At 46.6% G+C, this 70,499-nt stretch overlaps 5 protein-coding genes and 1 non-coding gene across 16 annotated transcripts; 5 read left to right on the top strand and 1 right to left on the bottom strand.

Moving 5' to 3' along the window:
* Nucleotides 1-16,790: 16,790 nt before the first annotated feature.
* On the top strand, nt 16,791-38,699 carry LOC541937 (origin recognition complex 1). The gene is made up of 17 exons (NM_001111600.2): nt 16,791-17,579; nt 23,625-23,760; nt 23,858-24,010; nt 24,115-24,258; nt 24,330-24,481; nt 24,557-24,656; nt 24,757-24,879; nt 25,000-25,161; nt 25,295-25,352; nt 25,430-25,608; nt 26,626-26,749; nt 26,959-27,029; nt 27,144-27,239; nt 36,772-36,848; nt 37,857-37,940; nt 38,048-38,197; nt 38,301-38,699. Exons 1-16 carry the CDS (start codon nt 16,870-16,872, stop codon nt 38,109-38,111), a joined length of 2,433 nt encoding a protein of 810 aa, NP_001105070.2. The 5' UTR covers nt 16,791-16,869; the 3' UTR covers nt 38,112-38,197; nt 38,301-38,699.
* Nucleotides 23,918-23,995, top strand: LOC111590210 (small nucleolar RNA snoR28). Its single transcript, XR_004852920.1, has one exon. It is a non-coding gene; the product is annotated as a small nucleolar RNA snoR28 (small nucleolar RNA).
* A 918-nt stretch (nt 38,700-39,617) lies between the features above and the next one.
* On the top strand, nt 39,618-41,720 carry LOC103637967 (trimethylguanosine synthase). The gene is made up of 6 exons (NM_001350872.1): nt 39,618-40,163; nt 40,263-40,398; nt 40,633-40,724; nt 40,990-41,113; nt 41,203-41,261; nt 41,354-41,720. The coding sequence occupies exons 1-6, from the start codon at nt 39,697-39,699 to the stop codon at nt 41,487-41,489; spliced, it is 1,014 nt and encodes a 337-aa protein (NP_001337801.1). The 5' UTR covers nt 39,618-39,696; the 3' UTR covers nt 41,490-41,720.
* Nucleotides 41,721-48,941: 7,221 nt separating this feature from the next.
* On the bottom strand, nt 48,942-51,197 carry LOC103637966 (UDP-glucuronate 4-epimerase 1). Its single transcript, XM_020544325.2, has one exon. The coding sequence runs from the start codon at nt 50,527-50,529 to the stop codon at nt 49,288-49,290; it is 1,242 nt and encodes a 413-aa protein (XP_020399914.1). The 5' UTR covers nt 50,530-51,197; the 3' UTR covers nt 48,942-49,287.
* A 295-nt stretch (nt 51,198-51,492) lies between these two features.
* Nucleotides 51,493-54,014, top strand: LOC103637965 (RING-H2 finger protein ATL46). Its single transcript, XM_008660964.3, has one exon. It carries the CDS (start codon nt 52,295-52,297, stop codon nt 53,549-53,551), a length of 1,257 nt encoding a protein of 418 aa, XP_008659186.1. The 5' UTR covers nt 51,493-52,294; the 3' UTR covers nt 53,552-54,014.
* Nucleotides 54,015-57,135: 3,121 nt separating this feature from the next.
* Nucleotides 57,136-61,043, top strand: LOC100282961 (uncharacterized). Of its 11 annotated transcripts, none has more exons than XR_004852470.1 (8): nt 57,136-57,285; nt 57,580-57,681; nt 58,325-58,413; nt 59,061-59,295; nt 59,734-59,853; nt 59,934-60,063; nt 60,183-60,352; nt 60,433-60,934. XR_004852470.1 is itself a non-coding variant. In XM_008660407.3 (6 exons), the coding sequence occupies exons 2-6, from the start codon at nt 57,593-57,595 to the stop codon at nt 59,953-59,955; spliced, it is 555 nt and encodes a 184-aa protein (XP_008658629.1). In that variant the 5' UTR covers nt 57,136-57,285; nt 57,580-57,592; the 3' UTR covers nt 59,956-60,883. The 11 variants fall into 11 exon arrangements, 2 of the variants coding, with proteins under 2 accessions (XP_008658629.1, NP_001353883.1); XR_004852469.1 differs by having other exon boundaries at nt 60,420-60,934; XR_002264760.3 differs by having other exon boundaries at nt 57,141-57,323.
* Nucleotides 61,044-70,499: the final 9,456 nt, after the last annotated feature.

The following is a 70,499-nucleotide window of genomic DNA, read 5'->3' as shown; positions in this document are numbered from 1 at the left end:
GTCGGAGTCAGACGAGGAGCAGTCCGAATCCCACTCCTTGCCAAGATGAGCCTCGCCCTTTGCCTTCTTATAATTCTTCTTCTTCTCCCTCTTGTTCCCTTGGTCCTGATCACTATCATTGTCGGGACAGTTAGCAATAAAATGACCAAGCTTACCGCATTTGAAGCACGAACGCTTCCCCTTGGCTTTGGTCTTGCTTGGCTGTCCCTTGCGACCTTTAAGCGCCGTCTTGAATCTTTTGATGATGAGAGCCATCTCTTCATCATTAAGTCCGGCCGCCTCAATTTGTGCCACCCTGCTAGGTAGCGCCTCCTTGCTTCTTGTTGCCTTGAGAGCAAGGGGTTGAGGCTCGTTGATTGGTCCATTCAAGGCGTCGTCCACGTATCTTGCCTCCTTGATCATCATCCGCCCGCTTACGAATTTTCCGAGTACCTCCTCGGGCGTCATCTTCGTGTACCTGGGATTCTCACGAATATTGTTCACGAGATGAGGATCAAGAACGGTAAATGACCTTAGCATTAGGCGGACGACGTCGTGATCCGTCCATCGCGTGCTTCCGTAGCTCCTTATTTTGTTGATAAGGATCTTGAGCCGGTTGTATGTTTGCGTCGGCTCCTCGCCCCTTATCATCGCGAATCGTCCGAGCTCGCCCTCCACCAACTCCATCTTGGTGAGTAAGGTGACATCATTCCCTTCATGAGAGATCTTGAGGGTGTCCCAAATCTGCTTGGCATTGTCCAAGCCGCTCACCTTGTGATACTCGTCCCTGCACAAAGAGGCTAGCAACACAGTAGTAGCTTGTGCATTTTTATGGATCTGTTCATTAATAAACGAAGGACTATCCGAGCTATCAAATTTCATTCCACTTTCCACAATCTCGCAAATGCTTGGATGGAGAGAAAATAGGTGTGTACGCATTTTGTGACTCCAAAATCCGTAGTCCTCTCCATCAAAGTGAGGAGGCTTGCCAAGTGGAATGGGGAGCAAATGAGCATTTGAGCTGTGCGGAATGCGCGAATAATCAAAAGAAAAGTTTGAGTTAACCGTCTTTTGTTTGTCGTAGTCGTCGTCCTTGTGGGAAGAAGTAGACTCGTCGCTGTCGTAGTAGACGATCTCCTTGATACGTCTTGTCTTCTTCTTCTTCCCATCTTTACGTCTGTGGCCCGAGCCAGAGTCGTTGGATTTGTCATCTTTTGGCTCGTTGACGAAGGACTCCTTTTCCTTGTCGTTGATCACGATTCCCTTCCCCTTAGGATCCATCTCTTCGGGCGGTTAGTCCCTTTCTTGAAGAGAACGGCTCCAATACCAATTGAGAGCACCTAGAGGGGGGGTGAATAGGTGATCCTGTAAAACTTAAGCTTATAGCCACAAAAACTTGTTAAGTGTTAGCACAATAAATGCCAAGTGGCTAGAAAGGAGTCTCAACAAAACACAATACCACAAGAGATCAATCACAGAGATGACACAGTGGTTTATCCCGTGGTTCGGCCAAGACCAATGCTTGCCTACTCCACGTTGTGGCGTCCCAACGGACGAGGGTTGCAATCAACCCCTCTCAAGCGGTCTAAAGACCCACTTGAATACCACGGTGTTTTGCTTGCTTTTTCTCAATCCCGTTCGCGAGGAATCTCCACAACTTGGAGCCTCTCGCCCTTACAATTGAAGTTCACAAAGAACACAGAGCAAAGGGGGAATGAGCAACGCACACAAGACTTCAAAAGATCAGAGCAACAACACGCACACAAGTCGCAACAAGAGCTCGCAACACAACTCAAAGAGTTCGCAACTCAACAAGAGCTCTAGATGCTATCACAATGAAACGAATGCGTGAGATCGATGTCTTGGTGCTTAGGAATGTTGTAGGAATGCTTGGTGTGCTCCTCCATGCGCCTAGGGGTCCCTTTTATAGCCCCAAGGCAGCTAGGAGCCGTTGAGAACAAATCTGGAAGGCCATCCTTGCCTTCTGTCATCGGGCGCACCGGATAGTCCGGTGCACACCGGACAGTGTCCGGTGCCCGATTCCTTTCCTTAAATGGCGAAGCCGACCGTTGCAGATCTGAGAGCCGTTGGCGCACCGGACATGTCCGGTGCACACCGGACAGTCCGGTGCCCCCTTCCGACCGTTGGCTTGGCCACATGTCGCGCGCAGAATCCGCGGCCGACCGTTGGCCCGGCCGACCGTTGGCTCACCGGACAGTCCGGTGCACACCGGACAGTCCGGTGAATTTTAGTCGTACGCCGTCAGCAAATTCCCGAGAGCGGCCTCTTCGGCCGAGGCAGCCTGGCGCACCGGACACTGTCCGGTGCACCACCGGACAGTCCGGTGCTCCAGACCGAAGCAGCCTTCTGGCTGTACACAGCCAACTCTTTTCTTTTCTTTTTCTTCCTGTTTCCAATACTTAGACAAGTATATTAGTACACAAAACCAATGTACTAAGACTTAGAAACATACCTTTGCTCTTGATTTGCACTTTATTCATCCATGGCATAAATTCACATTTAAGCACTTGAGTTGGCACTCAATCACCAAAATACTTAGAAATGGCCCAAGGGCACATTTCCCTTTCAACCGTCCGGGCCTTAGGGTCGGACCGTCCGCAGTCGTGTCCAGAGAAGACTGGTTTCGGGTCAGTCCTTGAATTATAGTGCGGACCGTCCGGCCATGCAGGGCGGACAGTCCGCAGGTGTCAAAATGTTTTTTGGTCAGGGACTGTGCGATTTCTTTGATTTGTACTACGGACTGTCCGGGGGACTAGTCCGGACAGTACTATCTCAGGTCGCGGACCGTCCGGATTTATAGGCGGACGGTCCGCGCGTGTTAACTGTCCTTGGACCGAGGCTCGGGTGCCTCATGCTGCCAGGTCGCGGACGGTCCGGCCTTGGAGGGCGGACTGTCCGGACCTACCTTTTCTGACAGTTCTGACAGTTTTCAAACGGGGATTATAGCCGTTATGTGTACGGCGGACCGTCCGGCCCTAGGGCGCGGACCATCCGCGTGTGCGCAGAACATGTGCTTTTTGCACATAACGGTTGGATTTTGATGGAGGGGTATAAATAGAAGGGTAGCTCGTGTGAGAGACCTCTCTTGGCTATTCCTTGCACACATTGAGCTCATTTGTGATCCTCCAACTCACTCTCTCACACTCTTTGTTTGAGATTGCATTCTAGTGAGAGATTGAGGGTTCCTAGCGCATTTGCATCATTTGGTGATTCTTGAGGCACTAGGTGGTACACCGAGCAAGCGTCATTGGCTTGTTACTCTTGGAGGTTGCCGCCTCCTAGACGGCTCGGGTGATTGTCTCCGTCGAGCTCTCCAAGAAGATTGTGGAGAAGCCGCGGTGTTGATTGTGAGGGGTTTGCGCCTACCTCGCCGGAGCGGCAAAGGTGACATTAGTGGAATCGAGGTATTGAGTGATTTCTTGTCCACTTGGCTCAAAGATCAAGCCGTGACTTGATAGAGGAGCAAGTGAGAGCTTGAATTCCACCTCAACGTGGATTAGGGGTGATCGGCAAATCACCGATACCACGGGATAAATTTCGGTGTCTCTACCTTCTTGCATTACTTATTGCTTTGCAAGTAATTAGTGTTTTGCATATTGTTTCTCAAGTATTCAATCACCGCAGTTGTTTCTCATACATTGTTTACTTATTGTCACTAGAGAATTTATTCCTCTTGTTATATTGATTAAATTTACCTAGTGTTTTTGATTTTAGTCAAAACCGCCTATTCACCCCCCTCTAGCCGGTGTCCTAGATCCTACACCCACCCACGGTCGCAACAGCGACCTGACCGATGCTCGTCGACGCGAGTACGGGCGAGTCGGTCTTGCTCCTGGCCTTTCTTCGTGCGTGCCGCCGAGGAGGACACGGTGGTGCCTGTCATGCTTAGGTTATCTTGGCGATGGAGAGTCCAGGTCTGAGATATTGGACAACCCAAGCTCGTAGCGCGGCAACAGTCGTCCTATGCTATAGAGTTGGTGGTGGTGGTGGTGTGTCGCCTCGGCGGATCCCGGGCTGGGAAGGAACTCGCATTCTCTTGTCCTTCTTTGACCAAACGCCTAGTGCGGGTGCCTCTCGGTTTGGAGCTGCTCCGGTTGTGCTTCTTTCTCCGCTTGCGTGCTCTCTCCCTATATGTATCTAGCGGTATACTACCTATGTCGCCTCCAGATACACAGGTCTTCGTCATGTCCTTCTTCGGCAACGAACATGTATGCTCGCCTCTTTTCTTCCCTTCCTGCTCTACGAAACCTTGGAAGTGGGGGAGACGAGTGATGGGGTCCCTAATTTGCTGCCTATAGTACATGTTCGATGGCTCAACATCGCCTGTCTATATGGCATTTTCCTTACCATGGTGTTGACTCGGTATGCTTCTACCACTTCTATGTACCTATCACCCATCCTTCTGTCATTGTAAAAATTATTGTGTTGTTCCTATGTTGTTTTGGGTGTTAGTTTTTTGTTGTGCTAATAACTGAACATAATTTGGATATGTTAATACTTTATTTATTGTCTACACATGGTTTGTGTTATTTAGACGATGGCTCGTGGATCCTACAAAAATATGTGTTAGGATTTGGAGATCCATGCGGGCACTACCAGAGAGTGCTCGTCCCTTGTGTTCTTGGTTCTCATGCATTAGGTCGTTTCTGAGACCACATTGGCGCAATGGACTCCATGGTGTTTGAGGTTGCTGAATTGGATGGAGCAGCAATGATTTGTCACGCTAACATTAAATGTTGGTTTTAAATGTTAGTAATTGCTACAAACTACCATAATTTGTATGGAGCGCATCCAGTTTTTATTGATGCCTGACTTTAGCAACCACTTCATATTTTGATCTATCTTTTTTATAAGTTTGAGTTCATGTGACTTATTTTAGAAACTTGAGCTCACAAACTTCCTCTTATTTGGTCTCTACATGGTGGAGTTATGTCATTCTATAATCTCTGTTCGTTCAGTCAGTCGTTATGAACTCTCTTCTAAATGCTTCCTTCATTGGTTGTGTTGTACCAAGACATATTGGATGGAGTAAACAATAACATCAGTTAGTCAAATAAAAAATATTATGCGAGAGCGGAGATAATCAATAAAAAATCTTGAGACATTTTTTGTGGATAGTTTACGTGGGTATTGTTGTAAGTCGTCGCAACGCATAGGCAACCGGCTAGTAGAGTTTAATTTGGTAGAAAAGGGGTAACTATAGTGTAAATGGTCCGGCTGTAGTTGCTAAGGGCATGTACAACTTTTTAAATGATGCGTTTGTTGAGAAGTCTCTAGGTGGGTAAGGGAAAAAATCAAGATACATGCTCTTCGCGAAGAACCCGTCTCTTCACGCTATACTTATTGTCTATTAATTGCATTTATGATCTAGAGTCGCATGGTTGTATCATAGAGTTTCTTAGCTGTCTCTTTTATTTAGAAAATTGTTCTATGGGCTCTAGGTTGTACATGCCTTAACGGTTTGATGATCATCAACATACACCAGAGGCAAGAGGCGTCCATGTTTAGTGAGTCGAGCTCATCGTGTGTCTATATAAGGTCATCTCCATCCACTATTACATCACCTATTTTTTCTATTTCAAACTTTACTTTGCAGACAGTATCATGTTCCATATTTTACACGATCGATAAAAGACAACCTAAGAGACATGCTTCTCTTATGCTCTTTATGTACTCCTACCTAGGAGATTTCTGTTCGAATTTGAATCCGAATAAAAATACAAAAATAAATATGATTTCAATAATATTCGTTTGTATTCAATCTGATTACATCTCTATCGGAGGACGTTCTTGTTTAGTAAGATGAGCTTATCCCGTGTCTATATAAGAGACATGCTTCTCTTATGCTCTCTAGGTACTCTGCTTAAGAGATTTCTGACTTTTTTCCTCTGTGTCCTGTTGTTTGCTACACTTTTGTATCTCTATTACCACGACTCTGTTTGGGAGCATCTTCATACTATACGTCTACTTCCTAGAGGTCGTGAATGACTACTTCATTAGGGTTTGTATATCATCAACTATTTATTTGCAACAACTTGTATGGCTACACCATTTGAGGCCAACTAAATAGTATGGCTACTTTAGTTGGCAACAACGCATCTGGTGCTCTCAACACTGACCCTGTTGCAAGGTATACATTCATACCTTAATTTTCTATTCACTAGTCCTTGCCTGCGGGTTCGTCTTTGTGATAAACTCTAGATTAATTATGAGTACCATAATTTTGTTAATCTCGATCGCATATGTCATGTTATTCTATTTCTTTATGAATTAATTTGTGCCTAAAATTGATACTAAAGTTGATATTACAAAAAGACTTATTAGCGTGGAAATTTTATTGTTACTAGTTTTGTTGTCGCACTTAATCCATAAAGTCAAGCGAGTAGCATTGAATCCATTTATTCTGGTCCTTCTTGCCACCATATTTGTCAATGTTGATGGGATTGGTTCCAACTCCATTTTGAAGTTGTATTTTATAATATAAATTTTTATAATTTATACAAATATTTTTTATTCAAATAATATACAAAAGGATTTACCTAAATGTTCTCTAAAGATTCACAATTCTAGCTCTATATTTTTTTGGAACAACTAATAACCTCCTTTTAGGGAAGGGAAAACTATCTACTGGTTCGTCCTCAACGTCATACTTAGTTGCTAGGAAAACTCTATTGTCGGCGTTTCGACCCCGGGGGGGTCCCTGGACCGACGAGTAAATTGTCGCTGCGTGTCCCAGCCCAGATGGCTCAGCGCGAGACGGGACACAAAGGAGGGAGAACAGTAAGGGGAAATCACGGCCTTCGTGTTGTCCTGCGCCCAGGGCGGATGGATGCGCTTGCAGTAGGGGGTTACAAGCGTTCGCGTGGGAGAGAGAGAGAGAGTGAGAGCCTTATGCGTCGGCTCGTTCTCCCGCGCGGCCAACCCTCCGTACGAGAGCCCTGGACCTTCCTTTTATAGACGTAAGGAGAGGGCCCAGGTGTACAATGGGGGTGTAGCAATGTGCTAACGTGTCTAGCAGAAAGGAGCTAGTGCCCTATGTACATGCCGTCGTGGCTGTCGGAGAGGTGTTGCTGCCCTGTTCATGTGATGTCGTGGCCGTCGGAGGAGTGCCGGAGCCCTGCGGAAGTACAGCTGTCGGGGCTGTCGGATCCTTGTTGACGTCTCCTTGTTGACATAAAGGGCTGGGAGCTGCCGTCGTCATGGAGCATGCGGGGTGTCATCATTACTTGTTTACTGGGGCGAGCCAGATGGGACGCCGGTCTTGTTCCCCGTAGCCTGAGTTAGCTAGGGGTAGGGTAATGATGGCCCCCCTAGCGATGTGGTCGGTCCGAGCCCGAGTTTGGGCGAGGTGGCGATTCCTCCGAGGTCGAGGTTGAGTCCGAGCCCTGGGGTCGGGCGAGGCGGAGTTCATCGTCTTCCGGGGCCGAGGCTGAGTCCGAGCCCTGGGGTCGGGCAAGGCGGAGTCCATTGTCTTCCGGAGCCGTGGTTGAGTCCGAGCCCTGGGGTCGAGCGAGGCGGAGTCCATCGTCTTCCGAGTCGTGGTTGAGTCCGAGCCCTGGGGTCGGGCGAGGCGGAGCTTCCTATGTCGCCCGAGGCTGGACTTAGCCGTTGTCGACCTCACTCTGGCGAGTGGCACGGCAGTCGGAGCAGGGCAGGCGGCGCTGTATTCCTGTCAGGTCGGTCAGTGGAGCGGCGAAGTGACTGCGGTCACCTCGGCCTTGTCGATTGGAGCGCGCGTCAGGATAAGATGTTAGGCGGTCCTTGCATTAAACGCTCTTGCGATATGGTCGGTTGGTGTGGCGATTTGGCCAAGGTTGCTTCTCCGCGAAGCCTACCCGAGCTGAGCCTCGGGCGAGTCGATGGTGCGTCTGTTGCTTGAGAGGACCCTCGGGCACTACACCAAAATAGTGAACTTCCTAGAGCCTAAACCCTAGGAAGTTAGCCCTAAACTCTAGGAAGTTAGCTAAACTCTCGGAAGTTAAGCCATCCCGGCGGAAGTTTGGCTCTCGAAATTTTTTTGTCGGAAGTTAGCTTAACTTCCTAGAGCCCTCTAGGAAGTTAGCTAACTTCCTACAGCCAAAGAAACCTCTCGAAAGTTAGTAGGTTCTCGGAAGTTAATAGCTTCACGCTGTCAGCGCCGTCAGCTGACTAACTTCCTACGACTAACTTCCTACGGCTGACTGTAGCCCTACGAAGTTAGCCCCTAGGAAGTTAGCTGGCTAACTTCCTATGGCTGACTGTAGCCCCTAGGAAGTTGGCTGGCTAACTTCCTACGGCCCAATAAGCCTCTAGGAAGTTAATTTGACCAGCATTACAAATGCTTTTTATTTTTATTTTACACCACATTCCACATCATAACAAATATATAGCACAACATATTTTCACATAAAACATCTCACACACAATCACATAACAATATTTAAATCCATAGTCACATCAATTACATCACAAAAGTCTCATCCATAGTCATAATAAGACACATCTCATTCAGTACTAATAAAAGACAATATCTCATACATAGTTATAATAAAAGTCTCAAGTATCATAACACAATAATATATAGTAGGACACTTGTGCGGATGCTTGCATGAAATAGCTGACGATCCTGTGGACGTAGGACACTGTGTGCACTCCTTCATGCATGTAGCTACAATCGATTGGGAATTCATTAGCCCTCTTAATAACGGTGGACATTTTACGACAACCCTCACGCGCGCTCGATCCACTTAGTCTTCAACACTTTATGGATTTTTTTCGTTCCAATTCAGTAACCTAAACACACACAAAAAAACAGTTCCAAATGTCTGTCAGTTGGTATATATGTAGCTGCCAAAAAACAGTTCCAAATGTCTAATATATCTATCATGCAGGAGGAATGGAGGACAACTCGAATTCACGAGATCGAACACCAATCCACAGGACATCAGGCACAACAGCATGTGATGATTGATGCACACGTCCACAGAATTCTATGTGCCCCCATATATAGACAGTTTTTTTATAAAAAATAGACTTGTACGTGCATCGAAAGTTAGAGAACTATGCTAAGAGATAGTGATACAAATAAAGAAGAACTTGCATGCATTCTCCAGGATTTGCTAATAACAGGAGCACCCTTATAAAAAAAGAAAGAAAGAATACAGAAAAGAAACAGAAGCTTAATTAGGTACACCACACACGATGAGCTGAGCGCAAATCTGAAAAGAGATTTGTTCACCACACGACCACACTTTGTGTTGTGCATGGATACTAACAAGTACCCGCGATTTAAAAGCATAACAGTTTGAAAAAACCAGATGCTGGATTCTGTTGATCAGAGGTTCAGAAAAGCATTGTTGTTCAAGTACATATGCATGCACCTAGCCATCAATTCAATATGTAGATCGAAATAGTTCTACGATGCTTTGTTTGAACAAGGACGCTAGCTCCAACTAGCATCTCAGTGCTTCTCGACTATAGGCACACTCAATGTGGCGGACAGAATTATTATATGCACAAATCATGCACTAACGTGGCGGATGAATGAATATCTTTGTATTATACATCTCAGTGCTTCTCGATTATAGGCTAAAATTCTGATAGAAAATAAATCTGTCAAGCTGCTCTATCTGCATTTATGCCCAAACAAGAATTTACATATCATGATATAAAAAAAGCCAATGGCTACAATGTGATGCTATAATTAAATTATAACACAAAAGCATGAGGATAAAAAATTACCGAGGAACTACAAAGCGGAAGCAGGTAGATTCATCAGTACATGATCAAAGTGTTCCCATGGCTTGGATGGCAGTGGCCCTAATCCTCTCACTCTCTTTTTGTTTTGTCCTTTTGTTTTATTAGCATCTTGGCAATCAGGTTCATCACCTATTGGAGACAGGTAGAAAATGTTAGTTTAATTAGGAATCTGGCACACTCAAAGAAGTTTCGTGAAAATAAGTTTAGTACACTTGACAATTGTCTCAAACGAAGAGGGTACCTCCACTCCAGCAGGCAGGATTCGATTCAAAAGGTGATCTATCAGAAATAAAAAACATTGATCAAACCCATAATATTAAAAAATTTAAAAATGGTTGAACTGGTTTTGTCAGCTCAAAACTCGTCAATAAAGGAAAAGGCAAATGTCGATGACAATTAATAAGCAGTAATGGGTGAATTATGGCACCCTTTTTAGTAAAGAAGACTTAAAACTTCATGTCATAGCTAAGGGAGCTGTACCTCGTGGTCCTCACCAGCAACGATGGGTGCAACGTCGTGGGTGTCCTGAGCTCGTGGGTGGCACTGCACTGGGACATGTTGTTCATGTCATAGCTGTCCTTCCCCTGTAGCTTATGCATGGGCTTACCAGAGCCTCTCCTCTGTAGGATCTGCCTGCGACTACGAGGAAACAATGTTGACCACTAGCGACGTACATACATACATACATGACCGACCCTTGTGTTGTGTCCCTCGCTCAGATTCATAAAGCAAAGGACAGCTAGCCACGGCTACAGAGCTTCACCACCTGACGGTTTTACTAGCAGACAAGCACCTAGATTGTGGATCGTACTCATACTCCACTTACCAATTAGACAAATCACTTACCCCGATGCAGCAGAAGCAGTACACACTTGACAAGCCTCACAAGACTTGGCCCAATGCAAGGTAGCAGAGATAGCGATGAGATGAGGTAGCCACGCCCATACGGTTTTAGCAATCCACTAGCACAGCTGATGAAAGGGTGTGGTCGCGCCGGCGGGAGCGACGGCCGGGGGCAGGAGCGGCCGCGGCGGGCGGGGCCGAGGCTGGTGCATCGGCGGCCGCGACTTGCACAGGTGGGAGCAGGCGTCCGGCGGCGGCTTCGATTTGGTGGAAGAGACACGGGAGTAAGAAAGGGGTGAGAAGAGGATAAGATTCAGTTGAGGTTTAAGATAAAAAAAATATAACTTCCTAGTGTAAAGCCATAGAAAGTTACATAATTTCCTAGAGTTTGTACATGTACTCTAACTTCCTAAAGCCGGCCATAGTAAGTTAGGTCAAAAGCTGAAATCTAACTTCCTAGAGTAGGCCGTAGGAAGTTAGCTGCACATGCTAACTTTCTAGAGGCAGCCGTAGAAAGTTAGCTTTTTTGTTTGGCTGGTCAAAAGCTGAAATCTAACTTCCTAGAGGAGGCCGTAGGAAGTTAGCTGTCAATGCTAACTTCCTAGAGGCAGCCGTAGAAAGTTAGCTTTTCGTTTGACCACACCCACCGATCAGCAACTAAAAGTTAACTTCCTAGAGGAGGCTGTAGGAAGTTAGTTGCCCATGCTAACTTCCAAGAGGCAGCCGTAGGAAGTTAGCGGCTCGCTTAACCGAACACATGAGTCGGCATGTGAAAGCTAACTTCCTATAGCTTTTATAAAATATCGTAGGAAGTTATGTTTATTTCCTAGAGCTATCAGTTGCCTCTCGGAAGTTATTTATTTCCTACGGTTTGTTATAAAAGTTGTAGGAAGTTAAAACCGTAGGAAGTGTATGATTTTGGTGTAGTGGGCGAGGCGTGGATCTTTCGGGGTCGGCTGTCTTTGCCCGAGGTCGGGCTCGGGCGAGGCGGGATCGTGTCCCTTGAGCGGAGCCTTGGCCTGAATCGCGCCCATCAGGCCTTCGCAGCTTTGTGCTGATGGGGTTTACCAGCTGAGATTAGGAGTCTTGGGGGTACCCCTAATTATGGTCCCCGACATCTATGTAGATGGGATCTAGATGCTTGGCATTTAGTTGATTGTGAAGATCACAATCGTGGAGGACGCCACATAAATTACATTGATGCTAATCAACTTAAGGATGACCTATGCCTTGCCTTCTCTGATGGTTGTTCACTGACCTTTCGGTGTTGGTCCTCTTCTAGAAACATGTTGTGTTTCAATAGACATTACATGTGATCATATTTGTCATTTGCGAAGCACTAGCACTATAGTTCCCAACATGACCTTATAATGCTTGGGCTTGAGAGTAAGATTTTCTTCGTGATGTTTGTATCTGTTGTAAACACATGGGCGGATCTATAGGGTATGCCCGTATGTTGTGGCATACCTTGTAGCCCAATGTACTACTGTGTGTGTGAAAGTTTTACAATGTTTCGTCTATCACATAAGCTTAAATGTCAAATTGCATGTGGCTTGCTTTGTGAGTTGCGATCCTAGAGGGTATCACGCCATGTTGTCTCGCTTAACTGTTGTAGAGGCACCATCGCTCGTCCAGTCACACGCGCAGACTTACAAAAGCATTGATCTAGTGGCGTGGAGATATCTTTTCTGAACTATAAACACCGCAAACAAAAACAATGACCTCATCTAACTTTCTTCTGAATTATACTAGGCGAGTGCCCGTGCGTTGCAACGGGAACAATAATACCATGATAACTTATATACAAAATGTGTCTTATATTGTTATAAGAAAATGTTTCATAATCCATTTGTGATCCTAGCCATAAATAGATTTTGTTATTTTAATTTAGCTGTTTCACTACTACATCACAACTATCAGTATCATGCAGACTTCGATATATGTCACGATTTACATGGTCTCATCATTGGAGAGCACGTGCCAGACCTATCGGTAGAAGTTCCGTCGTACATCGTTAGTCATCAGGCACGCACCACCATACACGCTTGCTTAAACAAAAATGCAAGTGTGTGTGTTTGCGAAGAGAATTAAAGGTAGGCCAGCACAAAAGCTACCCTGACGATAGCGAGTGGTCATTGTTGTCGGTCCTCCTCTACGTCACCTGCGACGCTGAGATGACGCCACAATCCTTAATATAGTAGTCGTCAAACGCGCACGACATGGCGAGTACCGATGACTCTTGGCTGGGCTGCCAAATGAAGTGCACCCCGGACTCATCAGCGAGGTAGTACACCTGGTCGTTGCACCACCGGATGTGCTACTCCTCTACATACATCTTGTTCGAGGACACTCACACAACAGCAGCAATGGTTGTCATCCCAGCGCACAAGAATTCATGGACGGTCAGTAGCGACTTACGTGGCAGGTTGGGCTTCAGGTGGATGATGAGCTAGACGACGTGATGGCGCCGTCGTCGGTTGTGATGCCCAGAACAAACTGAGAGTCGTCGGCATTGGCGACGATCATGAGGTCCCCCTGTTTGACGATGGACAGCGCGGTGCAGCCGCTCTGGACCGCGTCCAAGCGGCGGCTGCGCCGGAGCTTGCCATACACAGCGCCGCATGCGACCATATAGGACTGCTTCCAGAGGTCGAACTGGCAGTCGCCAAGCTTCATCTCGTCATCGATGAGCGACACCAACGCGAGCGCCTCCTGTTAGTGGTGTTTGTTCGGGGTTTCCAAGTAATAAACATGTATTATCTTTGGCATTGGTTTATGAAAATGACTCATAAGTCAGATCCACGGAGAATAAATGTCACACATGCAAAAAAAGAAATTTAAGTTGAAAACATTATTCAAACAAAAGAAATTGCATGCAAGGCTCTTCTTTAAATACTACCCCCTCAATCCAAAAATATAACTTAAGAATCTCGGTGATACTTCTCTACTACTACACATTGTGCGAGGGTAGTAGGTGGGCTTCGGGAGAGATGTATTATATGTTTTTACTATAATAGATGTAGATATAAACACAAATGTGGTGTAGTGGTAGCTACAAGCACGTTTGCTTGATGGGTCGCGGGTTTGAATCCCCATTGGGGCTATTTGTGTTTTTTTAATTTAATTTTAGCTAGGCGTGAGATGTACGTGGGAATGCGAATGTGCTTTGAGTGGAAGGGGGAATGAGAAAGGAAACAAGGAATGATGACCGAACATGAGAATAGACTGTGCGGGGAGGGGGGAATGAGAAAGACAGAACATGAATGAGAATAACAGAACACGGAATGACGCCTACCCCTTGCTGCCTTAATAAGTAAGCTAGATAATTGTTATTTTCTCGGCATCAGTTAGCAAGCTAGGGATCCTTTACGAGCAACACTCAAAGCTGACGAATTGTTGTAAGTATTTATATAGTGATACAAGTAAAGATTTCATTCATAAATGTATTGGAAGAAGAACAATTTATACAAATTGCGAAACTTAACGACTAGTATGGTTTTAAATACCGATTTGTGGGATATTTTTTAAATCAATTTTCTAGATGAATTTTACCGTATTGTATACATAATGGAAATTTTGACACGACATATTCTATAGCGAAGTTCTAAATCCAACAGTATGTGAAACATGATGATAGCTTTGAGGTGTTAGGCCGTATACCCTTCGACTTCATGGAAGCTAGATTTGAGACTGCGTATCACGAAGCTGCCAAGATTGCGTACATTGCATCTATGGTGGAAGTCAACTTTTGTATTTTCATTGCGACGTTATTGCTTGACTTAAAGTTGGTCGTTGGGCGCAAATATATGTAAATGGTTAAGGATGCTAAAATTTTTTTTTGCTTGCTTTCTCTTATATATGGGACGTTCAGGTTAACCAAAAAAATTCAGATCGGCTAATTCAATTAATTTTAATTTTGGTTTTTGAGAGTTGTTACCGAGTTTTATATTACTCGAAATTCGGGTATCTAAAAATCCAGGTTCGGGTTCGAGTATTTCCGAACTACCCAAACTGTCGTGTCAATTTCATAAAAACACATGCACCCAATCAAACCAGTATAAAAAACACAAAGTAAATAATAATATATACGCATATAAAAAACACATGCAATCTGTAATCACAAGTTCCCAATTTAATATTGCTATATACACTTGCGCATACTTATAGACACATGAACTGATAATTAACAACAACACGAGTTTTGGGAAGTTTGGATAATGCAACTATCGAACGGTGGTACCCGAAATAAATTCGGGTTTTACAAGCTGCCACATGAAATTTTCGAAAAAAATTATGTTTCAGGTATTTCAGGTCCGAGTATCATGTTAAGTTTTTTTTTGCCAAACCCTACTCTTATCTACTATGAGTAAATGTTGTACCAAGATTTTTTTTTCTTAAACAACTTTAGCTACAATAGAGCTGAAAATTTTGTTTCATCCGTGAAGGAGAAGTGCATGACTTCATTATAAGACTAAGGCCCTGTTTGGATCCTCGCGGCTAATTATTTGACATTAGCTAACAAATAGCCGACAAATAATTAGCTAGCAACAATTAGTCAGGGTATGTTTGGAATCTTGGATAATAGATGTCTTTTCTCTTTACACGATCTATTAGTACCTATTAGCAAGATCAGTTTTCAGTCCTCCGGCTAACAATTAGCCAATTTATTAGCCAGTCTGTTTGGAGGCCATGATGCTAAAATTAGATGTCAAACTGTTTGCCACATGGATCCAAACAGGGCCTAAATTACTATGAGAATATTAGCATATAGCCACGGGTGCAAGTGGTGTGGATAATTATTTGATCCGATCCGATCCAAATCCTAATTATATGGATATGGTGGAGGAGTAATTATATCATGCGGATAATCCGATCTACGTGAGGGATATGGTATCACCAAAATCCGCCTGATATGTAGTATTCGATATTTGAACGAGGATTGTCCGATGCTTAAAATAGGATAATATTCGATTAGTTTGTCAAGTACAAGAGAGACAGAGTCAGTCAACGATGAGTTACCACTTTCCAAATAAAACTGAAATTTATATACGCTATACATGACAGAAATCAATTGCCACCCAAACCAATAGGCCAACATAAATCAATCTCAGATCAGTCGATCCCACATAGTATAGTGTGACGTAATGCTATTTATTATTTACCTACTTAGTTATTTATTATAGTTATATTCAAGTTATGTTGTCAATTATTTAACTTTAACTTATGAATTATTGATCGCCATAAAAATAGATGTATACATATATTATCCGACCTTTGAAATCTGCTTCCGCCACGCTTCTGCTCTGACCGCGCACCATTTCTGATATCCTAAAATATCCATATCCATATCCGCAAACACACAACATTTGCTCCAATCCAATTTCGATGATAAAAATAGGATTAAGATATGGAAAATGTGTTATCCGCTCTGATCCGATCCGTTTGCACCCCTACATATAGCCCATGTTAAAGATATGATTTTGAAGAGGGGAAGGGTTGACGGCGGCGACACGAGTGAGGGGAGGAGCGGTGGGGATGGGGGAGGCTGGGGGCGACAGGGGTCGCGGGAGAGTGAGATAATGGATGATCCAAATAATAGTGACCTTGTTTGGCTGGCTTCGTGGCAACAACATTGTTCCTGGACTTCACCATTACTACAATGTATTTGTGTCTGCACATGTCGCCAGCAGCAGCACGGGCGGTTGGCTTAAAGCCAGCCGAACAGCTTGTAGTGTCCATTGAATTTGAGTTAGTACGAGATAGATGATTATCTAGCGATCGATGGTGTGTTAGATCTCTATGTAACTTGTTTGGTGAATTTAGTACATGTTGAGTGTAGGGTGATTTAGTTAGGGCAACGATTAATATGCAAGAAGGTATTAGATGCAAGCAAGCAAGCAGTAATTTTGATCCATTAAATCTAGATCCAATAGTATGTCATATTTAGCACTTAAACCTTTCTACCACCACCTGATATAGTTTTATAAAAAAATTTCTAACAAACCACAATTATATTTACCGTTGAATATAAATCTAACGAACTAAAAAGTCTGTTTGCATGCTTGTACCTACTTGCATATTAGTGGTTGACTTTATTTAGACAAGTTTTTTAAAATTTAAATGGATTATATAGCGGTATAGAAAAGAAGCAATTTAATAAAAATGGCAAAACTGCATTGCCAATGGGAGTCAGAGGGCCGAAACCCTAACTCGTCCACTTTTCAAATCCACATTCCCCCCTTATGCCTCTCACCCGTCACCCCTCGCCGTCTCCGGCGAGACCCGGAAATGGATGTCGCTGCCACCCCCTCAAGGTCAAAATCTAAGCCCAGATCCTCGCTGGTGAATCCCGTCGCAGCCCCCGCCGAGTCCAGGATGGACCTCTGCACCCCATCGAAGCCCACGCCCAGGCGGAACTCCAAATCGACGGCCTCGCCGGCGCCAATGTCTCCGTCGACGCCCTACACCGTCCGGCGCTCGCGCCGCCTCCTCGAAACCCCCACCAAAGCCGCCCTGGAGGTGCAGGTGAAGGCTACGCTGACCCCTACCTCCAAGGGCAAGCGCGCCGCGCCGTCACCTAAAACCCCTGCTCAGCACGAGCCCAAGAGGCAGAAACGACACCCGAGGAAGAGGGCATACTACCGGAAGGTGGTGTATGACGGCGGGGAGTTCGAGGTCGGTGATGACGTGTACGTGAAGCGGCGGGAGGCGGCGGAGTCTGACGCGGAGGACCCCGAGGAGGAAGAGTGCCGCGTATGCTTCCGCACCGGTGGCGGGGTTATGGTGGAGTGCGACGCGTGCCTCGGCGGATTTCACCTGCGTTGCGTGCGACCGCCGCTTCGGAGGGTGCCTGAAGGTGACTGGGCATGTCCATACTGCGAGGCCGAGCGCGCCGGAAAGGTGGTCGAGCGGCCCAGGCCGCCTGAGGGCAAGCGCATCGTGAGGACTGCCAAGGAGAAACTCCTTTCCAGCGATCTGTGGGCTGCACGCATCGAGAGGTCAGTAAGGCATTGGCATTGCATTTTGGGTTTCGAAGTTCATGTGGTGACCGGTGAACTACGAATTTCTAAAAAATGGCTTATGGTTTTTTCTCAATATATCATGTTTTAATTGGTTATAGTTGACTACTTGCGAACTGGAAGGTGCTTACCTGTTGTTACTGGTTATTGATTTGCCTAACACTTAGATAACTAACTTGCGGTGTTATTGCAATAGTTTGTCCTATTCATGATTTAGCTGTTTCAACATCGAATGATGTGTAAAAAGTTTTGCTGTTAGTTGTGGAGTTTTTTAGTTGTAACGTTCAGGTTTGCTTGTGTCATGTACGGCCGCACTTACAGGCGCCGTTGTGACGCCAGGAGGGCTGCAGATCGCGCAGCCAAGGCAGGCGCCACAATCAGTGGCTAAGTTTAGAAAGATAAGGATTACTTTCCCTTTTGCATGTCTTAATCATAGGAGGGATTGGTTAAGATTAGTTTCCTTTTCATATGCCTTAATAATAGGAGAGATTGGTTAAGATTAGTTTTCTTTTCATATGCCTTAATCATAGGAAAGGTTGGTTGAACCAGAGGCTATATATATGTCGTGTAATAGACTGGGAAATAATCAAGAAAGATCAATTATCCAAAACTGCTCTTCTCCCTTGCCTCTCTCAAGCCACCGGTGAGGAACCCCTCACGGTGAAGGTCTGGAGCGCGACTACGAACTGCGTAGCCGCGGTCCAGCGACGTTGGGCGTCGAGGCGCTTGACAACCTGGTATCAGTGTCACGTCGATGCTCACCCACCCGCTCTTGCCCTCCACCATCCCCTTCCACGCCCACCGCCTCCACCGACCACTCCATCACCATGGCTGAGCCCACCATCAAGGACCTCATGGAGCTGATGCAGTCTTTCCAGACCGAGTTGGCTGCCGTGAAAGCCACCATGAAGGACAAGTCGTCCTCGTCGTCCACCGACGGCGGCGGCGAGCGCGAGGATCCCCCTCGTGTGGATCGGCCCCCTAGGTTCTAGAAGCTTGACTTTCCCCGGTTCGATGGCACCACCGACCCGATGCTCTTCATCAACAAATGTGAATCCTATTTTCGCCAACAGCGCACCATGGCAGAGGAACGCGTGTGGATGGCCTCTTATAATCTGGAGGACGTCGCGCAGCTGTGGTTCATCCAGCTGCAGGACGACGAGGGCACACCATCCTGGGGGCGGTTCAAGGACCTCCTCAATCTTCGCTTCGGGCCACCACTCCGCTTAGCGCCCCTGTTCGAGTTGGCGGAGTGTCGCCGCACTGGGACCGTGGAGGAATACTCCAACCGGTTCCAGGCCCTGCTGCCGCGCGCGGGTCGCCTCACGGAGGGCCAGCGCGTCCAACTCTACACAAGCGGTCTTCTTCCCCCGTTGAGCCACGTCGTTCGCATCCACAACCCGGAGACACTTGATGGGGCCATGAGTCTCGCCCGTCAGGCCGAGCAGCTGGAGTTGGCACGGGGACCGCCACCGGCCGCCAGGGGAGCCCCTCGCGCTCTTCCCCCAGCGCCGGCGCCCAAGCAGCCGCTGCTCGCCCTCCCTGCACCACCAGCGGGCGTGCCCCAGTCGCGACCAGAGGGTCCGCCCTTGAAGCGGCTGTCACTGGAGGAACAGGTGGAACGGCGCCGCCTCGGCCTCTGCTTCAACTGCAATGAGCCGTACACCCGCGGCCACAACCGTGTCTGCCGCCGCATCTTCTACCTCCATGGCGTCGAGCTCATGGCCGCTGCCGAGGAACTCGCAGGGGACGACCCGCAGGACGGCGCCCCGTCTTCTCCCTCAGGACAGTCACTGGCATGCCCATATGCAATTCCATGCAGGTGCGGGCCACCCTAGGCGCCACCACCCTCCTCGCGCTCCTGGACACCGGCTCCACGCATAACTTCATCGGGGAGGATGCCGCCCGCCGCACCGGCCTGTCGATCCAGCCGCGGCCGCACCTCACGGCCACTGTGGCCAACGGTGAACGCGTCACCTGCCCAGGAGTCATTCGCCGCGCCCAGGTCATCATCGAGGGCGAGCCATTCTTCATCGACCTCTTCGTCATGCCGCTCGCAGGGTACGACCTCGTCCTGGGGACTCAATGGATGGTCACCCTTGGTCGCATGGTGTGGGACTTCGTCGACCACTCCGTCTCCTTCCTGCACCAAGGCCGCCAGGTCTCCTGGTCGGACGTCGCCGACCGTCAGCCACCCCTGCTCGCCGCTACCACGACACCGAGCGCCCTCCTTGAGGAGCTCTTGCACTCCTTCGACGGGGTGTTTGTTGAGCCGGCGGGTCTGCCCCCGCAGCGAGCTCGGGACCACGCCATCGTCCTCAAGCCAGGCTCTACACCTGTGGCGGTCCGGCCGTACCGCTACCTGGTGGCGCACAAGGATGAGTTGGAGCGGCAATGCGCCGCCATGTTGGCCCAAGTCATCGTACGCCGCAGCGACTCGGCGTTCTCCTCACCGGTTCTGCTGGTCAAGAAGCAGGACAGGGCTTGACGATTTTGCGTGGACTACTGCGCCCTTAGGTAGTGTTTGGTTGAGGAGCCAAGTAGAACGGAGCCGTTCCATTCCTGATTCTAGGAACGGAGCCGCTCTGTTCTGTGTTTGGTAATCTGGAACGAAGCGGCTCTGTTTTTTGTTTGGTTGCAGAGTGAACGGAACGGAGCGTGACTGTGAGAGCGGGATGGGAACGGAGCGGCTCCGTCCGGTTGATTTTTTGGAGCGGAATGGTTCCGGATCTGAGGAGAATATTCCCTAATTGGAGCCATTCCGTTCTAGTTACTTTGTAACCAAACAACAACAAAACTGGGACAGAACGACTCCGTTCTACTTGGCTCTTCAACCAAACACTACCTTAATGCCCTCACCGTCAAAGATGCCTTCCCCATCCCCATCGTCGACGAGCTCCTTGACGAGCTGCATGGTGCGCAGTTCTTCACGAAGCTGGACCTTCGCTCCGGTTATCACCAAGTCCGGATGCGGTCGGCTGACGTGCACAAGACGACGTTCCGCACCCACGACGGCTTCTACGAGTTCCTGGTGATGCCATTCGGATTATGCAACGCACTGGCAACCTTCCAGGCGCTCATGAACGACGTGCTCCGGCCATTCCTCCGTCGGTTCGTTCTTGTCTTTTTTGATGACATTTTGATTTATAGCAAGACCTGGGCAGATCACTTGCGCCACATCCGCGCCGTCCTCGACGAACTTCTCCGCCATGTCCTCTTCGTCAAGCGATCCAAGTGCATTTTTGGGTCCCCATCGGTGGCGTACCTAGGCCACGTCATCTCCGCCCACGGTGTGGCCATGGACCCGGCCAAGGTGCAGGCCATTCACGACTGGCCGACACCTCGGTCGGCGCGCACGGTGCGTGGGTTTTTGGGCCTCGCTGGGTACTACCGCAAGTTCGTCCACGACTACGGCAAGATTGCAGCACCCCTCACCGCGCTGATGAAGAAGGAGGGCTTCTCCTGGAGCGACGAGGCCCAGACAGCCTTCCAGGACCTCAAGATGTCCGTGACCTCGGCTCCGGTTTTGGCGCTGCCTGATTTCACCAAGGCCTTCATTGTCGAGTGTGACGCATCCACACACGGCTTTGGGGCGGTCTTACTGCAAGAACATCATCCGATCGCCTACTTCAGCAGGCCAGTCGCCCCCCGTCACCACGCGCTGGCAGCTTATGAGCGGGAGCTCATCGGGCTGGTGCACGCCGTGCGACACTGGCGGCCGTACCTGTGGGGGCGCGCGTTCCTCCGCACCGACCACTACAGCCTCAAGTTCCTCCTCGACCAGCGCCTTTCGACAATCCCGCAGCACCATTGGGTGGGCAAGCTCCTCGGCTTCGACTTCTTGGTGGAGTACAAGCCGGGCGCCACGAACACCGTAGCCGACGCGCTGTCTCGGCGCGACACCGACGCGGAAGGCTCGGTCTTGGTGCTGTCCGCGCCCCGCTTCGACTTCGTCGACCGTCTCCGTCAGGCTCAACTTCAGGATCCGGCCCTGGTCGCCATCCGGGATGAACTCGCGGCCGGCACAAGGGGCGCACCATGGTCGCTGCTCGACGGCATGGTGGCATACGCAGACCGGCTGTACATCCCGCCGGACTCCCCACTGCTGCTAGAATTGGTGGCCGCTACGCACGACGACGGTCATGAAGGGGTGCAACGCACTCTCCATCGCCTCCGCCGCGATTTCTTCTTCCCCGCCATGCGTCGTGTGGTCCAAGACTTCGTCCGCGCCTGCGCTACGTGCCAGCGCAACAAGTCTGAGCACCTACACCCGGCAGGCCTGCTGCTGCCCCTGCCCGTTCCCCAGGCCGTGTGGTCCGACATCGGCTTGGATTTCATCGAGGCGCTGCCCCGCGTTGGGGGCAAATCAGTGATCCTCACTGTGGTCGACAGGTTCAACAAATATTGTCATTTTCTTCCTCTGGCTCACCCCTACAGTGCTGAGTCTGTGGCCCAGGCATTCTTCGGCGAGATCGTTCGCCTCCATGGGATCCCTCAGTTCATGGTGTCGGACCGGGACTCCGTGTTCACCTCGGCGTTCTGGAAGGAGTTAATGCGCCTCACAGGCACCAAGCTGCACATGACGTCCGCCTTCCACCCGCAGTCCGATGGACAGACGGAGGCGGCCAACAAAGTCATCGTCATGTACCTCCGGTGCTTCACTGGGGACCGGCCCCGTCAGTGGCTACGTTGGCTACCGTGGGTGGAGTACATCTACAACACGGCGTACCAATCATCACTCAGGGACACTCCTTTCAAGGTGGTTTACGGCAGGGATCCTCCCTCCATCCGCTCTTATGAGCCTGGCGATACCCGGGTGGCGGCGGTGGCCAAGACAATGGCTGAACGCGAGGAGCTCCTAGCGGATGTTCACTACTGCCTGGAACAAGCCCAGGCCGTCCAGAAGAAGTTCTACGACCGCCTGCACCGACCGGTCTCCTATACCGTGGGCGACTGGGTGCTGCTGCGCCTGCGTCATCGGGCAGCCTCCTCCCTTCCCCACGCGCCCAAGGGCAAGCTGAAGCCGCGCTTCGTCGGGCCGTATCAAGTCACAGAGCTCATCAATCCGGTGGCAGTTCGCCTAGCGCTACCTCCGCGTGCCAAGTTGCACGATGTCTTCCACGTCGGCCTTCTCAAGAAGTTCGTCGGCGCCCCACCAGCTACACCACCTCCTCTTCCACCCACTCACAATGGGGCGGTGATCCCAGAACCGGAGCAGGCTGTTCGGTACAGGTTGGCCAGGGGTATTCAGTAGGTGCTCATCCGCTGGAAAGGGCAGGCCACTACTGATGCTACATGGGAAGATGTCGCCGACTTCCACGACAAATTTCCCCATTTTCAGCTCGGGGACGAGCTGATCGTCGAGGGGGGGGAGAGATGTCATGTACGACCGCACTTACAGGCGCCGTCGTGACGCCAGGAGGGCTGCAGATCGCGCATCCAAGGCAGGCGCCACAATCAGTGGCTAAGTTTAGAAAGATAAGGATTAGTTTCCCTTTTGCATGCCTTAATCATAGGAGGGATTGGTTAAGATTAGTTTCCTTTTCATATGCCCTAATAATAGGAGAGATTGGTTAAGATTAGTTTCCTTTTCATATGCCTTAATCATAGGAAAGGTTGGTTGAACCAGAGGCTATATTTATGCCGTGTAATAGACTGGGAAATAATCAAGAAAGGTCAATTATCCAAAACTGCTCTTCTCCCTTGCCTCTCTCAAGCCACCGGTGAGGAACCCCTCACGGTGAAGGTCTGGAGCGCGACTACGAACTGCGTAGCCGTGGTCCAGCGACGTTGGGCGTCGAGGCGCTTGACAGCTTGCAAGGCATCGTTGTTCTATACTGTGGTGTGCCTCTTCATCCTCTTCCTTTTGTTTTTTAAATGTTACAAAAGCAATATGTTCCTCAATATGTCCCCAGATAGATCTTATATGTGTCAATGATAGTTAGCCCTTTTTGCACAGTTTGAGAGTTTAGCACTTAATGCACAGTTTGTGAATTTACTGAGCGGCGCCGTTATCCTTAACAGTTTATGGAGGGAGCCTGATGGCACCTTCTGGGCAAAGGTCAGGTGGTACATTATCCCCGAAGAGACTGCAGCAGGAAGGCAGCTGCATAACTTGAGAAGAGAGCTGTATCGTACCAATGATCTTGCAGACATTGAGGTGATAACTGTCTTCTATGTGTATAGTTGGCTCTTTCACAGTTTTATTTGCTTGTTCATTTGTTGTCTCAAGTTCTTTGTGCTTATGGCCTGTGCAGATGGAAACAATCCTTAGACATTGTTCTATAATGTGCCCCAAAGACTTTAGGGATGCTAACGATGGAGGAGATGATGTATTTTACTGTGAATATGAGTATGATATTCATTGGCATAATTTTAAGCGTTTGGCAGATATTGGTGATGAACCCGAGGTAGATGAGCATAAACTCTTGAGATGCAAATCAGTCTTGTTTGAAGCTTGGACACCACTGTGATTTTCCCATTGACCAAGTTTGTTCCTATTCATTTCTTGTAGACAAAGGAAGATCCCAGTGACGAGCCTTACAATGCCAGTGATGATTATAACAGTGACACTGATGAAGATTCAGAGTATGACGAGGTGGAAGAACCTACATCATCTTTCTCTGCCAGAGGGAATCAATCACATGAATTGGCAGCGGTAACAAATAACCCTTCTCGCTTCATCTGTTGTTTTGTATTGCTTTACTGAAATGACATATTTATAAATAGAATTCAAGGAAGGGTAGAATATATGGCCTACAAAAAATTGGAATACGAAAAATTCCTGAGCATGTTCGGTGCCACCAAAAGACTGAGCTGGAGAAGGCTAAAGCAACCCTGTTATTGGCAACTCTCCCTAAGTCATTACCTTGCAGGGATAAGTATGTCTATTCATATTCCTGAATGTTTGTTGCGCGTCTTACAAAAACTGCTACTCAGCTAAAGTATAATTTCAGAGAAATGGAGGAGATATCGATATTTGTAAAGGATGCAATCTGCAATGACCAGTGCCTAGGACGGTGCCTTTATATACATGGTGTACCTGGTACTGGCAAGGTATCAGACTATCTTTTTTGGCTGCTTTTATGGTTTTATCTCTTCTGCTGTGGCTAAACATTAAAATAAATTTTCTGTATCTATTTTTATCAAACTACAGACTATGAGTGTACTTGCTGTTATGAGGAGGCTGAGATCTGAATTTGATTCTGGAACACTGAGGCCATATTGTTTTATTGAAATTAATGGTCTTAAATTAGCATCCCCAGAGAATATCTACAAGGTACTTTTGATCTTTTGCTTTGTGGAATAATGATAAAATAAATTTGTCCTACTCAACTGTAGCTGACACATAACCCTAATGAAAGAATTGTAATTGGTGTATTACTTTTAAAATCTGCAGGTTGTATATGAGCAGTTGAGTGGGCATAGGGTTGGGTGGAAAAAGGCTCTTCACTATTTAACAGAACATTTTTCAGGTGGCACTAAAATTGGAAAGCAAGCAAACCAGCCAATTATTTTGCTGATCGATGAGCTCGATCTTCTTTTGACAAGAAACCAGTCGGTAATAATTCAATCCAAAATTAATAAATTATTGATTTTGCTCATAGGTTGCATACCAGGAAAAGTAATAAAAAATTAGCTGTTTGGTGTTGTAATCTGGTTTCCTATCATTTGACACTGGTATTTTTTATCAGGTGCTGTATAACATCCTTGATTGGCCCACCAAACCATATTCAAATCTAGTTGTCATAGGTAACTAACTATTCTTTTTATTTTTAACCTTAGTCTTACCTTTTTCTTACCCCTTGTTTTTTTGGCTATGATCATAGGTATAGCAAACACAATGGATCTTCCAGAAAAATTATTGCCTCGTATATCAAGTCGGATGGGCATTCAACGACTGTGTTTTGGTCCATACAATTATCGGCAACTACAGGAAATTATAACAAGCCGTTTAAAGGGGATTGATGCCTTTGAAGAACAAGCTATTGAATTTGCTTCTAGAAAGGTTTGCCTTGTACCATGTTTATATGTTTGTTGTTATGTCTTTTCATCTGTAGCTGTTACTCTCTGCATTATTCTAGATTCCAACAAATCTGAGGTTTTCCTGCAACACATGAAGTGATAAGTTCATGTTATGGTTGATTATAAGTGAAGTCATGATATTTGTGTCAGGCATCAAATCAAAATAAAATATTAGTATCCTTCCGGTAAAAACACATGATGTTTTTTTTTAACTTTTTATAGTCTTTGTGGTGCAATTTTGAGCATATTTTTCTTCTTAGATAAGCTATATTCCCTCTTTCAAATTATAAGACGTTTTTGGCTTTTAGATACATTACTTTGAGCGAAAACGACTAGATTGGTTAAGCGTATATCCTCCATAGGAGGCCCATAATGTATATTTATGTGGGCAGAAACTGCCAGCAGATTGGAGTCCAACTCAGTTACAATAGTGGCAACCGATCAGGATTCTAGTCCTGTTCGGTTATAGCTCTCTATATAGTTAGAATACATCTCTATCTCTATAGAACATGGCATGCAGTCTTGGATAATCAATCCTTCTATATTCAAACAACTTTTGCTATGTCCCTATATCTAAGTGCATAGCAAAAGTAATATATTTAGAAAAGCCAAAACGTCTTATTTGGAAAAGAGGGAGTAACGTCTAATAAGTGCATCAGATTTTAAAAGTGTTATTCAAGACAAATATTTGCATAGGGTTTTAATATTTCCAAATTGAATGGTCAAAGTTCTAAAATATTCCCCGGTCTTGTAACACTTTTTCTTTCTTAACGGAATGACACATAGCTCTCCCACATTCTTAAAAAAAAGTTCTAACATTTTGACCGGATTTTAGTGTCATTTGTAACCAGAGGGACTACACTACTACAGTAAATGAGTTCACATTGCAGAGGCCATTTTCTTTTTTTGAAGCCTGAGGCAAACAAAGAATTTGAAAATGCTCTCACTAATTAACTTGTATGAAAATGCTCCCACTTACTTCAAACGCCTATGTTTGCAGGTAGCTGCTATGTCAGGTGATGCTAGGCGAGCTTTAGAGATTTGTAGACGAGCAGCAGAGTTTGCAGACTACCGTGTTAAACAGTCTCGACAGTCTGCACAGAATACTGTTTCTGCAAATAAAGGTACTATACACATTTGTGTTGGAGTCAACTATTCAAGAAAAACTGTGTGCACTGGACTATTCTCTTTATGGTCACATAGTCACATAAACCTAGACCACCAATACAAATCCAGCATTCGTGCTATATGGTTTTACGACTTCAACCCTCCATTGTTTGATTTAAATTCCAACTTGTATATAATTCATTGAACACAGATCTGATTTTTGTAGGTGATGGTGTTGTTTCCATGGGTGACATAGAAGCTGCTATTCAGGAAGTCTTCCAGGCACCGCATATTCAAGTGAGTGAAAAATGTGCATTTTATGTGCTCTTGTACTCATAACCAGATCAATTATTAAAGTCACTTGACCACCCATCATTATTTGAATCTCTGCAACATTTTGTCTCTTTACAGGTGATGAAGAATTGTCCAAAGTTTGGAAAAGTTATCTTGGTTGCCATAGTTCATGAGCTGTACAAAAGTGGACTAGGTGAAATAATGTTTGATAAGGTGACCTTTATGTTTTCAGCTCCTATATTTCCAATCCAAACAGTAATATTGTTGAAAAAAATCCTTGCCACGCCCAGGAGTCAGAGTGACAAATGACTTGTTCTTTAGGTTTCCATGCCTAATTGCCTATGTGCTATGATTTTGACTAAAATCCAATACTTGGAATGAAATATCTTTGGTACATAAATTTGTAGCTTTAGTTATGTCTGGCACAACCCGTTGTGTGGCTGTCTCACCTAGGAGTGGGCGTTCGGGTTAATCGAAAATTTCGGGTTTTGAGAATCGATATCTGAAATTACAACGGGTTTTACAATATCCGAAACTTCGAGTACCTGAAATTTCGGGTTCGGGTTCGGGTATTCCCGAACTACTCGAACTGTTGTCTCAACTTCATAAAGCACATGCACCCTATTAATTTAGTATAAAAATACAGTTTGAATAATGATATACATGAACATAAAAAACACAAGCAATCTACAATCACAAGTTATGCAAAGTTATACATAATTATAGATGCACAAATTAATAATTAAGAATGACATGAGTACATGACATATGAATGTTCGGGTATTTCGGGTACCCGATTATGATACCCGAATTATCCGAAATAAATTCGGGTTTTGCAAGTTGCTACCCGAAATTCTTGAACCAAATTCGGGTTTCGGGTATTTCGGGTTTCGAGTTACAGGTTTTTTGCCCACCCCTAGTCTCACCCCAAGCTGGTAGTAGGGTATGCAGACCAAAAACTACCCTACAAATTGTTCATTTGGCGTTTTATCTGTTTTGCTGACATTTTGTTTTCAGTGTTACCTTTGGAAATGATGAAGGATAGTTGGTCCATCGAGGCTGTAAAGATTATATAGAGAGGCCAGTAGGCCTTAGTAATAGGCAATGTTTTCAAGTCGATAAGTCGAGTCGACAAGGTACCGATTTGGTGACTAGTCGATAAGTCAGTCGACTAGTCGTCGACTTGCCAATATAGTGGCTGTTTTGCCTATATAATGGCTTCATAGCATTTATATATAAAGAAAGGTCATGTTTTACCTCATTTGAAGCCTGAATTTGAACGAAACTGAAATAAACAGCAACGCTTACCTCATTTGAAGCCTCAAACTGAACCAAATCAGCCACATAAGTGATAAGTCATAAACCCATAAGTCATAACAGCCATATATAGACATATAGTTCAAATTGGAAATCAAATAGCATCTTCCATCTCCCTAGAGCTTGCTGTGAGGGCGGCGCAGGTTGCTGTGAGGGCGTGCAGAGGGGCGGCACATGTTGTTGTGAGGGTGGGAGAGGGGGAGCAGGACTCACCAGAGCTTGTTGTGAGGGCGTGCAGAAGAAGGACGACGTGTAGAGGAGGGGCGACATGCAGAGGAGGAGTTAGAGGCGGCCAGAGGTGTTGGAGGTAGGGTTTATGTTGTATAATGGGTTGCTTGGGCCGAACTGGGACACAAGACGGTCGACTTGCTAGACCAAGTCGACGACTAGTCGACTGAGAATTTCCAGTCGTTTCCAAGTCGACCGACTTGTCAGAAAAGTCGAGCCGACCTCACCAGTCGAGATCCTAGGGCCAACCCGACGATTTGAAAACAGGGGTAATAGGATGGGCCTTAACACCCCCCTCAAGTTCAAGGCGGAAGTGGAGGATCTGAAGCATTGAGTTTGATCAAGTAAAAGTGGTGTTGAGATCTGGTTTGCGCTTTGGTGAAGGAATCAGCCAACTGAGCTTCTGAAGGCACATATTGAAGATCAATAGTCTTTTGATGACAATGAGACTGAGTAAAAGATGCATCAACACCAATATGTTTAGTCAGTTCATGCTTCACAGGATCATGAGCAATTTGTGTAGCACCCATGTTATCACATAAAAGAGGTGTATGAGTGTCACAAGATACACTAAGATCAACCAATAGCCATTGCAACCAAATAATATCAGCAGTAGCGGTGGCAAGAGCTCGAAGTTCTGCTTCAGTACTAGAGCGAGAAATGGTTGCTTGCTTCTTAGATTTCCATGTAATAGGAGATAATCCAAGAAGAATACAATAACTTGTAATAGAACGTCGTTCAATTGGATCACTTGCCTAGGTGGCATCAGAGTAAGCATGGAGCTGTAGAGGACTTGAGAGATGTGCTGTGTAGGCAATGTATTGAGTGAATATGGAACCAACCGATTACATAATATTTAGGGAGGAGGAGCTCCTATGGCTTATAGAAATAGTGCCAGGAGTGATCTCCTCAATCAATCAAGGATCAGACCTTCCTAATGTGTCTGATGCTGATTGATCCCTACATCAATCAAGGCATCTCCTACCATAACAGCCCTGAATCCTATCTATGCAATCACACGCCATTACAGGAAGGGAATGATGCATTACAGGAAAGGAATGATGCACTGCTAACACCCTCCCCTTCACCCCCCCGCAGTCGGAGCGTCGAAGCCTTGGACGTTCAGACTGGACCGAAATTCCATGAAGACCGAAGTAGGTAGCCCTTTGGTGAAGATATCAGCATACTGTGAGGATGTCGGAACATGAAGAACACGAATTTCACCGAGGGCCACGCGCTTGCGAACAAAGTGAAGATCAATCTCAATATGTTTGGTGCGCTGATGTTGGACGTGGTTGGAGGGCATGTAGACAGTACTGATGTTATCACAATAAACCTAGGCTGTGCGGCGCAGTGGGACATGGAGTTCCTGTAGTAAATGACGCAGCCAGGTGACTTCAGCAACGACATTTGCAACAACTCGGTATTCAGCCTTAGCACTATAGCGGGAGACAATGTTCTGGCGCTTGGAGGACCAGGAGATGAGACTATCACCCAAAAATACAACAAAGCTTGAGGTAGACTTGTGGGTGTCAGGACAACCAACCCAATTGGCATCTGAGTAGACCAGCAGTTCAGTCTGTGCGGAAGGCCGAAGTAACAAGCCGAGATGAAGGGTGCCGCACACGTAACGAAGAATGCACTTTAGAGCTGCAAGGTGAGGCTCACGTGCGTCGTGCATATGAAGGCATATCTGCTGGACTGCGTAAGAGATGTCAGGCCGTGTGAAAGTGAGATACTAGAGAGGCCCTACAAGACTGCGGAAATATGTAGGATCAGTCACTGGATTACCAATAGTGCTAGACAGCTTGGGATTGACATTAACAGGGGTGGAACAGGGCTTGCATTCAGCCATGCCAGCGCGGTCAAGGATGTCAATCATGTACTGACGTTGAGATAAAAACAAATCAGCTGTCGTGTGTTGGACCTGCATCCCCAAGAAGTGGTGAAGTTTACCAAGGTCCTTCATACAGAATTCCTGCTGAAGTGACGTGATGATGCGACGGAGAAGAACATCAGTAGAAGCTGTCAGAACAATGTCATCAACATATAGCAGTAGGTACACCATATCATCTCCGCGGCGATAAACAAATAAAGAGGCGTCAGACTTGGCTTCAACAAACCCAAGAGAGAGCAGAAAGGAGGCAAACCGACTGTACCAGGCTCGAGGTGCTTGCTTAAGACCATATAAGGACCGGTTCAGACGGCACACAATCCGGATGAGCAGCATCAGTAAAACCAGACGGCACACAAAATCCAGATGAGCAACATCAGTAAAACCAGACGGCTTTGAGCAGTAAACTGCCTCAGACAAAATCCCATGTAAGAAAGCGTTCTTGACGTCGAGTTGATGTATGGGCCAGTTACGAGAAAGAGCTAAGGATAGGACTGTGCGCATAGTGGCTGGCTTCACAACAGGAATGAAAGTTTCATCAAAATCAATACTAGGGCGCTGTGAGAAACCGCGGAGAACCCATCTTGCCTTGTACCTTTCAAGTGAGCCGTCGACGTGAAATTTGTGTTTGAAGATCCACTTGCCAGAAACAACAGTGGCAGATTGGGGACGAGGAACTAGGTCCCATGTGTGATTATCCAGTAAGGCAGAAAACTCTTCCTCCATAGCCTGACGCCAATTTGGATCAGCAAGCGCAGTACGATAACTCCGTGGTACAGGAGACAGAGCTGCTGCATGAAACAAGGCGGGCTGGCGAAAGCCCGACTTGGCGCGGGTGGTCATACGATGATGATTGACCACAAGGGAGACCGGAATCGCCCCACGGGGAAGGTGAGCTGGAGGTGGAGACCCAGACGCAGCTACAGAAGTAGCCAGTGCAGTCCGCTGGGAGTAGACGGTATTATCGAACCGTCATGGAGGCGGACCAGCAGTGGCATGGTCAGCGGTGGCGTATGTTTTGGCTGGGTCGTGTGCGCAGGTCATGAAGATGACGCAGAACAGCCCTGCTGGGCTGAAGAGGACCCAGGAACAGCGACGGCGTTGGGCGCCTGCCCTGGAGAACTCGCTGGTGCCTGGACTGTATGACACACCCGGGTGCTGTTGCAGGCGCTGTAGAGCACCCAAGCGATGTGGGAGGTGTGCTAGGCGTAGGTGGTAGAGGGGCAGGTGTGTTCGCACGTGGCAGTGCGGTGGTCTCCGAAAATCTTGCAGGTATAGAAAAACGTGTTATTCCAATTGGAGCAGGCACGATAGGGTTAGTGTCAGGAGTGCAAGGAGTGATCTTCTCAATCAATCAAGGATCAGACCTTCCTAATGTGTCTGATGCTGATTGATCCCTACATCAATCAAGGCATCTCCTATCATAACAACCCTGGATCCTATCTATGCAATCACACGCCATTACAGGAAGGGAATGATGCATTACAGGAAAGGAATGATGCACTGCTAACAGGACTGTCAGCAGCATAAAGTAAACATCTGGATCTCGTTCCTCGTAAATATCGCAACACACGAAGCAAATGACCATAATGAACTGAGGTAGGAGCAAATACAAACTTACTCAAAATTTGAACAACATGAGCAATATCAAGTCTGGTGATCGTAAGGTAAACAAGACTACCCACAATACGGCGATAGCAAGATGAATCCTCTATAGGTGTCTGATCAGTCGAACGAAGTTGCAAGTGAATATCCATTGGTTTCACAGCAGTGCGAGTATCAGTAATACCAGGGCGATCAAGAACATCTTGGATGTACTTGGATTGTGATAAATAAAATCCTTTTGTGGTCTGTAGGACCTCAATACCCAAGAAACAACTAAGAGGACACCCAAATCATACATCGAAAATTCTTTGCTAAAGTGCTTCTTGACTTGAGAAATATGGTCAGAATCATCACCTGTAATCAGCATTGTCATCCACATATAATAATAATATAGTACGACCTTTTGGAGACGTATGAATAAATAATGCTGGATCATGGCCACTAGAAGAGAAACTGACATCCTACATGACAAAAATGAATCTCTCAAACCAAGCACGAGGTCCCTCTTTCAGACCATATAAGGCACATCGATAACGACAAACATGCCCTGAGGGTGCATCAACGCCAGGAGGTGGATGCATATAAACTTCATGTAGATTACCATGAAGAAAAGCATTTTTAACATCCATCTGAGAGATAGTCCTAGAGGATGAGGCTGCAACAACAATCAATGTACTGACAATAGTCATATGGGCAAGTGGTGCAGAAGTTTCATCATAATCAAGTCCTTGAGTCTGTTGGAAACCACGAGCCACGATATGAGCTTTATAGCTCAATGGAACCATTTGACTTTGTCTTAACTCGAAAGACCCATTTACATGTGATGGGGACAACATTAGAGGGTAAAGGAACAATATCCCACGTACCCGTGCCGTGCGTTCAAGAGCAGGCAATTCCTGAAGCATAGTAAGCTGCCACTCAGGGATACTAGAAGCCTCATGATAAGAGATGGTTCAACAATTACTATTGCAGCCCGTGGAAAGCCATAGCGATCTGGAGGTTCAATGGTGCCACGATCACGAAGACAATATCCTTGATTAAAAACAGAAGGTGACTCAATATTGTTACTACAAGTATCCACAACGGGTTCTGTATCAGGACTAGCCGTGGCAATAGAGCGGGAATGACGGATATAGGTTGGATGACATGTGGTTTATAGGAGTAAGATGAAGATGATGTGGAAGTGAGCGGTGGTGTAATTGGAATAAGAACATTCGGTGTGGTTATAGAAGATTGTGACATAGACGAAAAATCAGGGATTGGTGGAAGACATAGGAAGGATGTGGACTCTGTGAGAAAATGTGGAGCTGGTGGTCGAGTTGTGGAAGAAGGGTATATTTTCATTAAAACTTACATCTCGTGAAATATGAATGCGATGAGAAGATGGATCATAACATTGATAGCCTTTATGTTCAGAATTGTAGCCAATAAAAACACACTCAACGTATTGAGCAGTCAATTTAGTCTGTTCGCCGAGTGCTAACAAGACATAACATGTGCATCCAAAAACTCGAAGATGATCATATCGTGGAGAAGTCCCAAAAAGAACTTCACCAGGTGCTTTGCCAGAGTTTTGACGACAATTGTCTATTAATGAGATAGACTTTTGTAGAAACAGTTTCACCCCAAAATTGCGAAGGAACAAAAAGATGATATCAATAGATTGCGTGCAGTCTCTATGACATGTCGATGTTTGCGTTCATTGACACAATTTTGTGCATGAGCACCAGGGCAAGAAAGTTGAGCAAGTGTACCCTCTGAGGTCAAGAAATGTCAAAAATTATAAGATAAAAATTCACCACCAGAGTCAGAGCAAATTTTTTTAATAGAAGTAGAAAACTGCATGTGAATCATGGAAGCAAAAGATTTAAAGATGGAAAAAACTCATCGACGTTTCATAAAGTAAATTCAAGTATAGCGAGAATAATCGTCGATAAAAATAACATAATATTTATGACCGCCTTTTGAAATGAAAGGTGTAGGTCCCCAAACATCTGAGTGAATCAAACCAAAAGGTCTAGTAGAATGAGAATTACTAGGGAAATATGGAAGTTGTATTTGTTTTCCAAGATGACAACCCTTACACCCTAAACTAGACTCAACAGGCGTATGACCTAACAACCTGATTTTATTAGAGTAGACAAACGAGGTCCACACAGATGACCGAGATGATGGTGGCATGGTGCCATTGGGCAAATGACGCAGCAGATGCCAATGCAGCAGAAAGCACATGACTCGAAGAGGTAGTGGGTGAAGGAAGGCACAAGGTATCCAAGATGTAAAGGCGAGGAGCAGATCTATGGCACAAGGTATCCAAGATGTAAAGGCGAGGAGCAGATCTATGGCGACGACCAGTTCCAATCGCATCCCTGTGCGACGATCCTGTACAAAACAAGATGAACCATCAAATACAACAAAGCAATTGTGATTTGTAATTTGTCCCACTGAAAGCAGATCCATGGATAACGTAGGTGGAAAGAAAATATTGGGGACAATAAAATGAGGATTCGAAAGAGAACCATGGTGAGTGATTTGGCATAAAGTACCATCAGCAGTCTGAATGGAAGCACTCTCAGTGACTTGTGTACAAGGTTATTAAAACGTTGAAACGTTCATGGATGAAATTTTGGTTTTAAACATTTAAACAAAGTTTAAACGTAGTTTTAAGCAACATAGGAAAAATACTAGTATATCATAATTTCGGATAATAACTTGAGTTAAATATCAAAAAGAGGTTAGTGGCTTACCAAAACTTCACCCATAAGCTGGATTGGACCCCAAAAGTAACTAACAGACTGGGCCCAAAAGTAGTTAATGGTCTAAAACACATGAAAACATTGCGTTTTATAGTTTAGAACGCCAAAACGAGTCTTCAACCTCTAATTAGAGTTTTGATGTTTAAACGTAGTTTTAATAACACTGCACGTGTAGTAGATGCCAATTGTAACTGATCACATGAAAGGAAGCTCCAGAGTCAAGAACCCAAGACGAGGATGACACACCAGTGGATGAAGTAGCAGCAACAACAACTGAACCTCTAGGAAGATGTTCAGTACCACGACCACGAGCAGCACGACGAGCTCGAAAATCAGCTAGCTTCTCCGGAAACTTAGCAAAGCAGTTTTTAGAACAGTGAGTAGTCTGTTTGCAATGCTCGCAAGGCTGAAAAGAGGGATGCCTAGGTTTCTGAACAGCAGCCAACACACTGTGAGGACCCTCACCAACAGGATAAGACATGGACTCAAGATGAGTCTCTTTAGCAAGTAATTCAGACAACACCTTTGCCATGGTGAGTGTCAGAAGTATGAAGCAATCGAGCATGAAGTGTATCAAATTCAGGCCGAACTCACATAACAAATCTGTAGATGAAGAACTTCTCAATGAACTGATGAGCGGGACATGGAACATCTGTACAAGCAGGCACCATAGAGACCAATGTACTCATCAGACGATCAAATGCTGATTAATACTCATCAATAGACATATCATGTTGCTCAATGATGACTTTGTTGCATAAGGGTGTGTAACAACACACCACTATCTTGAACAAAGCGTTCCTTCAAATGTGACCAAATAGCTTTAACAGTTGTGAATTTGGACAAACTCGTTATCATAGATGGTTTGGTACTGTTGACCATTGCAACCATAACTTTACCATAATTAATTTGCCATGTTTTGATCGCTGCAGCATTACTCCGATCATCAGCAAGAATTGGTGGATCTTCAGTCAGGTGAAAGAGTAAACCATGACCTCTCAATGCAGTTTGAACACAAAAGACCCACTCAGGATAGTTCTGCCCATCAAGCACAATATTGACAACTACAATATTGACTGACATAGTGATGAGAAAAGCAACTAAATAAACAAGTGCCAAAATCACCGAAGGCAGAACAGATCCAACCAATAACTATATGTTTAGGTACTTCACTATGCAATGTCCTGGCAAAAATAGGTTCCAGCAGTAGCCGCCCAACGGCCATTAGGCCTTAGTAATAGGATGGGCCTAATGGGCCTTAACATTTAGATGGTGAAACTTTCCTGATATTGTATTTTTGGGCTTCTTGAATCCTGATTATTCAGGCTTTCTAGTCCATATTTTTTGGCAATCCCTTATTTCCATTAACTAGTTTCCTTTTTCTTTTCTGTATTTCCCTGCTGCCATCCTAAAGTTGTTTGGAACTATTGCAAGTGCATTATTTTTGCACTGTATTGTTCATTTCTAGCGTGTTTGGTTTGAGGAATGAGGTAATCCATCATCTTCTCATTCCTCACTTTCTTATTTGATTTGTGGAATGGAATGAGTTGATCCATCACCATTTCATTCCTCATAGGCTAATAATTAGTAATAATATGAGGAGTGAATTCGTTCCACTAATTTGTGAATTGGACTCATATGATACATCACCTTATCTAAAATGGATTGATTATTTAAACCAAACATCCCCTTCAATAATTAGTCGCTCACTCTTAATTACACTTACATACACTGAGTGGCACTCCCCCTAGCTTCGCATCTGATTGAATTTCCATGTGAACTGAGGCATGCGATGAAGGGTTTCATGCTGATTTTGGAAGTTTCATAATGGCAAGTTGTTAACAGTACTGGTCTTGCTTCTATCCTGCCTATTTGGGGCCATGCACATAGTACTAGTATGGGTGCTTCTGAAGAAATCTAACTAGATAATATCTTTTTTCTGTAGTTAGCAACAACAGTTTTCTCCTGGTGCCGTGCCCACAGAGAACTATTGCCTGGATACGACACTCTCTTGAAAATTTGGTATGCTAATTCAATCTTATGTGTAGTGTGCATAGATGAAACTGTGCCTTAAGTTCCTCATGTATACAGTTACTCCATGAGTTCATATACACATACCATCATGGCATCATGTGTAATGTGGCTAGTGATGGTTGCCTTTGCTTCTCGGTGCCATAGCAAATGTAGTTACATTTGCATGTTCTTATTCCAACTCCCGACGCTTGCATTTGCTCACCTGCCATTTTTTATACTACCTCTTCCAAAGAACTTGATGTTCTAGTTTTGCCCATAGTTAAACTATCTAAAGTTTGACTAAATATACTAAAAAATACCGATATCTATATTGCCAAATACCAAATAGGTATTATTAAATTCTTCATGGAACTATGTTTCATAGTATGCCACTATTTCATGTCATAATTGTTGAGTCTTTTTTTTTTGTAAAATTTGTCAAACTTAAAATAGTTTGACTTGGACGTTTTTTTTGGACAGTTTAGTTGTTTTCTAGTACATTGAAAGGAATGGCTATGCCGGTTAGTGCAAGCTTGGATATAGACTGAACTGAAAACTTCAGCCTGGCTTCCATTTTTTAATTGCTATTGCACCCCTTTCATTTTTCATGGTTATAATTTGAACATGTGAAGACTGGAAATTGTAATTTTGATCAATTGGAAATAGACTAAAGCTAACATTTCAGCCTTACGTACATTTCAATCACTATTACATCCTTTGCATCTCTCGTGTGTTGAAATTTTGATCATGCAATGATTGCGTGGAATTTGTAAACTTGGACCATGCATTATTCGAGGTGGTCCAATTGGCATAGCTCTTCTGCAGTTGTCGCTTTTAGATAGCTGGGGATTACCTGTGAAAATTCTCTTATCTTTGACACTTCATTTTTCTCTAGTGAGATAGAACCACTGATGTTTTGTACTGATGTTCCACTCCTCATTTCTTCTAACTTTTATTTACTGTTCCTTCGATTTGGCTCGGTGACCTATCAGTAAATTTTGTATGTCCCATTCGCAGCTGCAAGCTTGGTGAAAGCAAGATCATCCTCTGTGAAGAGGGTACCAAGCACAAGTTGCAGAAGGTGCAGCTCAACTATCCAAGGTCAGCTCTTGGGAACAGCGCCAAAGAACTTTTTAATCCAAAGCCAAATATCAGTTAACCTACTTTCTCTTGCCCGTGATCTAATACTTCGTTTTCTTGATTGACAGTGATGATGTGACATTTGCCCTCAAGGAATCTCCAGATCTTCCTTGGCTATCTAAGTACTTGTGAGGCTCTTATTGCATTAACCATTGATTCCTGGCACTCTGTTGCCTTTCTGTTCTCTTTGGAGGCTAGACAATTCTACTTCACCCGCAGTAAGTTCTCTTTGCATTGCTGATGTCCTGATTGCGGGCTTTTCACCCATGATCTTTCTGGATTCTTGGACCTGCTAAGGAGCGTATCGCATATCTTATGCAGAACCTTTCAAACACACATATCCCATGGTCGATCTCCTGGTCACTCTAGCCTCGTATCTGCAAAGGAACCGGCGAAGGATGACGGCATGTCGCTGCACCCAACGGAACGCGTCACACTAGGAACGTAAAACGTTAGAAACATGTACGTCTGGAATTTCGTCCCCTTCATGACTGGATACGTATGTATCCACTTCAACCCATGTAGTTTGGAGTGGTTTGGTATGTATTTTAAACTAAACTCTATATTAAACCACTCTAATCCATATCGATTGAGGTGAATATGCATGCGTCCATATGTTGTAACTGAACTGCCGCGTAGTGAGATTTAGTAACTATATATGAATGGTTTGTTACAATAACATTGCGAGTTTTGAATAAGAAACATTGAGATATCAATTTGTACTCTGCTGGCTCCAATGCGATGGCCATTTAAGGCATTGTTTGGTTATTCTCATTCTATATAAGATTGAATGAGATTAAAAAAAAATAAGAAAGAATTTTAACTTACTAGGGATTTAAACCCACCTAATTTTATCTAATTCATTTATATTGAGATTAAAACGAACCAAACATAAATCTCATTTTTTTTGTAAATCTCCCCCGGCCCCCGCAAAGCTGAAAACTGCACCCTAGGAGGGGGTTTTTAGGCTAATCACAATGGCCATTTTCATAACACTCTTTTCAATACTGTAATATTATCAAGAGTGTTATTAAACTAAAAATGAAACAATTTCTCTCAATATAAAATTTCACTTCACTGTTTCACAGACTAACATATCAATTAAATGCAATTAAATGTTGTAACTAAAACAACCAATAGAAATCAATAAAATACTCCCTCCCTTGCAGAATATAATGTGTAAACACTTCTTGTTCTTATTCCACAATATAAGGTGTGCTCTCTCTATATACACATACATCGGTACATCGATGTAGTGGTATAGAGAGAATTAAATGTATTTTTTGGTCTTTAAATCAGATATGGTTATGAATTATATAGTGACATGCAGGGAGTATGTGAAGATGAAACAAATCACTTTTAATAGAGGTTTCACACTATTTTCAAGAATTTGAAACATGTTGACATGATTTCATCCCATAAAACTATTTCATTTCATAAAACTCATTTATCTTAAATATTATGTAATGTTATATAAAATAGTGATGTGACGTACTATTAAATATACATGTGAAACTACCATTGTGAATATCCTTAACATTAGTTAAGGTGAGTGGCAAATAAAATGCTGTTAAGAGGCCATCCGTTGCCAGAAGAAAAACATAAGAATAAAATCGAAAGCCCCAGTAGAAAGCCTTCAAATTTGGTTTCTGACGCATGGATTACTCCCGCGGTCCCGCCAGCATATAAGCAGACCAGCAGTCTAGGCCAACAGGGCATGGCGAAAATAACCGCCGCCGCCGCCGCCGTGCTAGAGTCCCGGAGCCTGCGCGGCGCCCGCGCCGTTCGACTCCTCCACAGGATACATCATCGCTTCCTCCTCCTCCTCGGCGCCACTGCACCTAAAGCCGGCCGCCGCAAGGTGGCGAGATCGAGGGAGCCCAAAAGCCTCAGGGCGGCGGATGAAAAGCAGGAGCAGGACGTCGAGGCACAGGACCCCAATGCCGCCGCCGCCGTTTCCGCTTCCGATTCTGCTTCCGAGGCGGCCGTGGCGGGCAAGTACTGGGCGCACAGGTACAGCCTCTTCAACCTCTATGACCGCGGCGTGTGCATGGACGCCGAGGGCTGGTACTCCGCCACCCCGGAGTCCATCGCGGCGTTGCAGGCCGCCCGCGCGGCACCCGGCGACCTCGTCGTAGACGCCTTTGCCGGATGCGGCGGCAACTCCATCCAATTCGCCGCCAGGTACGTGAACGGGCACCACGCTCCCGTGTGTTTCTATTTGCTCTCTCCCTTGCTTACAGCCTGCAGAAACCGACTCCGCATCTCCGCCTCGTGCCGCAGGGGCTGCTATGTGGTCGCCGTGGAGATCGACCCCCGAAAGGTGGAGCTGGCGGTGCACAACGCGAGGGTGTACGGCGTCGAGGACAGAATCGAGTTCATTGTCGGTGACTTCTTCCGCCTGGCGCCTTTCCTCAAGGTACGTTGTCAGATAAATTCAGTAGTGCAGGCCTGCAGGGAGACTGAAAGATCGTCACAGTTTGTGGAATCTATGTGCGGCCAAGCTTTGGCCTCTGATTCCTGAATCCTGAACTTCTTATGTCATGTACTCATATCTGTACCTTGAGGCCTGACCATACTGTCACTAAAGAAAGAACGTGCAGTTATTTCATCATTCAAATTATTTGCTGATTGATTGCCTCAAATCCACCAGGCTGATTTGGTGTTCCTTTCACCACCATGGGGAGGTCCATCCTACATTGAAGCTCCAGTTTACACCCTTGATATGCTGAAGCCGAAGGACGGGTATGTTGTTCGCTTTGTTTGCCCTAGCTGAAAGCGAAATGGTTTCAGCTTGTCAGTAAAATCTTGATAACTGATAAGCAGCTTGCACATTTTGCACCTCAGTTCTGTAGCTATGGCCATGAAAGTTTGTTCACAAAATTTCAGTCTGAAAAATCTATACACATGTACAATTGGGTAGCATTTGGATAGTAATTAAGATGAAAGCCTAAGAATCAAGAGATCTCAGAACAATAGCGTCTTAACAAGCTTACCGCTTTGTGCGTAGGTACGCGACATTTCAAGCAGCTCAGAAAATAGCTCCTAACGTCATGATGTTCTTGCCGCGGACCGTGGACGTGGCTCAACTGGAGGAACTTTCCTGGATGTCTTGCCCTCCCTTAGATTTCGAGGCATGCTATTTTCGATTCTCTTCTCAAACTTCCAGCATTTCGACAGAGCTTTTGTGTTTCAAGGCCTGTCTGATCTTTGATCATTCCAGACTGAAGAGAACTACGTGCAACACAGATGCAAAGGGATCACTGCCTATTTTGGAAGACGGTGAGATCACTAAGCCTGTTGGGGGCCTTCGGCTTCCGAAGGTCCTCAAAAACATGATTTAACAGTGTTTCTAGAGTATAATGTGTGAACAGGTATCTTCGGACTCGTATCAGAGAGGGAGAAGCTCAAAAGATACGAAGGTTGACACAGCGCCGAAGCTGTGAAGCAGGAAAGCTTCGGCATGTTTGCAGAAAAGGGAACCGACTTGAAGATGAAAAGGCCATTTAGACCTCGATAAATTACTATAGAATTACCACCAAATGTAAAGGGCATGTATGTAATTTTGTATGGGTTGTACCCCGTGCCTATAAATAGGTGAACAGTACCCCTGTACTGTTCACGCGGATTTGGTGTTCACTTTTGCGTCACGCTTGTACTTTCATTTCCTTCAAATTGGAGGTACATCTGTAATTCAACGTTATTTTTATTTATATATAATAATGATATATGATGATCTACGCAATTCTTTATGTTTCTTGTAATTCATTCTTCGTCAATATGTAATGCATTTATAAAGGTTCGCCTTTTGTGACCTTCGTCCGAAAATCATTATATCCCAAGAGAAATAATGCTTCGTAGGACGAAGGACTTAACCGATTAACATTTTCTGTGTTGCCTTGTTCTTGAAGCATTTGAGAACAAGTCTCCAACATTGGCGCCCACCTCCGGTGAACTCACTTCCACTCTGAATTTTTTGAACACCTTCGGCGATCATAAACCTTCGTTATGGCACCGAAGAAAGCTTCAGCGATTGGGGCTGCAGCTCTGCAACCACTGGACCACAATCAGGAGACAGTCTCCCTGCGGGAGGCCCGAAGCCAGAAAAGGAAGGCTGTCAGCCCAACACTACCAGAGGACGAGATAGATCAAGAAATCAGAAATATGGAGATGCTTCATCAAGAAGTACAGAGGAAGAAGGAAAAGATGGCCAGGCTGGCTGAACTGCAGAGGCAGATAGACGAAGCCTCTGAAGAAGTTCGTCATCTTGCTCAGGATGAGCAGCACCGAAGGCCTCAGCACCAAGATCTTCATCAGGAGGGTTTTCCCAACGAAGATGACTGGTATGACAATTTCCATCATGGAAATTTTGTTTTTGATGATGCTTCTCCTCTGTCCGCTGAGCTGCAGGCTACACCTTGGCCTCCGTCTTACAAGCCGCCTCAGCTTCCCGTATTCGATGGTCACTCGGACCCGAAGCAGTTTTTGATGAGCTATGAAGCAACAATATCTTCATATGGTGGCAATGCTTCAGTCATGGCCAAATCTTTCGTCATGGCTGTCAGGAGTGTTGCTCAAACCTGGTACTCCTCCCTTCGACCAGGAACGATCACTTCATGGCAGAAGCTGAAGGACTTGTTGTTAACTAGCTTTCAAGGATTTCAGACGAAGCCAGTCACTACTCAGGCTTTGTTCCAGTGCACCCAGGATCACGAAGAGTACCTTCAGGCGTATGTCCGAAGGTTCTTGCGTTTGAGGGCACAGGCACCAACGGTGCCCAATGAAATTGTCATTGAGGCCATGATCAAGGGGCTTCGGCCAGGTCCATCAGCTCAGTACTTCGCTAGGAAGCCCCCTCAAACTTTGGAGAAGCTGCTCCAGAAGATGGACGAGTACATTCGGGCCGATAATGATTTTCGCCAGAGAAGGGAGGAGGCTTTCAGGTTTTCTGAAATGACCAGGGGCTTCGGAGGGAAGTTTTACCCGAGGCATGTAAGATCAATTCATAACCCTACACAAAGTGATGATAAGGGGAGCCAACAGCAAAGGCCACAATATTCCTCACAGGCTTCGGGGCAACAGCAAGCTCCCTTCCGACCACCAGCTCCAAGAGGCAGAGGTGCCAGGGGCTTCGGAGGAAGATTTGGCGATCAACAGAGAAGAATCTTTTGCTTATTCTGTGGTGAGAACAAGGGCCATACTACCAGGATGTGTCATGTTACCATCCAGAAGCAAAAGGAAATAGCCGAAGCTGCAGCACAACAAGCTCAGCCGAAGCAGGTCATGCATACAGCTTCGTATCACTCGCCCTACATCCCAGAGTATGTGGGCAACCACCCTGCAGTTTCTGTTGCTTCGGCGAGTCAATCTCAAGCTTCTTGGCAACAACCTCCGCCTCCACCTCCGTTACAGCAAGGACAGCAGCCAGAAGGGAGCCAGTATGCTCCACACCAAAGGGACTTCCGAGAGCAGTCCGAAGCTCGTACAGTCAACAGCACCGTGCCAGAGTCAAAGCACATCTATTGACAAATATCCTACCTTAATAGCAATCTTTTCTATCCAGTTTTGTTTTCTGTAATAAAGGATATTGTTTAGGTTTCATATAAATACTTTCGTTGATTCCCACAAGGAAAATATATTTTTCTCAGGCTTAAATTGTTAAAGTTTAAAGACTTGTGATAATCAAGAGGACCTTCGGACTATCGAAAATTATTCGAAACAGCAAAAAGTCGTTCTAAGGAACGCAGAGTAAGTTGCCGAAGTGACAAAAAAGTCGTTCCAAAGGGAACGCAGTGTAAGTTTTTTGCTCCAAAGTCGTTCCTAAGGGAATGCAGAGCTTACAGCGAAAAGTCAACGCTGATTCCGCCAAAAGTAAAGGCGAAGAAGCTCCAAAGACGTTCCTAAGGGAATGCAGAGCTTACAGCGAAAAGTCAACGCTGATTCCGCCAAAAGTAAAGGCGAAGAAGCTCCAAAGACGTTCCTAAGGGAATGCAGAGCTTACAGCGAAAAGTCAACGCTGATTCCGCTGAAGTAAAAGGCGAAGAAGCTTCTAAGGGAGGCTTATAATGAAAAATTTTGTATGTTTTGTCACAGGAACGCGTGTATCTTCGGAATAAACAACATCTTACTCAGCATAACATCATCGCATCATTTCGCATAACATAAGCATCATACATCATATTGCATAAAGCACAAGAAGGGGACGTGACATTGATCTTCGGAAGAATGTTTTGAAAAGGGCAAACCATGCTAAGTAGCTTCACATTGTCAAGAAGCCGGGATATTATTCATCAGAACACTGGATATTGTTGTGACAAACAAAAATCCTTCTTCACGAAGCATGAAAAGAAGGGAAGGTGTTTTTTCGTCAAAGACTCAAAAAGCGGTACGTGTAAAGTTTCATGCATCGTAAAGAATTAAGCAATAAAAAGGGTATATTACATTCAGGATTACAAAATGTTACAATTCAGAAGTTTAATTTACAATAGCGTTCAATTTTCTTTTAGAACAACTTCTGCAGCCTCATTCAGGAGTCGATTGACGACTTCGTCCATGATTGCTTCGGCCATCTTTTTAATTTCATCGTCTCCTTTCGGCTGAGGGCCTGGAGACGCTTCAGCAGGATCTGAAGGACAGGACACGGCTATGCTGCTATTACAAACGGAAAACGAAGCTTAAAACCAAAAATTACAACACAATACAAACTATTAGTTAATACCTAATTGACCTTCGGGCTCTGTGCTCTTTTCAGCAGCCTTAGCCACTTCTCTAGCATCGTGAATGCCCTTTTCACTTCTTTGAATAATTTCTCCTGCCATTTCTCGGCCACCATTATCCCAGATATCAGTAAAAAACTTTCCACCAATTATGCTTGCTTCGGCCGAAGGGTCTTTTGCGTCTTCAAAGGACAAAGCAGTTTCGGATTGTGCTAAGATTTTTACGTGTTCACAGCCCTTCTTCTCTAGAATGGTGGCAATTCCTCTGGCCCCAGAGAAAGCACATATATCCCCACGGCTATTTAAAATTTCTTCGAAGGCTTCAGCTTCGTGGTCGATCCATTCAATAGGACCTTCGGGATTGCCTCTTATAAAGTTTTCTTCACTAGAGAAGGCGCCGACCCTGGCGAAGCTAGCCTTCAACTTCTTAACACATTCTATATATTTGTTATAGCACCTCTTCTTGGATGAACGAAGCTCTTCAACAGTTGCTTCCAAGTGATCCGCCCATTGGTCGCTGAGCTCTCGCCTTGTTTCTTCAAGTATACGTTCTTCCCTGGCTTTGGTCAGTTGTTTCTGAAGATCTTCTATTTCGCGTTTCTGAGCTTCAGCCTGACTCTTGAACGCAGCTTCATCTTCCTTTATTTTATCTACCAATGAGTGTAATATTTTATCTTTTTCGAGGCCTTCGTTCCTCAGTTCAATTACTTCGGAACGAAGGTTGCTCAGGGCTATAGTACACCCTTCGTCTTCAGTATCTTTTTGTGCCCTGAGGGCATTACTAAGTATCAGGCCCTGCAAAGAAAAGTATGTGTGTTTCAATAAAACAAGCAAAAGGTTTTTTGGTATCAACAAAGAATACAAGGATCCCATTTGTCGCACCTTTAAGCTATTGTAGGCCAGGCTGTCGGCCAAATCGTTCTTCGACAGCACCGAGAGCCCGTCTTCTAAGGTTGGGAATCCGAAGCTCTTGCTCATCTCCCGGCAAACAGAAATTTCCTTGTTGTCAGGGAGACAATACAAAAAGTCTTCTTCTCCACTACCATTGAATATTAACGCCCCCTTTGGATACTTCAGCTTTTGGGCGTAATGCTGGGCCTCTTGCTCCTCTTTTTCTGAAAGTTTCTTCCCCGAAGCATGACGAACAATATAATCACGAACTCTGATGGATGCTTCGGGGGCAATGACTCCGATCTCTTCAACAAAAGTTGGCTTTGTTATTTTTTCCTCAGTTTCCAAGGATTCTATCTTCGCGGGCTCTGAGGACCCAGCTTCGGCTTCAGTCCCTTGCACTGGAGTTTTGTTATAAGAAATTTCAGTTGTCGTTTCAGGAATGGCAGCAGCCTTCTTCGGAGGTGTGCTTGAAGTTTTAATTGTTTCTAGTACATCTAGCACATTGGCCATTCTTCTTCTTTTTGGAGTCACTGCTGGCACTTTTTGATTTTTTATTGTCTCAACATTTGCTGCAGGACTCACAATTTCCGGTACTTTTTCTTCAGTTGGTTTTTTCACCTCTGCAATTTTTTCTGTGGATGGCGCTTCGGCCATTTCTTTGGTTTCTGGCAGCGAAACCTTCGGTTCTTCTAGTTCTATCTTTTTCGCCGTTTCGGTCATCCCTGCAGCTGCAGGCGGCGTGACTGGTCTGGTTGGCTTTTTAGCCTCGGTAGCCGAAGAAGATTTTTCGGTAAACTCCGGCACCGAAGCTGGTTCGATATAGCGCGGCCGGTGAGTGAGGACTTTTATTTTCTTTCTTTCAGGCTCTGGCTCGCTAGGAGCAGTTGCAGTTTCTTCTTTTGCAGAGGTTGTGTTCTTTCTTTTCTGCCTTCGGACGGGGTAGCAATAGTCAGGGTAAACAAACCCAATTGCATCAAATACCCGATTCAGCCTCTTCTTTTTTCGGCCTCCGAAGGCTGCTGACATCGCAGCATCTTCGACCTTCGAATAAGCACCAAGCAATTCGTCACTTAAATTTTCAATACTCTTTAGCCAGTCATCATCTGGCTCAGTAAATTTATCTCCAAACTTGAAGGTGTACTTCAGTCTCACAAGCCCACCTTCGTCGGCCTCTTTTATGGTTTCTTGAGGCATTTCCCATTTCTCCGCAAGAGGCCACACCCGGAAGGCAATATGCTCTTGTGCTAAATCTCTTGTTCCAATAAAAGAGCAGATGACGCCGAAGGCCCTCTGGCATTCTTCGGCAGCTTCATTCATTTCCACCTTCGGCCTCCGAAGGCCGAAGCTTTGCCAAATAGGACGCATAATTATACCTTTGATATCTTCTCGAGCTGATAGGTCATTCTTCACATAAAACCATTCTGTCATCCAATCCCCGGGCCATCTCTTCCGAAAGGTTGGTACGGGACAGCTTGCCCCGGACCGAGAGACGAAACTGTAGCAGCCAAAGTTATTATGGTACTGTTCTTTGCCCCAAGGCTTTGTTTCATATAATAATTCGTGTATATTACAGAAGCTTCTTGCATCAGGCTTCAGACCTTGGCTTCTCGCGGCCCACACGAAGATATTTAGCCTTATAATTGCCTCGGGAGTAAGTTGATGAAGATAGACTTCGAAGATTTTCAACACCTCCACGACGAAGCTGCTCAAGGGGAATCGCAATCCAGCTTTCAAAAAGCTTCGATACACCACAACTTCATTTTCTTCAGGGTGTGGACAAGTCTTTTCCCCTTCGTCCGCCCTCACAATGGACAGATCCTGGAAATACCTTCCCCTCATATTGGCAAGATGGTTTTCTTTGATAACTGATTTGCCGAAAACCGCATGACTTGGTCGCCAGGGGCGATCTTCGGAGTCTTCACCGCCACTATCTACATCATAGCTGTCACTGTCACCAGTATCCTCAGACAAACCTTCCAGAATCTCCTTGGTGATTTTTTCTGTATTGGTCTTGGACATCGCTATGAGAAACCCCAAGTTTTTCTCTTCGTCGAGGCTCAGCTTCGTCTCAGCAGCAGTCTTCTTATCTTCAGACATCTTCGGAGACACTAAAAAACTATTTTCAAACCCGAAGCTTCAAAACAAAAAGCTTAGCAAATCGTTATGCACAAGAGCTAAAAATTGAGTGAGCAGGAGCAGTGGGCCAGAGAGTGTATCAAATGAGTCTGCGGTGTGGCCGTATATATACGCCAAGGGCGTTGAAAATTGAAAGACCCCGCTTGTCAGTGAATGTTGCTATTCTAGCAAAGGGAAGGTGTTTTTTCGGACCCTCGGCGAAAGGCCTTCGTCCATGTCGCAATCTAAATTTATTATTTTAACAAATTAATATTGCGAGGGGCTACTGTTGGGGGCCTTCGGCTTCCGAAGGTCCTCAAAAACATGATTTAACAGTGTTTCTAGAGTATAATGTGTGAACAGGTATCTTCGGACTCGTATCAGAGAGGGAGAAGCTCAAAAGATACGAAGGTTGACACAGCGCCGAAGCTGTGAAGCAGGAAAGCTTCGGCATGTTTGCAGAAAAGGGAACCGACTTGAAGATGAAAAGGCCATTTAGACCTCGATAAATTACTATAGAATTACCACCAAATGTAAAGGGCATGTATGTAATTTTGTATGGGTTGTACCCCGTGCCTATAAATAGGTGAACAGTACCCCTGTACTGTTCACGCGGATTTGGTGTTCACTTTTGCGTCACGCTTGTACTTTCATTTCCTTCAAATTGGAGGTACATCTGTAATTCAACGTTATTTTTATTTATATATAATAATGATATATGATGATCTACGCAATTCTTTATGTTTCTTGTAATTCATTCTTCGTCAATATGTAATGCATTTATAAAGGTTCGCCTTTTGTGACCTTCGTCCGAAAATCATTATATCCCAAGGGAAATAATGCTTCGTAGGACGAAGGACTTAACCGATTAACATTTTCTGTGTTGCCTTGTTCTTGAAGCATTTGAGAACAAGTCTCCAACAGAGCCCATTGTCAATAAAATTGCTCCAAAATTCGTGTGGAAACGTCATATGCCAGAAGCAGAAGGGGGAATTAAAAGATGAGCATATATGGCCATCTGAATCAAAGCTTATTTTTCCTGTTGGGTACTTGGGTATCATGTTCACTTAAAAATCATCTGTAGAGGTCAGGAAGGAGGAGGATACTATTTATTAGATATCTAAATTGAGCTGGGACTTCAAATGCAGTCACTGCTGTCACACCATTGTTAGGTAACATCAGCTCCTATCTTTTTTCCAGGCACCTGTTAAGTTGCCTGTCTGTTTGCCTAATAAGATCCCAAAAGTTGCTATTGTTATATGTGATGATGAGTGAGCTTTGAGAAAGAAAGGATAACCCTATAATGATTGATACAATTTACAGAAGAAAATACAGAATGAAGGGGATCACCCCCTCCATTTCATGGCTCTGTCTCCGTCCCCTCTCATCTTCCCACCTAGCTACAACAGAATTCTGTTCTTGCATTTCCCTAACTTGTCTGGACTAAAAAAATGCGACTTTTTTTTTATCTGAGAGAGTGTGTGTGGAAGGCACGACAGAGCGGTATACTAATCACATACTGATCATCATGGAAACTCAGTCTCATGTCTCGGGCCCATTTTATACTGATCATCACGAGTTCCTCAGCCGGTTGTATACTTGTATCCGTAGTAGTTGAGGTACCACCTGACGAACTTCTTCAACCCCACCTCCAGGCTCGTCGTCGGCTTGTAGCCGAGCTGCTCCCGGGCCAAGCTGATGTTGGCGTGCGTGTATGGCACGTCGCCATTGCCGGGCATCTCCACCACACTCTTCTTGGCCTTCACCCGCAGGTACCTCTCCAGGATGGACACCATGGTGGGCACCGTGACGGGCGACGTGTTCCCCAGGTTGAAGATCCGGTAGGGCGCCGGGCCGCGCTTCTTGCCGCCGGTACCGGTGCTCCGGCCCGCCGTGTCCAGCGACGCGAGGCAGCCGAGCACGATGTCGTCGATGTAGGTGAAGTCCCGGGCGAGGTCGACGTGGTCCCTGCCCCTGTACACCGTGATGGGCTTCCCCTGGAGGATGTTGCGGGTGAAGGAGAAGTAGGCCATGTCGGGGCGGCCCCACGGCCCGTACACGGTGAAGAAGCGGAGGCCGGTGACGGAGAGGCCGTAGATGTGGTTGTAGGTGTGGGCGATCTCCTCGCCGGCCTTCTTGGTGGCGGCGTACAGCGACGCCGGGTGGTCGGTGCGGTGCGCCTCCGAGAAGGGGACGCGGTCGTTGAGGCCGTAGACGGAGGAGGAGGAGGCCCAGACGACGGCCGGCTGCGGGTCGGCGTCCTTGCAGGCCTCGAGGAGGGAGACGAGGCCGGCGACGTTGGAGTGGACGTACGACGCCGGGTTCTCCATGGCGTAGCGCACGCCGGCCTGCGCCGCGAGGTGGAGCACGTGGGTGAAGGGCACGACGTCGAAGAGCTTGGCCAGGAGGCGGCCGTCGTTGATGTCGCCCTCCACGACGAACACGCCGTGGCTGCCCAGCAGCGCGCGCCGCGCCTTCTTGAGCGAGGGGTCGTAGTAGGAGTTGAAGCTGTCGATGCCGACGACGCCGTCGCCGCGCTTGCGGAGCGCCAGCGAGCAGTGCGCGCCCACGAAGCCCGCGGCGCCCGTGACGAGCACGGACAGCCCCGCGGGCGCCCCAGGCGCCGACCGCCGCCGCGGCGACGCCGACGCCCGGATCTGGCGCTCCCAGTGCAGCCCGCCCCAGGACGCCGCGAAGTAGCGCGGGGAGGTGCTGTCGACGAAGGAGTGCACGCTCAGGTACGTGGCCGTCATGGCCACCAGGAAGAGCGCCCACAGGAACATGGTCCCCGTGGACGCGAAGCAGCGGTGCAGGTGCCGGCTCATTGCCCACCCGCTCCACCTTCACCTTTTCTCCCGGGCGTCGACAGCCTACATCCTCCTCGCGTGCGATGCGAGACCCACCTGCACTGCAGTGCAGCCCACTCCGGCGCGCGGCCAATGCTAGGTCTCGGTCTATTCCGTCGCAGGGACCGATCCGTCGTCGGTTGGCTCCACCTCCTGCTGATCTCCTTTTATGCGATGGCGTCCTTGCAAGATCGTCTTCTCGGCAGTGATGGCATGGCAGCACGGCGATGGGCGGAGGCGGCCGGCGCGTGCCGAGGGACCAAGGAGGGGACGAGAGAGAAAGGGGAGATGCTATAAGTAGCCATTGGCTTGGTGCCGAGGCGATGTTGATGGAGCGAGGTTCCTATAATTTAGCCCCGTTTATTCTTAGCCGCTAGCTGGAGTTGAAGATACACGACACGAGTATATTATATATGCTCGGTCGCTGTAGAGGCTTCATTCCGGCGGTGGCGGTTCACGGGTGCAGGCAGGCTGCTTTCCAGGAGCAGGAGCAGGAGCTTTCAAAGTGGCGTGGCCATGAGGGAGGGGAGACAGAGCTCTCCCGTGTAGCATGGCTTCACTTTACACAAACAGCTCCACCGGTGGAGCTGGAGCTGATTTGGTATCCTGTTTGAGAAAACAGCTCTAAGTAATGGACAAAACGAAAGAAAAGACCACACTACTCTTTCATTCGAAGTTTTTTTAATCGTCCGACGCTACACAAAAACACTCAGAGAGGAACTTCCATCGTCGGACTAGTCCACGACCATTGGCCGCTGAACCAATGTTTATGGTCCTACGATGAAAAAAGAAAACAGCCATTTTCCTGGCACTAGTCGGCGGTGGGTGGTATGGGCTCGGCAGTCTGTGGCAGGCAGGAGGAAAGCCCGTGTTGCTTCTCCGGGCGAGCAAACTCTGGTCAAGCCCATGGGCCGAAGACTCGTCACCGGCGGCAATGGAAACGGTGGCAGATACGGGAGGCGTGGAGGGGACATGGACAGAAGCCCAGAATGAAGACAGGCAGTACTGCTGCTGTGCTGTGGCTCCAGCGTCCCAGCTTAGCTTTTCGACAAGGCCAGCGTCCGCTCACTGTTGACATGTCGCGTTTGGAGGGTCACGACCACACTAATAATACAGCAACAGTGCACCATCTGGTTCACGATGGGTACGGTGTCTCTTGCTCGACTCCCAGATGGGCGCTGGCTGGTCGAGTCATCACAGAGCTCGCTCTCCTATTGATTTGCCTTTGCTACCCGTTAATCAGAGCAGCAGCGGCTTTACATTACAGACACAAGCAACCAGCCGGCATCACTGCAGGCACGCACAGTGACAGTACCCATCAGGAAAAGCAGAAAGAAAAGTTCTTGTGCCGGCACCGGCAGCCTGCAGCAGCTGCGGCGCAGGCTTTCTGCATTCTGAATACTAGGGATAGGGAGTAGTATTTGGTTGCAGATTTGCAGGCCTGAACTCCACTGGCTTCCTCATCCTCGGATCCCCCACCCTAACGAACCCTTTGACCATCACCGCTCTGCCACTCTGTTGCATCGCCGTCCGTCGGTGTCACGGTGTGTCCGTCAAGTCCGTCACCAACCCTCTCCCGAGTCCCAAACAAAGGCCAAATCCCCGCCCCACTCACACTCCACACCGTGGTCTCGCGCCATGCCGCGTCTCCCGTAGACAACAAACCACGTCGCGTCCCTCTTCGTCGGCGTCGCGGTGGCGGTCCAGTGATCACAGCTGGTGCGGAGGGAGCAAGAAACCAGGAATGGACGCTCCTCCCGCGCCGCCGCCGCCGCCGGGGTCTCCCGCCATCGAGCGGAAGCTGAGCCCGGGGGTGCTCCTCCTCATCGCGATCCTGGCCATGGTCTTCTTCATCTTCGGCCTGCTCAACCTGCTGGCGCAGAACCTGCTGCGCCTGCGCCGGGCGCGCCGGCGCCGGCGGGTCGGGGACGCCGCGGCGCCCGACGGCAGCAGCCCCACGGCGTTCCAGGGCCAGCTCCAGCAGCTCTTCCACCTGCACGACGCGGGCGTCGACCAGGCCTTCATCGACGCGCTGCCCGTCTTCCCCTACCGCGCCGTCGCCGTCGGCCGCCGCGCCGCCAAGGACGCCGACGAGCCGTTCGACTGCGCCGTCTGCCTCTGCGAGTTCGCCGACGACGACAAGCTCCGCCTGCTCCCGACGTGCGGCCACGCGTTCCACGTGCCCTGCATCGACGCCTGGCTGCTGTCGCACTCCACGTGCCCGCTCTGCCGCGCCAGCATCCTCGCCCCCCAGGCCGACTACTACTACTCCAGCCCGTCCCCGCCGCCGTCCTTGCTCGTGCCCCACTCGTACGGCCTCGCCGAGACGCCCGCCGACGAGGATCCGGGAGCCGGAGACGGCGACGAGTCACCCAAGCACGCGGAGGAGGTCGTGGAGGTGAAGCTGGGCAAGCTCCGGTGCTTCGACGGCAATGCCAGCGCCAGGGACCTGGCGGCGGGCGACGGCACGGGTAGCGGCAACAGCAGTGGCAGGGGAAGCCTCGGGCAGAGGAGGTGCCTGTCCATGGGATCCTACGAGTACGTCATGGACGACCACGCCGCGCTCCGCGTCACCGTCAAGGCAACAACCCCCAAGAGGAGGCCCGCGAGCCCGAGGCCGTCGCGCCGCCGCCACGCGCTGTCGGCGTGCGACCTCGGGTGCCCCAGGAAGGCGGGCGCGTGGGAGACGGCCGTCACGGAGGCCGCCGCGAGCCTCAGCAAGGACAGCTTCTCCACGTCCAAGATCTGGATGGCGTCGGCCGCCGGGAGAGAGGAGGACGGCCGCCGGCCCGGCCAGAGACGAGCCGCGTCGTTCCGGTGGCCGGCGATCGCCTCGAGCGCCTGCAAGTGGCACCGCAGGGACGAGGAACCTTTCGACGTCGAGGCGGGAAGCCCCGGCGGCGACAATGCCGTCTCGTCTCTGACAGAAGAGATGCCACCGTCGGTGGCTAGGGCGGCGATGGTCTGGGTCGCCGGCGGGGGGCACGGGAGCCATTCGTGATCCGCATTTGGTTTGCACGTTGGTTCAAGTTCAACACACTACACACAAGATTGGATTTTCTTCTTCTTTTTGTGCTCGTCTGATTTCTTGTATGCTTTTGTTTTGTTTTGTTTTGTTTCTTAGATTGCTTGCTGTAGTGGTCGCAAAGCAAGCAGGAAGCTGTATAAAAAGGAAAATACGTGTGTGTAGGTCTGTAGGAGTTGCATTGGTCTGACTCAAACATAGCAGAGTATAAGAGGGATTCGTTCTCGGTGATTTGCTTTAGAGGTTGAACAGTGGTGGAGGAGGAACTTGGAAGCCACTCATGAGCAATAAAGAAGAGTAGCTGTTCTGGTAGGCCAGGTTGGTCGAGGGTGATGGATTTCAATGAAAATTCCAGATCTTGTTAGCATCTGTGCACCTCGCTGCCTCCTCTTGATGGAAAGAAATAAAAAATCACCCCAGGACACAGATTTAAAGCTGAGAACCGGCCCTGATTGTTTCAGCTGCAAGAACTGGTGGATGCAGACAAACGAAGCGCGCAGGCCTGTCTCATAAGATAAACAACACATCATGTCATGTCCCTAGTAGCTCGTATAAGAAAGTGAGATGACTGCTGGCATAATAGAGTAGCACTGCATGGCATGAGCTTAGGCTAACCGCACTCATACAACTCTAAATTTTTACTCTAAAAGGAATATTCTATCCTGGTCAGCGAGATTCTCTACTCTATCTTACAATCTTCCGCAGTCATATTTACTCTATATCTCAACTCTATACCTACTACCATATATTATATTAATTTTTTACAATTATTATCTATTCCCACACACAACTACCTCCTCACGTGTGCTGCCGCATGTGCTGCCGCGTGGACATAGAGTAAAGAGGTACGCACTCTATCCTTAGCGTTTTCCTTGGCCGTCCTATTTTACCGTAGCCTTTAGCGCTTTCCGCTGCACCGCTTTTCCTACTGCAAGCTTGACTCCAACTGTGTAGAGTATTGCATAGAGTTTGTGACTGCGGACAGCCTTAGTAGCATCAAGTGGCGCTGGCACAGTTGACTAGCAGCAACTGCCTGCCTGCCGCAGGTGCTGCCGAAGCTGATGAATGCATGCGTGGCACACGGTAGCATGTGATGAGAAGGCGGGTGGAAGCCCCCCGGAGGCCCGGATGCATTTCTAAAATCCTGCTCTTCCCATGCTGTTTCGTTTTCGTTCATGAAAATTATGTGAGCTGTTCTTCTGGGAGCTGCACCGTGTTTCCATGTGTATGACACGTATTCTGTATTCTACACTAGTGTATTCTTTCTGTAACCATTGTTTACAAGCTGGTGGGACAGTAGCTGCAATGTGGCTATCGCTGTTGTAGTTAGGGTGGTAATGCACTCTATATTTTACATCATAAACTTTAAAAATCGAATCGAATTATGATCATGCCTATTCTTATTCAGTTTTTAACTTAAATTATTTAAGGATTCTAACTTTTTATGAAGAGATAATTGGATCGTGATCTATTATCATACCTAGTTATAGCAGAGCTAGGCAGTAGCCACAAGTATCCTCCTCTTTTTTGTTTCTTTTCTCAATCTCTTTTTTTTCCTTTTTCAAGGCGTGTTTGGGTTTGGAGAAGGCTTTAATTAAAAAAACGCGACTTAAAAGCGTTGCATATGTTGTTTATCTATTTATCAAAATTAAAAAAAACGATCCACAACACCTTTTCATGCGAAGGCAAAGAATTTACCAAGGGCTGTATGTTCTTATGAACAGCGCAGAGCTAACTATACCATGGAAACTTCGCATGCACTGTGCCACACTGCATGCTACTCATTGCGGTCGAAATAATAATAATAATAATAATAATAATGGTGCCACTCACACAGTCACCAACCAGGCTGGTCAGCGTGAGTCAAATTTTGACAGAGCAGAGGGGAGCACGCGCAGCTACAGTAAAGCTTGCATTTTAAATCCTTTCACCTAGTTTTTGTTCTCCTTTCAACCCGGGTTCAGGAGTCAGGACTCAGGAGTGCCCGTGCTGCAAGCAGCAAGCATCATTAGCTTAACAGAAACCAAACCATGGCAGATCCACCAAAAGGTGAACACGACCGGTGAGTCAAGCGGCACAAAAGCTGGCTCTGAATTTCACCGCGTCTTGCATTTTTGCGCTCTGAATCCTCTGATCCCTTCTGAATTAACAAGAGAGCTGATCCACGGAAACGGGCGCAGGGAAACACACGGGTGCTACTGCGATTACATCGGACAGTTAACTGGAACCGTGGTGGTTTCTCGTCTGGGGAAGATGAGCTCTGAGAACATCCAGTCCCCCCAAAAGGCAAGGCAAGGCAAGGCAGGCCCAGGCCGCGGGCAGGGACAGATCGCATAAGAACATTCTTGTGTCGGTGCTGCGTCCAGTCTCTGACGCTCCCTTTGGATGGTGGCCAGCGAGAAGCAGGCAGTACAACAAAGGGCAAAGCGCATCGCATCGCATGTGCGAAAGATGAATGGTTTCCGATGCTGATCCTTCTCCCAGCATCGCCTGACGTCCGCGTGTTTGGTACACCGGAATGTTTGGTTCAAACAACGATAATGATTATCAGTGATAACAAAGTTGAATAGACTAGTATTAGTTTCTAATGTGGTATCCGATTACGGTTAGTACTAAACAAATATGATTTAATATTATCGGTTATCAATCACGTTATAAATATGTAAACCAAACAGCACCTTAGCATCATTTTAGTAGTTAACCATAAAAGGTCATATGAAACTCAAGACTGAATTAGGTGAAAGGAATGCGACCAACGTCTCATGACCTTAGAGGTGAAAATGATGGAAGCTGTACAACATAGCTTAGGGCTAGTTTAGTAACACTATCTTTCCAAGAGATTTTCATTTTTCTAAGAAAATTAGTTTATTTTTTCTTAGGAAAATAGAAATCCCTTAGAAAAATGGTGTTTCTAAACTAGCCCTTACAAGAATTTACATGATTTTTTATGAATGCAAACTCATTTTTTACAAGATATAATTCACTGGACATATTTAGCTTTCAACATTAGGTGCAGAGCTGTAAAGGCGGGAGGACGCAATACGTAACACTTCTAATAGGCTATTTGGTTTGAGGAGTGACCCTGTCTGGTATTAGTGTATTCGGCATGTGTTCGTTCGACTATTTCTAGAGGAATGAGTAGATGTCGCGAATATACTAGCGCAGGGTGCAATCGTATGGCGGACAGATTAGTTCACTTCGTCAAACCAAACAACTAATCGAGGCTCGGACGCAGGATTCCGTAAACCAAACACGTCGTAAGTTCGGCAGTGCAATTGTTTGCTTCGTTTATATGTCAACAAATGCTAGAATTGATTTTTGAGTGAACTTCATTTGTGCGATGCTAGGACTTCGTAATATGTGGTCTGTTTGGAAATTCTACAGTGTATTATTTTTTTTCAAAAAAAGATGATCAAAACAACTTTATCTGCGTGCTGTAGAGTTCAACTTGAACAGCAGTCAGCAGCCCAAGCTGGCAAGCCCATAAGAAGCCCAGCCCACCAAAAACATCACACGGCTTCCGGGTCCAACCAAAAGTTCTGATTCCTAAACTGGCCCGTACTCCCGTCCAATCCCAACCCGGCAACGCGAGAATATATCAATCCATCCTCGCGTCGCGTGATCTCATCTCGCCCTCGCTCACCTACATCTCCGTCCGCAAGCGTCAGCCAGGCTGCCCCGGGAGGCCGGGAGGAAGCAGATCGGAGAAGGCAAGCCACGGATTTCCTTCTCGCCTTCTGGACCCCATGTACTTTTTTCCCCTGCCTCGAAACCCTAGATCTGGTTGATTCGTGGGCCGTCCTCCCCACCCCTCCCTCGGCCGAATTCCGCGTCTGGTTTTGGTCTCGAGTTTTAAGATCTGTTTGTTTTCGACTGGATTTTGAGCGATTCGTTGCTTTGCTTGGCGTGGCTCGTCGCTGATTCGAATGTTCTCGGTGGCTGTCTGCCTGGCTTTGCCGAAACCTAACTGCTGTCGATAACCGTTTGTGGCGAACGATTTGCAGGTGATCTGTTGTAATGGCTCGATTGTACATCGGCAACCTGGATCCCCGGGTGACCGCTCGGGAGCTGGAGGACGAGTTCCGCACGTTCGGGGTTCTTCGCAGGTCAGTAGTGCTCTCGCCTCAGATCCTTAGATTCGTGTGTCTCGTCTTAGAAATCCACGCGTGTCTACTTGTATGATCCCGTTCGGATGATAACCATAAGGACAGAATTTTGTTAGATATAGCGATCCTAAGCTGAAGTGTTGTAGGTTTATGATTTGGTGTCAGGTTAGTATCTGTCTGTCCTGGGTTGCAAGGACGATTGACTATTTCGTTAGCATGACAGTCACGAGTTGTACTGCAAATCGTCTCCTGTTTTACGATAAAATATACTGGTACTGTATATAATTGCCCTACCATACTTGGGAGATGTCGCCTTAATAATACGCATCATTCCCAAACATAACCTGTTGTACTTTGGTTGTGACAATTATTTCTTTGATTGAGCATGGTACGATTTGTCAAATTCACTGGTGATAGACCTTGGCTTACATTACTGTGGTCTGTGGGGGTTTACACTATCTGGATTCAAAATGAATGATATGGCCAGTATTTTGAACACCAAAGGATATGCTGTTCTGGACCCTGTACAAAGTTCTGTACCATTATATAATCGTTGAATGCATAGAATTACATCTTGCATTGATATATGCTGCTTGATGCTGATGATTTTGGTACACTTTTTTTCATGTTTTTGTGGAAGCAGTGTCTGGGTTGCTCGGAAACCACCTGGCTTTGCGTTTATTGATTTTGATGATAAGAGGGACGCAGAGGATGCAATCCGTGACCTAGATGGTATGTGATCAATGTATTGCTGTCAACATGTTATAAACCTCTATTGGTATGTTGTATCAGATGTTTATATGACATTCCATATGTTGTCGGTGTTATTTGTGAAGAATATCTGAGTTGGTACTAAATTACATTCAGAGCTCTATTTGGTATATGGAATATGAGTTTGGGTTTGGGCTTGGGTACACGCCTACCATCTGGTCACAGCTATTGGCTGTTGCAGGAGTAGAGAAAGTAGGAAACATTGAAAATGCTCATAATATAACAACTATAACTCAATTTATGTATGTTGTATGTTAAGCTTTGGCTCTGACAATTTGTTTGTAAAATTTCATTTAGATTGATGACACAAAATCAAGAAAGTCCTGTAGCCTGTTCATAATATAATACATATATCCTGTAGATAATGCTAGTCAATATCATATTGGAAACTGCATGCTCTAACGATATGAACTTATTTCTGTGCTTATTAGAAATAATCTCTGTTAAAGTTCAATCGATTTGATCTTTTGTGGTATTTTTCTTACCTTCTGATGTTATTTCTGTGCTTTATTTGTTTGATAGTCACAGTTTGTGTGCTTGCATGTTTATGATCATGTACAAATGTTTTAATCCTTGCTGATCATTTCAAGATTTTTATGGTTCTGTAGGCAAGAATGGATGGAGAGTTGAGTTATCTCGTAATGCCAGCGGTGGTCGTGGAGGTCGTGACCGGCATGGTGGGTCTGAGTCCAAGTGTTACGAGTGTGGTGAGACTGGCCACTTTGCTCGTGAGTGCCGTTTGAGGATTGGTTCTGGAGGTCTAGGCAGCGGAAGGCGCCGAAGCCGTAGCCGTAGCCGCAGTCGCAGTCCCAGATATCGCCGGAGTCCAAGTTACGGTAGAAGGTGAATGTACACGTGTTTCTTTTTCTACCCTATTCACTGACTATATACTTATTAGTGCATATACCCCTACTGTACTACAGACTTTATATCAAGGCCCCAAGCCACTTAGTTTTTTTCTGTTCCATTCTGAACTCAGATCAGACATATACATGAATCACTTGCTCTTTGTTTTTTTTGGGAATGACTATGGATCATGCACTTATGGGGAAGTTTCTAGGATTTCCTCTGGCCTTCACATTCGTTAACAGACTAGGTTTTGAATGATTAAATGGTGGAAACTGTCTGTCAAATGAGCAAAAGCAATATGTGCACTCTTGATCTTTTTGATCTTGTTTGTTCTATTCAATCTGTACTTGGGAAATACTCTTAGCAAATTGCATAATTCATGTTATGAACAAAGGACAATGAATCTGATCGAATTCATATCTTTACAAACAGGAGTTACAGTCCTGCAGCACGCTCTCCAAGGCGTCGTAGCGTCTCACCAGCTCGTGGACGCAGCTATAGCAGGTCACCACAGCACAAGGGTGCACGTGAAGAATCTCCCTATGATAATGGGTAATGCATGATTTAGTTACACATTTTTGTTGTCGTCAGCTACTAAAATATTAATTTGATTTTACCATTGATACTGCCAGATACCGCCGCAGCAGGAGCTAGAGCCAGATCGTTGTATCCGACGACGAGCGTTATGTGACAGATATTGGGAAAGCTATGGTCAATAACCTGCTTGACAGATCCTTCGTCGACTGCTTGACTTTGGTTAAGGTTCTCATAACTTTCTATATACCTATTATCTTGTGTCTACTTTATAAGTAGCAGTAAAACCTTTTGATGAGTGTATTTGTTGAACTAAGACCTACTGTCTTTTCTTGTGTGGTAAAAAGGCATCGTCCTGCACTGCTTAAACGACTCGGCCGACTACGGCTTTCAGTTCTGTCTTCATGGTTTTGTTCTGCGCTCTACATTCTTCGCACACCCTCGCATGCTTCATTCAGTCTGCCGTGTGTTAATCTGCCTGCGTATCTTCTCGAAGATGCTGCGCATCGCAAAAGCAGTAATGACCTTCCTTCTCATACCATTTGGTAAGGTTTGATTTGCTGACAAATGCAGCATCTGGTAAGTTTCTCCCCGTAGGTTTGGTCTCCGTGCTGCGTGCGCTGCTCCTGGTTCAGGAACTGCAGTATGTTAGATGGATGAGGATGACTGAATGACTCACCTACTCACGTTATCATGCCTTCAGAGGACCCAAGTTAGTGAGCGCCAGGAAGTGAATTGACCAGGCCAAATGCTACGTTGAGCCGACTTTGGCTTTGCTCTGCGATCTCCACTTGCCAACATGTGTTGCCTTCGACGAAGTCTTCTTCGCCTTCCGCTTCCTTCTCTGCAGCATCCTGATTGATATTCTTCATTCTTCGAGTGACATGCAGTCACCCTAATTGATCGTCATAGAGCCTGCGTTGAAGTCGAATCCCCCCTAATGGACAATGTAGTTAAATTGTTATTAGCTTGTTTCTTGTTGGATAGACTAATGTCAGATGCTGTTTGGTATAAAATGGTAACCATCTGGTTGATGATTGGCGGCGAACTATTTGTTCAGCACGTGGTTGCTATATGACAAGTCACAAGGTATTATTAACCTGAGTGGTAGGCTGCATTTGGATCAACCAGGCTGGTTGAGAGGCAGCATGTGCTTGTTTGGTTGCTCGTCCGTGCATCTAGTAGCTTAAGTTGAAGTGTTTGGTTAATGGTTGTATGTATTTTTGTGCTCATTGCACCGCGGAATGCAGAATCTGGGCAGCTCGCTTGAAACAGATTTCATTCTCGTTTCTTCGAATCTAGGCTATGGCTTAGCTTGTATCACGCAGCCAGGCTCAAAAGAGAGAAACCAATAACACTATGATATAATCTTTTTTTTATTTATCGTGTTTCGTTTCTTTGAATCTAGGCTATGGCTTAGCTTGTATCACGCAGCCAGGCTCAAAAGAGAGAAACCAATAACACTATGATATAGTCTTTTTTTATTTATTGTGTTTTAGTTTAAAAATAAATTTTCGAGAATGGATGTAGCAGTATGTTTTGTTGATTGCTTGTATATGCCTGTTAGTTGTACGTATCTCCTGGAGGGGTTGGCGTGCTAACGAATCCACGAGCGACCGAATCCAAAAATGGCTGAAGGTCCGGTCCAAAGTCGTGTGTGTGGTCTGTAGTGTGGCCTGGTTGTTCGGTTAGGTAAGGTGAGGCGAAGCGCCGGTGGCCAGGTCAGCGCATCGCGTCACGCCCGTGGGAAGGGGTCAGGTGGCGCGGGACCCTACAGGAGTCAGATAGACTTATTGCTGCTTTAATCTGCACTGACTTTCATTATTTTTATTTTTATAGTATTTTGTCTTTAGGGCATGTACAGTGGTGTTTAATGTGGGGGCTCTTAAGGTGTTTTAGGGGTTATTTGCAAAAAAATCTTAGAGTCGTCTCTCCGTGAAGAGACGTCTCTGGCTCGTAAACCAAGTAACAACAGACGCCTCACTTCCCACTGTACGAATTTGTCGTATGTGCTATCGATCTGATGCTATACAAATACATTTAATTCTGTATTTATTAATAGACTACGTTTATAGACACTCCATTGTACAATAGAGTCTCTTAGTTGTCTCCTGTGCTTGGAGAACCGTTTTGGTGTCTCTCCACTGTACATGCCCTTAGGCTATCCTCATATGTTTCTCTAAATTTCCCCTCTATGTCATTTTTTTGCGTCACATCATTAACATTTCACCCCCCTATATTTTTATCTCTCGCAGTGGTTTCCTCTATAATATCCCACTATACTCCACTATAACTATAAAATATCATTATTTAATTCTATCCATCTTTTATTACTATTTTTCAACTATTAAATATGGAAGCACTGTAAAGGGGGCGCTATAGTGCTCCCTTTGATTTGGGGGACGTGCGCGCTCTCCCCTTGCACTGCAGCGTGTAGGAGACTCTTTAATGTCAGCGCTTAGGCTATGCGCAGCGGCCGACGCTTGCGTCCCTCTCCCCTACCACTGTAGTGTATTTGGCGGCTGCAGTGATTCAGTTTGACGCGCAGCGGTGAACTCTACGGAGCATGCTACGGAGAGGAGCGCTTCTCTCTCACCCTAGATCCAGCGGTCCACTGTAGCGCCCTTTAAACTCGATTTTCGTGCTCGTCAGAATTTAGAAGTAGAGAAAAAATGGTAATAGACGATGAATAGGGTTGAATAATGATATTTTATAGTTGTAGTGAGGTATAGAGGGAGAATATAGGAGGAACCGCTGCGGGAGATAAAAAAGTAGGAGATAAAATGTTGATGATGTCACGTAGAAAAGTGATATAGGGGGAGAAATTTAGAAGGAACTGCTGCGGACAGTCTTAGAGCCTCCCACGCAAGGAGAAGGGGCACGACGCGGGAAACGTTGCGGCCAGTCTTGTAAACTACATTTACAACAGTTTAAACGATCGCCTTTAATGGAAACAAGAGAGCCACGGGCTCCACCGATGAACCAGACAACCAACCAGGCCTCTCGCTCTCTCCACTCTAATTTTCTTCCCCCCAGACCCCACCCTGACGCAAAGAAGCATCAAATAGTCGTTTCAACAACAATTTAAAATGTTACATTCACGTAAGTGTTAGAATTATAGGCATTTTCCGTGTTATTTTAATTCCATAAATTAACATTATTATGATCACATATAATAAATAATTAACCTTAGAAATCGTGATCTCAAAAATATCCATAACAATATGGATCATGAGAACACAAAGCATATGAAGCATGTAAATCATATAAATAAAATAAGTATATAAGCATGGTTCATGGATTATTGCGGAACAACCGGAAATAAACAGATAACAATATAAACACGATAGAACAGAGGTACATACGACATATATAATATGCAGAATATAAAACAGTAACGAACTGAATTGATCATACCCTCCCATGCGCTCCGAGGATCCTGATCCTTGTCCAACTTCTCTTGTCATCCGATCGAGATGAAGACGCCAGGAACCAGCGATGAAGACAACGACAGACGTTTGGGCAGTCGCGTAGACGCTCCCCAAAAACCTAATTGTCGATCCCCGAGCAGGGTCTCGAACGGCAAGGGCTTCGGAGGCACCTGCCCTCTCGCCTCTCTGTGCGCGCAGAGTCACGAGATGGAAATACCTTCACTTGGCGGCTGAACTGTGATTCTGAAAGTGTTTCTCACGTGTTTTTTCCGAGTGACAGGGTGCTCCTCTATTTAACCTCTCGCAGAGGGAAGTTGGAAGGAGAAAGGTCGCCGAGTCACACCAAGAGTCGGCCAGCTCTAGCCGAGTTATGCCATGAGTCGGCCAGCTCTCGCCGAGTCACGCCATGAGTCGGCAGCTGAAGGAGAAGGGTCACTCGGCTGGCTGACGAAGAGACAGGGTCACTCGGCAAACGAAGAGACAGGGTCACTCGGCTGACGTACGCGGTTAGTAAGTGCTAAAAATTAACACAACCACACCACGCCCGCTCGCCTGCCTGCCTGCCTGCCTCGCCACGCCACGCCACGCCACGCCACGCCCGGCCCGGCCCGGCCGGCGGCGGCGGCGGCGCGCGCGCGTGTGTGGCACGCCCTTGTCCATTTCTTGACTTCTCAAGTTAAGTGGAATAAATCCCACCATATAAGTCAAGGCAAAAGACCCTTGGACTTCCAATGTGGTACTATTGGTATTCTCCACCATTACACACCATAGAGTTTATACAATAAATGGGCCAAGCCCATAAAAAATCCTACAATCCCCACCAAACTCTAGGGTTTGTAAAGATGAAGTATCAGAATCACAATCCTTTGATATACCAGTGTTTCGATGGAGACTGTTAAGTTGAACATCCATCTAGAATAAGAGTTTCACTCATTCACAACTGAACAATGGACTATGCCTTGAATTGACAGTTTTGTGCGAAATAAGATTCACTCAAATCCTTTGCTGATACTAGGCTGCAAAAGGGTATTCCCGCTGTTTTAGAAGCATATAAGTCACACTTCAGTGCCTTTCATGAGTATTTAGGGATTACCCAAGTCCCATAGACTATGACCAGCAGTCTGACTCATATAGGTGTATTCCTCGAAAGATGTTCTGTAGGACAACATCTCACCTTTATAAGACTCTTGGAATACATTAAGGTAAAAACCATCCTGCCTTACAGATAGGAAAGATATGCATCAGAAATGAGTTAAGGAAGGGATCTTTCCTCACAATCTACTCCTAGCTTGTTTCTCCACTCTACTTCACAGGATCTCCGATCACATAGAGCAGGTTACCACTAGAGTAGATCTCACATGGGTCTCATACCCATTTCCCTCGATGCACTTTCTATCACATTGCGTGATAGACCCTTAGTGAATTGATCTGCCAGATTATTTGATGTGTGGACATAATCCACAGTTATAACTCCGGAGTTTTTCAACTTCCTGAGATTTCAATCTCCTCTTAACATGCCTTGTAGACTTCATGTTATTCCTAGAACTGTTAACCTTTGTAATCACCGTTTGGTTGTCACAGTTCATGGAAATAGCTGGTATCGGTTTTTCAACTACCGGTAAGTCCAATAGGAAATCACGAAGCCACTCGGCCTCAGCCCCAGCAGTGTCTAATGCTGCGAGTTCTGCTTCCATTGTAGACTTCGTTAAGATAGTCTGCTTGCAAGACTTCCAGGAAACAGCGCCACCTCCAAACAGAAACACATATCCGCTTGTGGCATAAAGCTCATCAGCATCAGAAATCTAGTTGGCATCACAATAGCCTTCCAGCACTTTTGGGTTTCTGGTATAATGAATACCGTATGTCATAGTACCTTTCAAATACCGCAACACTCTCTCAAGAGCACGCCAGTGATCATCCCCTGGTTTCGACACAAACCGACTTAGCTTACTCACAGCATAAGAGATGTCTGGCCTTGTTGCACTTGCAAGATACATGAGCGAGCCAATGATCTGGGAGTATGTCAATTGATCCCTTGCTATTCTCCGATTCTTTCTTAATAGCACACTGGGGTCATAAGGTGTTGGAGCAGGATCACAGTCACTAAAACCAAAGCGACTCAATACCTTTTCCACATAATGGGATTGTAACAAAGTTACCCCACCATCAGCTTCTCTAACAAGCTTGATGTTTAGAATGACATCAGCTTCTCCCAAATCTTTCATTTCGAAATTGCTCGATAGAAGATTTTTAACTTCCTCAATCACATTGAGATTTGATCCAAAGATCAAGATGTCATCAACATAAAGGCACCGCATAACAGACTCACCCCCACCATACCGATAGTATACACACGTGTCAGATTCATTTACAACAAAACCAGCTGCTGTAAGAGTATTATCAAATTTTTCATGCCATTGCTTAGGTGCTTGTTTTAGGCCATACAATGATTTTATCAACCTGCACACCTTGTTCTCTTGACCATCCGCAATAAACCCTTCTGGCTGATCCATATAGATCTCCTCATCCAACTCTCCATTTAGGAAAGCTATCTTAACATCCATCTGATGAATGATAAGACCATAAGAGGCTGCCACGACTATTAATGTGCGTGAAAGGATCACGATGCCCAAGAGGGGGGGTGAATTGGGCTTCTCTTAAAATTAACACTAATTAAAACCTAAGCAAGAGCTAAGCAAGAGCCCAACTTCACCCCAACAACTAGCACTAAGAATATAATACTAGAAATGCAATAAAGCTAAGACAATACTTCAAATACTTGCTAAACAAATACACAATGTAAAGTGCTTGAATTAAGTGCGGAATGTAAAGCAAAGTTTAGAAGACTCCTCCAATTTTTCCCGAGGTATCGAAGAGTCGGCACTCTCCACTAGTCCTCGTTGGAGCACCCGCGCAAGGGTATCGCTCCCCCTTGATCCTCGCAAGAACCAAGTGCTCACTACGAGATGATCCTTTGCCACTCCGGCGCGGTGGATCCCTCGAGACCGCTTACAAACTTGAGTCGGGTCACCAACAAGATCTTCACGGTGATCACCGAGCTCCCAACGCCACCAAGCCGTCTAGGTGATGCCGATCACCAAGAGTAACAAGCCGTAGACTTTCGCTTGACCAAGAGAAGCCTAATGCAAGTGGTGTGTGCTCTAGGTGGCTCTCACTAGCGCTAATGAGGAACAAACGCGGATTATGATTCTCTAATCTCCTCACTAGGCTTTTGGTGCTTGCAATGCTCTAGCAATGTGCTGGAATAAATGTGGAGTGCAAGACATTGAATATGGTGGGTGGAGGGGGTATAAATAGCCCTCACCCACCAACTAGCCGTTACAGGCATTTCACTGCGCAACGGCGCACCGGACAGTCCGGTGCGCCACCGGTGCGCCAACGGTGCGCCACCGGTGCGCCAACGGTCGTTTCCAACGGCTAGTTCTGACAGCTAGCCGTTGGACTCATGGCGCACCGGACAGTCCGGTGTGCCACTAAAATTCAACTCTGAAAGCTGCGCTCTCGGGTTTCTGCGGAGGGAAAGCCTCTGCCGCGGACCAGCCTGGGCCCACCTGGCAGAGGGTGCACCGGACAGTCCGGTGCCCCAAGGCCAGAAACACTAACTCTTGTTTTTCAGCTGATTTTCAAATCGGTTTTTCGTTCTAACTTGTGAGTGAGTTCTAGAGTGACACCTAGCACTGTGTATGAGTGTAATTGTGCACCAACACTACACTAGAACTCTCTTGGTCAAACTACTCATCGACAACCCCTCTTTATAGTACGGCTAAAAGAGAATAAAAGACCTAACTAAATCGCGAGTGTCCACATCTCCTTGACACTCGGACTCCGTAGACCTTCACCTTTTGCTTCGTCGTTTTAGCCGTCGCTTTGAGTTCTTATCTCCGGGATTGTTTTCACCGTTGTAGTACTTCTACCTGTCATGCGACCTAACTTACCATTTGTCTCTGCAAAACACACGTTAGTCACATATAATATTATGTTGTCATTAATCACTAAAACCAACCAGGGGCCTAGATGCTTTCAATCTCCCCCTCTTTGGTGATTGATGACAACCCTACAAGTTTTGTGAGAGTAGTTTGTTTTGAAGTTTCTGTCAATAGAAAGAATGGTTAGTTATACTCAGTAATCTTTGACAGAAAGAACGTGTACCATAATAATAAGAGTGAGCGCATACACATCATAAGATTCTTGTTCATATAAAAGTGAAGTTAAATCAATGAAACAAGAGCTAGAAGACTGGTGATAACATATAAGGTGAAAACATAATACACACAGTCAATCATAAGCAACAAGAGTATATGTCGAGTTTGTGAGCCAAAAACATCAAGCTAGTACAGAGAGTAGCAAGCACATATATTACATCAAAATGACTCTCTACTAACTCTCTAACTCCCCCTAGCTCTCACAACTCATATCTCTCCCCCTTTGGCGTCAAACACCAAAAGGGACCTGAACCTAAACACCTGAAGCAGGAGGAGGCGACGGGGGCGCATCCGGTCGAGGTCGAGGCAGCAGAGCGAACGCCGGCGGAGGGTCAGAGTCAGTCTCGGATCCAGGATCTGCGGTAGAAGCTGGAGCTGGTACTGACTCGGACTGAGGCTGCGCTGCAGGAGCTACCGGAACAGAAGCGGTCACAGATACTGCCACAGCGGTAGTGGTAACAGCAGATGCTGGTGGCACTGGCGGCTGCGGGCAGACAGAGCTGAGAACCGGAGAGGTGAACACCAAAGTGACCGGCCGGAGCGGAGAGGTATCAACAGGGGGTCCTGACAAAATCGATGGCACCACTGGAGCGTGAAGCGGAGGAGGTGGAGCAGACTGAACCAGAGGTACTGAGATACCAGAATGTTGAAGCATAAGAGCCATGAATGCCCTAGTCTCAGCCCGATCCTGAAGTAGCTGCTGCTGAAGGGCATCCTGCCTGTCCTGCATGTTCTGAAACATCGAGAGCATCCTCTCGGATAACCGGGCCTGCTCGGCCGCCAGGTTGGCCAGAATCGAAGCAAAAGCAGGGTCCATAGCCTGAGGAGGAGCAGGGGCAGCACTAGAACTCCCAGCCTCATGATCATGTGAGCGTGGAGGCATAGGAGGCGGAGGCGGAGGAGGAACCCCAAAATCATCATCATCATCATCATCATCAGTTGCTGTACCCTGAGTGTCAAACTGTCGAAGAGCTGCATCCTCGGCCTGAGAGTCAAACACAGAAGCAGAAGCTGGCACAGAAATCTCAGGCGCAGGACGGTAGGATCCAAAAACAAGGCGTGAGGCCTCAAGGGTGCTCTGAAATCGAGGGGACTGAATCAGCTGCGCAAAGATGTGGCACAAGTAGTGAGCATAAGGCAACTGCCGACGGGCACGAATCCCATCCAGAACGGTGTCCTCGATCTCACAAATCAGGAAGTCCACAACGTCAAACTCAGAGTGGGAGACCAGGGCACCAAGGAGCCAAAGCTGAATATGAGTGGTAGCCTCCCTGTATCCCATCCTCGGCAGAAGAGTCCGTCTGATGAGCTCATATAAGTACTTTGCTGCTGTAGTAAAATCTGCCGGTGAACGTCGCGACCCATCTGAAAAGGGCGGGCGGAACAGAGCCGCGACGTGAGCTGTACCTGGAGCCACACCGCCGTGAGGGCGACGAGGAGGGTCAGAAGTGCCGTAGCAGAGGCTGTGAAGACGAGTCGTCGACTCAGAAAATCCAAAGAGCTGGCGGATCTGAGTGGCAGAAATGGTGACATCCTCTCGCTCAAATCGGAACCTCATCCAGTGATGATCCGGGTCAATCCAAACAGAGGCGTAGAAGACTCGGACCCACTCCTCAACATACCTGCCGCTGGTAGTCAGAAGGGTCTGAAGGCCAGGCAGATAAGTGAGGTGCGCCTTAGAGTCAGCACCGGTTGCAAGCAGAAAGGCTGGAAGATCCAAAAGCCGGTGCACTCGCAGAGCTATCTGAGCAGACATCTGAGCTCTGAAAAACGACTCCTGAATACGTGTGCTGAAAAGGTCACCTGCTGCAGGGTCTCTCTGAGCTGGTAGCCAAGACTCCACGGGTACGTATCTGAACCTACGTACCCGTGCCGCTGTAGCACGCTGAAGGTCAAACAGTCGAGGATCCGAAACCAGAGGACGAACCTCAGTCTTATCATGCTCCCGGAATCGAGGTGGAGGGACAGGAGGAGCTGAAGCGGGAGCGGGAGGAGGAGGAGCAGTGGAAGCTGGCGTAGAGGAGGTAGCAGGTATGGCTGTGGAGGTGGATGGAGCAATAGGAGTGACGGGAGCAGGCAGAGTGGGTGGCGGAGTGGAAGCGGAGGTGTGAGTGGAGGAGCGAGGCCGGGAGGTGAGACGACGAACACGGAATGCAATCTGATCGGATGGAGTCTGTGGCAGATCTCCAAGCTCGGCCTGCGCAGCGGCTGCTGCAGCTGCTGCCGCTGCACGGGCTGCTCTGTCCGTACGCCGCTTCTTGCGGCCTTCCTGCTGCTCCAAGTAAACAGTCTTGCCCTTGACCTGCCTGAAGGGGCGACGAGGATCCTCATCATCGCCTCCCCCTGGCGCCGACACATTCTTCGTGCGCGGCATCCTGAACTGATGTCTGCAAATGAGAGAGAGAGAGACTAAGCACAGAGCAAAAATGACCGATAGATTTAGCAAAGAATGAGATGACTACCTGGAAAGCTCACACGAGAGGTGACGATCCAGGCAGGACGGGAGACGGCACACGGGCAATCAAGGTCACTGAAATGACAGAAGAGGTGAGCACGTATTAGTCACATAGTCATAAGCATATGAAATGTGAATAAATACATACACAGAGAGATATGGCACAGAAAACACGAGACGAGACGATTGAGAAGTCAAACGACGTGAAAACGACGTTTGAAGGATAAATAGTGTCATAGGAGGTTTGGAATTCGAATTGAGGCACGGAACGATATGAAATTGAGCCGATACTTCACGAATAGGTTTATATAGGTGAATATGAGTGAAGTGTGTGCTTGGTTTGAATTTAGGCGAAGAAAAAGGGATTTGGGCACTCGGCTCGGAAACGATCGCTCAAAACGGGAAATTTGGTGAAATTTAAGCCTGGAATCTCGGATTGGCGTGAAATTTGGCAAGGATGTTGCTGGAAGTGTTGTGAAGGTGCCTGAAAAATTTGGGTTCAATTGGAGCATTTTTGGCTGGTTTGGGCATTTCACTGAGCACGTGGTGTGCGGG

This window comes from Zea mays, chromosome 9, assembly GCF_902167145.1.
Source record: "Zea mays cultivar B73 chromosome 9, Zm-B73-REFERENCE-NAM-5.0, whole genome shotgun sequence".
Lineage (NCBI taxonomy): Eukaryota > Viridiplantae > Streptophyta > Magnoliopsida > Poales > Poaceae > Zea > Zea mays.
This window is presented reverse-complemented; position numbering and strand designations above follow the sequence as displayed.

Coding starts and splice junctions, on each gene's coding strand:
- LOC100282961 (XM_008660407.3), top strand. CDS start 57,593: ATGGCTCGATTGTACATCGGCAACCTGGATCCCCGGGTGACCGCTCGG. Junction 57,682..58,324: donor ACGTTCGGGGTTCTTCGCAG/GTCAGTAGTGCT, acceptor TTGTGGAAGCAG/TGTCTGGGTTGCTCGGAAAC. Junction 58,414..59,060: donor TGCAATCCGTGACCTAGATG/GTATGTGATCAA, acceptor ATGGTTCTGTAG/GCAAGAATGGATGGAGAGTT.
- LOC103637966 (XM_020544325.2), bottom strand. CDS start 50,529: ATGAGCCGGCACCTGCACCGCTGCTTCGCGTCCACGGGGACCATGTTC.
- LOC103637967 (NM_001350872.1), top strand. CDS start 39,697: ATGGCGAAAATAACCGCCGCCGCCGCCGCCGTGCTAGAGTCCCGGAGC. Junction 40,399..40,632: donor GCCTGGCGCCTTTCCTCAAG/GTACGTTGTCAG, acceptor CAAATCCACCAG/GCTGATTTGGTGTTCCTTTC. Junction 40,725..40,989: donor ATGCTGAAGCCGAAGGACGG/GTATGTTGTTCG, acceptor CTTTGTGCGTAG/GTACGCGACATTTCAAGCAG.
- LOC103637965 (XM_008660964.3), top strand. CDS start 52,295: ATGGACGCTCCTCCCGCGCCGCCGCCGCCGCCGGGGTCTCCCGCCATC.
- LOC541937 (NM_001111600.2), top strand. CDS start 16,870: ATGGATGTCGCTGCCACCCCCTCAAGGTCAAAATCTAAGCCCAGATCC. Junction 26,750..26,958: donor TACTGTTTCTGCAAATAAAG/GTACTATACACA, acceptor TGATTTTTGTAG/GTGATGGTGTTGTTTCCATG. Junction 36,849..37,856: donor GACACTCTCTTGAAAATTTG/GTATGCTAATTC, acceptor TCCCATTCGCAG/CTGCAAGCTTGGTGAAAGCA.